Genomic DNA, 69290 nt, shown 5'->3' on the forward strand with positions numbered 1-69290 from the left:
ACAAAAATTAACTTTAGTTGAGCAGATTTTTATTATTGCACAGGCTGACAACCTGTCAGTAATTTGACTATCAAGCATTTCTTTCGCTCCATACTCAAATAAGACTTAGACCTTGTTTAATAATTCAATTCAGTACTTCATTTTAATGGAATCATATCTTAATATATTTAGACTGTTTCATAATAAAAAAATTAAACATTTAAATTAATTAAGTGGCACTAAATTTTCTAGGTAAAATTTGCTTCCAAAATTAAGTGATAATATATTCACTTATCACTGAATGTGATGTGCACTTAAATGTATTAGATTTAATATTTAACAATTTAATGAATTTAAACTTCAAATTTCAAATTTCATACTTCAAATTTTATATTTCAATTTTATCAAATGCACCCTTAGAGTCTTCTTTAAATTGAGGGGAAAAAAAAAAGAAAAATAGTAACATACACGGGAATGAAATTGAAAATGAAAGGAATCAGGGAAAGCCCCACGATGACTTCCAATGGAGAAGTCAAGTTTTCAGGTCTGATCATTCCGTGAAGAGATAAGGCTCAGCTCATCCGACCAAAAAGAATCGTGATTGGAGAAGCCATCGTAAAATTGGCGGCAATGTTCAATACAAAGGGATAATTTGAGAAATCTCGCCTAAGATTTCTAATAATTTCACTAGCCTCTCTTAAAATTTATAAAATTATATAAACCTCCCCTGAAGTTAACATTTTAGTAACAAAATTAGTCCAAATCAAAAAAGTAACATTAAAGTAGTATTTAAGAAGAGAGATAAAACTTCTATCCCATAATTGTCCCTTATACATGTTTATAAGTTGTATTAATAAAAAAAATGAAAACAATTAAAAATTAATTAGAAACAATTAACACATACATTTCATTGCTTCAAAAGTTCACATTAATACATTAGACAACAAAAATAAGCAATAAAAGTACACTAATGATCACAAGATTCAGTAAAACAAACCAATCATCATCACTCTTAACATTAGGTTTACTATGATTCTTGTGATTTTCAATAGAAAGAATTTTTGAATTTTGCCTTTCTTTTTCTTTCTTTCTCCTTTACTTCTATGAAATTACTTTACAACTATTACAGTTTTAAGAATTTCAAAGAAAATTTTCTCATGAACAATCTTCTCTTACCTTGTGTTTTTTCTTTTACCAAAGCTCTTTTTCTAATACTGTGTACAACTAGTTTCTAATCATTGTCAAGTACTATCTATCACAAAATAGCGCCATTTGGTATATCAATTGGCCTTATTTTACAATTGCAAGTCACTTTTCCTCATTAAAGAAATTCTCAACAATTATTTTCGTTAATTAGTTATTAATAGTTAATTAGTGCTCTAATTACTTAATCATTAGATATTAGTTTCTATAAGACATAATGTCTTAGGGTAAATGAGTAATTTCTCCCCATGTGATGTAAGTAATTGGGCCCACAATCCTACTTAGGGAGACAAGTGTAATTTTATAAATCTCAGGGAAGGACAATGAAATTGCTAGAAACCTCAAGGGAGGTTTCTAAAATTATCCCTAATACAAATTGGTAAATGAAGAGATAAGGCTCAGCTTATCCAAGCAAAATAGACTTGTGATTGGAAAAGTCATTATAGAATTGACAACAATGTCAATACAAATTGGTTCAATTAGTAAAAATGGAGTGTGTTCAGATCCTACCACCAATATGGATATTGTGTTAGCAGGTGCTTTGTAAGAACCCTTATAATTGACCCATGATCTCAGAAGCATGCTCTATCCTGTGTTGGTAATCAAAGCCCCATCCAAAATGTACCTGCTTGATAGTTGATTTTTTTTTTAAGGCAATAAAGCATTTTTTTGATCTGAGTAAAAGTATGCAAAATGTACCTGTCCTGTTACATACTTGAGTATACGCAATTACAATAAAACAAATCAATAGAATTAGCCCAGAATACTTCCATGATCAATTCCCCACTCCAATATCAACTCCAAGTTTTCTGTGGTCCGAGGAGCTTTGGGCCAAGAATAACAAGTCACCTGCAACACATTCATAATAGCTTCAACCAATTGAACAATTTGATCTGCTATTCTGCTGAAAAATCCTTTTATTTGCCTCCTGTCATAAATGCCAGACTGTAGCAGCAAAAACAAATATCTTTAGTTTAACAGCAAACGAATCAATCTCATATGTGCACTCCACAAACGAACCTCCATTTGCTAGCTCATTTCCCCTCCATACAACATGCACATCCTTTAAATCTTATGCTGGATAGAATGTGAAAAATCACACTTGAAGAACAGGTAATCAATGGATTCTGCAGCATAAGATAGTGCTGATGCATTCTGCACTGCCGATCTACACTGCCTATCCTTTGTCATCAGCTTCCCTTAAATTGCCATCCACAGGATGAAAGCAAACTTAGGAACAGATCCTTTGCCCCGACCAAGTTTATACCAAATTTATTATTACAATCAACCCTATGCATTTATAGGAATTCGTTGATCAAAATGCAGTGTTGGCATCACCCTCTTTCAACCATTTGACTCTCGATTTATCCTTATAAAAGCTCTCCTCAGCTTGCATCCTCATTCACAGTCTGTATATGATTTTGCTTTCTCAATATAAATTTTGGCCAACACAATTCCAGAAAGTTCCTAAATGTCCCCAACATGGTTGGTGAAAAGCCCTAAAAGTCCTCATAGCTACCTTCTAAACTCGACGTAATATCACTGTAGCCAAGCCTGTAGAGGTTTTCTAAATATATGATTTTGAGTTTTGTTTAAGTCTATCAATAAAACGATAAAGAATATATTAAAAGCTCCAGTTATCCTCCTTATTTTGAACATTATAAATATTGTTATTACTTATTATGAGTTTACTGTAGAAATTTAAAGAAGTAAAAAATTATAAATTCATAAATTAGTGAACTAAAAATTCCCTCTTTCTAGAAAATCAATTACTGAAGTCCAATTGCAAGATTTACCAGAAAAAGAACTCTAACAAGGAGATTATATGCTGACAGGTTGTCGAAACTTGTGCAATAATAAATACCTGCTCAACCGAAATATAATTTCTGTAGATAGTGATAAACAAGGTCGAATCCACTGGGACTGGAGATATTTGTCTCTTTGAAGTTCAAATTGACAATGGGGGAATTTTCTTGGAAAATTAGCAATAACTATACCAATCAAATATTGCAGTTAAATAAGAATTAAATAAAAATTAAATAGCAATAAGGTAAAAACTCAGATAGGATTGGAAAGCTCTAGTCAAAAATCAACTTCGGAAATTGTTCTTCTAATTAATCATCGATGCAAGAATATTCCACATATAAACTGATAAACAAGTTATAATTGTCAAACAAACGATGACAATCAATTCCTCCGTAATTATCGATAGCTAAGGTACGACAATTAGCTATTACTCTAATTGCAAAATAATCTTAGGTATGACCATAGAATTAAATTTCACAATTGCCTTAAGATTTAGAGAAATCTTGTTCTAACTAGACAACATGCTACGAGGGTTGTCTACAAATTAGCCCATATATTTTCCTGACATAATCTTGATTATGCCAGTTACCACTAATTTAGAGCAATCAAACAATTACAGATTTAATTATTCTAATTGGGTCTAGGTTATTGAATTAATCTAGCATCCGGGCCCAAGACAATTGAATAATACAATAATCATAAGAAAATAAAGCAAAAAATATATGGATACCAAAAAATAATAGAAAAGCTAAAATCGATTAGATCTCATAATTTAAGTCGAACCAAATCCTCCATTATTCTTGACTAGAAGAAGAGATTAGTTCATTCCTGTTGAGAAGAATCCGTACAAGATTTTAGAGAAAATTGCCACGTCCATTGTCTCCAATTGTGACGGCTCGATTCGTGCTCATAGGGAAAGAAAAGCAAAGGCTACACGAGAAAAAAACCAATGTCTAATTCCTAATTGCCTTCTATTCTAATGCCTCACATACGAGAGAAAGAAAAAGCAACCACAGGGATCCAAAATCCAATTCCAACCAAAAGTCCCAATTGGCGGCTTCTTTCTCTCCTTTTTAATTCCTATACGGCTGCCAAGAGAAGTCCCAGCAAAGACTCCTACTGCTTCTTGGTCTTTTTCCTCCAACGTACCAAAAGTCTATCCGAATAAGAAACTTTGTCTTTCAATTGGAGTCGGCTTTTAACTCTTTGCATATTTGCACATTGCATCCTTCACTTTTCAGGATTTTGTACTTCACCCCTGCATTTATGTCGAAATGCAAATTTTAAGTAGAATCCGACAATCAACAACATATTTGGCATAAATAATAAGGGAAATCAACCAGAAAATTAATAACAATTAACACCCTATCATATGCCCAGTTACTAAAAGCATAGACAAATAAAAAAGACACAAGGATCAGGAAAACATCTTTGTTTGGATATGAAGTTATTTGCAACAATAAAAAAAATTAATTGCATCATAAATACGTATTCTAATTATCTTTTTATCTGTCTAGTCACCTTTTTAATCTCACGTATATCATATCATAAAGAGTGTTATGATTTATTCCAAAATATTATTCCAAATAATTTCTTATTCATACACACTCAAATAGTTCAATCTTGAATAAATTACATATTACCCCTATATGTAGATTCATAGATTACAACATAAACCCAATTTTTTATTCTTTTCATTCTTCATCCTTTCAAGTTCTTGAGTTCCGCCGCTTCTTTTAACTTTTGCTGTGACTTCTCAAGCTTCTAATCATCACCTTGTTAGTCCACTATTTCACTTCCAATTGATCTTGTTCATGTTACCCTACAAAAACAAAGAGATTTTGCGAGTAAAATAACAAAATCATAGTTAATTCATCTATCAACTCAAGGTGCAAATCAAAGACTAAAATGAGCAGCTTGTACCATATAACTTCACAAATTAACTCAAAAACAATATAAAGCACCTAAAAAAATATCCACAACTTAAGCTCATATTAGAAACGAACACATTTTATACTTCTGGCGGGGTTCTTCTAGAATGAATAGCGTAGGCTGTTTTTGAACATTCGAATCTACATTACCTCACAATAGATTGTCATATTTCCAAAATGAGAAAGCTGCTTTCTTTCATTCGGTTTAATACATTTTTCGATTGTTGGCAACAAAGTTTTGCAATTTGGCATTGAAACACAATTTCTTGACTTGCTCTAGCTTTTATTGTGTAAAAATGATTATAAACCAATGGAATTTCCATTTAAAAAATTAATAACCAATTAAGAAAATGACTTGCTCTTTTTGTGTAATTGTTAGTCCTCTTCTTTTACATCAACTCATTAAGAAATACATCAAATCATGAAATAAATACAAAAGGCATAAGTCGTTACTTGGTGTATATTTTCTCACCGACCTCACCATGGACGTGTAAAAACGTGTTCCATGCTGGACCATGATTTTGGTGATTAGGTCCAACATTACCACAAAATCATTTATGGGGTACACTATCACATTTTTAGGCCCGTAAATACAAGGAGTCTGGTTCTTTGCTACCAAGTTTTCGATAGTCACCAGTTACAAACATATTAGTTAGCTAGCTAGTTCTTTAAGGAGAAAACGGCTGCAGACAAATCTGCTATGGGCACTGGACAGGTGAATAGTGATTGTGTGCCTAGCTAGACCTAGATTTCCTTCTTTTTCAAGTTTGTGTGTGGTTTGGGGAGTCAACTCATAAACAACTTGTATAGAAACGTTTGGAAAAGTATAAGGACTTGCAAATTAAAGTAATTTCAATGTTCTTGAATTGTCTTAAGCTATATTTTACATTTCTAGTTCTCTACATGCATATGGGTAGGCAGTCTCTTGAATTGTTTGATTAAGCTTCTTCTGAGTGATACAGTTTCTTATTAATTGGTCGGATTTAGTTTTCTGGTTGTTTGTTTATTTGAAAGTATTCTGATTGATTTTGACAACTCAATTGTTTTGGGTTTTGTTACTGAAAAAAAAATGTTTGGGGTTTACAGATGGAAATCAGTACACTAGAACCAGTGAAGCCGGCTGACGCTCACGTGATTCAGATCGGACAATTTGCAGTGGAACAATTATACCACGGCCGGCAGCTTTTCGTTGCCGTGCTTGGCGGATTCACGGGGAGCGGTGATAAAGGTAAAAACTACTACCTGATCATTGAAACTCGGGATAGTGTCGGCGCCACATATCGCAATAATCCACGTGTTCTTGAGACCCCCGATGGAGGCTTGAAACTCATCAGTTCACCAGAACCAGTGACGCCGGCTGACCCTCACGTGATCCAGATCGGACAATTTGTAGTGGAACAAGCTCACCACGGCAAGCTGCTTTTCGTCGCCGTGGTTGGCGGATTCACGTGGAGTTTTACTGGAGGCAATTACTACGCACTTATCATTGAAAATCAGGCTAGCGACGGTGCCACATATCTCCATAAAGCACTTGTTCTTGAGACCCCATGTGAAACGAAACTCATCTGGCACAAGAAATAAGCAAGCACTGCTGTTGATCAACTGAGGATCAACGACTTTAAGTACTCTAATTATCCAGTGTCTTTGGTGTGGTTTTCAGTTTCCGCATGGATGATGTACTGCTGGCATGCACACATCTACCTGCTGTTGTACTAGTATGTAATGTAAGGTGCACTTCTACCAACAAAAATGCACCGTTAAATAAAAAGATCCGTCTGTGTTTGAGTTTGTGTCTTGTATTAGTATGTCAAAGGTGCATTTATACGAACAAAAATGCATCATTACATAAATAAAAATAGCAGTCTGTGTTTGAGTTTGTATTTATGTATTTTGTTTCTCTGTTACTTGCAAACAGCTTCCAATCCCTAAGTTTTGTATGTCAATGAAGTACTATATTCATTACTAGTTATGAAGTCTAATAACTAGTTAAGTTTTACTTAAAATGAATCCAAACCTGAAAAATAAATGAAAGATTAACTGATATATCGGGAATAAGACATGCCGATGACGTTTTGGTTTTCTCAAATGGTACTCGTTCTTCTTTGAAGTACATTTTGGATGTTCTTCAAAAATATGAAAGACTGTTCAGGCCAGCGAGTTTACATAAGTAAAAGTTGTTTCTTGACCCATCAACAGTTGAATGTGGCAAGACGACGAGTGATCAAAAGGGTCACTGGGAATTCTTATCAAGATTTTCCAGTTAGATATTTGGGTTGTCCGCCATATGTCAGGCCACTGTGACTCGGATTATGTCTTGGAAGAGTAAATTCCTTTCTCAAGGTGGCAGGCTGCTCTTGATCAAGCACGTGCTTTCATCCATTCCAATTCATGTCCAAAGTGCAGCTAATCCTCCTAAATCTGTTTTTAATATGATTTAATCAATGTTCCTCGGAGGAGCAAAGGAACACTCCAGTTTCTAACTCAGAATGGTCCTTGTTCCTTCACTCTCACCAATTCACGAGCTGATCCACCTTTCCTGCGGTACACTATCACCAATTCATACATTGGCAGTATATTATCTGGTATACTTCTTCCTATTGTAAAAGCACTCTGATATTCACCAATGATTCGAGGAATTACAGCTTCATGATATTCACCAATGATTCGAGGAATTACAGCTTTCAACCTATTAGTTAGCACTTTTGAATAGCATTTATTCGAGTCGGCAAAAAAATCCAAAATCCGACAACCCGCCCATTAATTTTAAAGGATGGGTTGGGTCAATTGGGTTATGGGTTTTATTAGATTAGGTAAGACCAATCCAACTTATTCATTGGGTGGGTTGAGTTTTTTATTTGGGTACCTAATACCCAACTTGTTTAAAAGTAATTCAAAATAATAAATACAATATTCAATACATATATGCCCAACTATTTACATTTGGACAAATGTTAATAATTCATTGATTAATTTGTGTTCAAAATTCTCATATATATATTTAAAAGAAAAAAGAAACTTGATAAAAAAAGTCATGCTTATTTTACTTTTATAACAGTAGTTAAACTTGTTCAACTTCTATAATAATTTATTATGCCTTTTAAGAGTATATTATTTTCATCCCCTTTTTTTTTGTGGTTGTTCTCAAGTTGCTACTTGCTTTTGTTTGTTAATATTTCGAGTACGTAAAATAGAGTTTTAAATTTGTTCTAATTGCATTCTTTTTTAATATTTCATGATTGCTTTTGTTTGTTAACATTTCGTGTATGTATAATATTGTACGGATTTCTTTTTTAACCTTTTAGCATTATATAATTTCGGATTCTTCAAATTTACAAACAAAAGCTTATTTTGTATCAGCTTAATTTTTTGCTAATTCAAAATAATGTGATCCCGATGTGGTAAAAATGTCAAAATAGTTCATGAATTCTCCTCTCATTTATTTATTAAAAAGTTTGGGATTTTCCTTAATAATTTTTTGGGGACCAATACCAGTACTTTTTACAAGCGTATAATATTTTCTGCTTTATATTAGAGCTGTGGTAATTCTAAAAGATTAATATGACCATAGCATCAAGTATGATCCTAGACGATTCTAATTAATCAGGTGATGAATTATCTAACTGTATCAAATCAATAAAAAAATACCTTTTAATATATATTATATGTATATAGATCATGATATTAACTTTGAATCAATATAGTTGACTTGCAGATTCTATTTTGTTTTGATTAATTATGGCAACTTGGGCATGGCTAGTCCAATGATTTCATTTCGTGTGAAGCAAATACCTCCAATCTTCAACTTCATGAGAAGCTTACAATCATCAAAACAATTAATTTTCCCTCTTAATTAGCGAGTCCAAGAACCAAAATGCAGTAATGTCTCCAGTCATTTAATGGAAGAAAGCAATTTGCATATTATCCCCAGAATGTAGTTTTGATGCATGGACCTTTAACAACAGTTTGCAAAATTTCTAGAGTCATGAATCATAAAATTTTTGAGAATATAAGGACTAAAGTACAAACTTATTTTCTATAATTTCAATATTATTATACAACAAATTATATGTCACTTACTTACATTTTCAAGCATAATATAATCTAGCATTCAATAATTTAAAAACATAGAATATTATAATTTACAATAAAACAGATATGAATAGTAAAAGTGTTAATAAGTTGTGACAAAAATAAGTTTCAATCAATTAGTAATATTAAAAAGTATAAAGTAAACAATTTTTTTAGCTAATCTATTTTAAATTTATAATTTATTATCTAAAATTCACAATACAAGCAATATAAAATACTATTCTATTTATGATGTGTTTCCAAGGAACTTAAGAAGTGATTGTGTGTTTGTGTGTGTGAAAATATATTTATGCATGTGAAAATGTGTTTATATGTGTCAAAAAAATCTTTTTTTTTGTGTTAAAATATATGTGAAAAAATTTATGTATTAAAATATATTAATTAATATGTTGAGTCATATTTGGGTCAGAGGTTTGAGATAATCCAATATGATCTAACCCAAAATCAACCCAATCTAAAATTGAGCGGGTTAGGTATAATCCATTTAATGAAAACCCAAAATTAATCCGCCCAAAACCCGTCCAACCTACCCAATTGACAAGTATAGCATTTATATAGCAAACTACAACAGGCTATAGGCTTGAAATCCCTCATTTGTGTTGTATTCTGCACCGTTGGGACCAGTGTAATTATAGTACTACTCAAAGGATAATGCATATACTTCTTGTCATTGAACACAGCTCGAATTACTTCAACACCAATTACATGCCAATTCTTCTTTAAAAAATTGTGCACTAAAGCCATCTTGGCCTGGAGCTTTACCATCTTTCAAGGTAAACATGCCATGTTTAATCTCTTGAGCTGACACACTAGCTTGGAGAAAGTCGAATTGATCACTGGTGACGGTTTTAATGTTTATCTGTTGCAGCTTGCCCTTCAAATCAGGGTACTGAGAGTTAGATTTACTCAACAGAGTCTTACAAAATTCTACTGCAATTTCTTGAACTTGCTCATAGTCCTCAACAATATCACCTTCATCATTTATCTTATTCCTGGCAGCATGACCCTTCACCTTTATGTGGAAAAAGCAATATTTTTCATAGGGCGTGAATTGTATTATCTTTATACGTACAAATTACTAGTTAATGGTGATAGTTGAGCTACAATTTGAATAGAAACATTTTAATTTTGATCATATGTTGTTTAATAGGTGGAGAGCTCAATTGAAGAGAAAATGGACCAATCTTGGCAAGACGAATCAAGCAAAGAAGCAATGAAAGAAGAAGAAGAATGAACGAACAAGGGCTGTTGGATTAGTAAGGATCGGCAGGTAAATCCATAGTGATCTGTGTGTGGATCCTCAATAACCGCGTCGGATATCAAAATGGTCTTCACGCCAGACTTTTTCTGGTTGTTATGGTTTTGAGCTTCATCCAATGACCGGCCCAAACTTTGGGCCAGTATTCATTCCAAATTGGTGCCTTAGCAATTTTTTTTTAGCTCCAAGAAGTCTAATCCTACCATATTTGGGTTAGAACTTTAACAAACTATAAATAGGGGTTATCTAGGTCATTTTTAGGGGGAGAAACACACTATACTAACATTAGTTCATCATATAAAACTCTTTCTTAGGAGATCAAGGATGGGTTCAAGGCATGGAATCAAAGAGAGATCAAGACGGAGTTCGGAGCAAGAAAAATTAAGAAGTTTTCTTTACTTTTATCTTCGTACATGTATTTACTCTTTGAATTCTTGATTGTACAATGAACATGTCAAACTAATTTGTATCTAGGGTGGGGATTTTGTGAAAGAGTATTGGTTATTTATTTTAATTAAATTCTTTATATTTGTCTTGATTTATCTATCTTAATTTAATTACGTGCTATGTTTGATCACCAAAGATATGCTTTTAGATTTTGTATTGAACTGAGAAGGGACATACAAGTATACACTAGATAGATAAACATATTTAATTTAATTACATAAGTAGGCTATGGTTTGTATGATGTAATTGAAATCACATAAGATCTTAAAAGATTTAATTAAATACTTATAATCTTGAGAGAGATGTAGGATATGATTGGGCACAATTTAGATGTATCAAGAGATAATCTAAAACACCTTTACATAATACGTTCTTGGCATGTTAAGAAATTAGCTGGATAATTAATTCAAATTCTAGCTCAAAATTTGAAACTTTAGCCCCTCTTGCTAATTGTTATCTCGCATCTATTTTATTTGACTTGATAAATTATTTTACCTCTTAATTAGAAATTAAATCCTTTGAATTTAAATTTCATTGTCTTCTCATAATAATTAAAGTAGAGAAAATTAATTCGTCCATGTGGATTTAACCCCTAAAATACTCTTGGTGATTTTATTACTACGATTGACTCTGTGCGCTTGTAGAAATAGCTGATCAATTTTTATCTCTGGATTGTAGCCACTACATTCTGGACTAATCCTTATAGAATTCCTGTTCAGCTAGAATCAATCTAGCGTATTCCTAGATTAGAACTTTCTCTTTAGCAATTAACTCAGGATCAAAAGATTGCTATTGCATATGCTGCTGCACTATTATCAGTTGCACTTTTTCGCTTTGAACTCCACCAGAGATCTGGTTATAATCTCGTTTATTCAGCTCTTGAAGCCTACCTTTAAGCTGTTTTCGTCGCAAACTGATAAGCTACATAGGATTCATTAACACTCCAGGATCAGCTTGCCAAGAATCCAACAAGACATCAAAAAACTCATTATGCTGCATCCAAAAGCTATGGAATTTAAAAGGTTTTGGCCCAAATTTAACTTGATCTAGCTATACATTTGAATTGGTAATGATACGACCAAAAATTGTTAGCCTTAATGTTTGGAAAGTGCTATTCTTTCCATAATCATATTTATTGGATTACAAGGGAAAAAAGTTACCTCAATCAAAGCTTGATTCGAATTTAGTCAACATTGAAGTCGAGTCGAGGTTGAACTGACCAAGTCGAGGTGTTGAGCTCGTGCCTAGCATACCGTCATCCTTTCTCTTTTTTTCCTTTTCTTTAAAGATTAATCTTTTCATATACATATGCATACATATACATACATGCCTACATACATACATGCATGTATGTATGTATGTATGTGTGTGTGTGTATATATATATATGTATATATATGCATGTATGTATGTATATATGTTAACGGGGCAACATGCATGCCGCATGTACATTCAAATTTAAATTAAGATGATGCGCTATGTATTCAAATCTATTAATGTATATATTGACAATGTAGGAAATATTTTAAAACAAAAAAGCATTTTTCTTGTCTTGAGATATAAAGTATACAGCCTTCTTTATCTTGAAAGTAAGATCACTATTTTCTGAATTAGGCCAGTCCAAATGGGCGGGTTAAGTGGTTGCCTGAGTTTAATTTGGTACTAGGTGCAGATAGGCGGACCATATAACCCATTTAATTAATGGGTTTGGTAGGGTTATGTAAATGGTTTTTTATTCAATGAAAGCTTGACTATGACCCATTCATAATTTTTGGTTACTCTCACGCGAGCCGTTTACTTTTGTCCAAGCACAGGCTGCATTTCTTAGACATCGAGCTTAAAACCCAAATTAAAAATAAAAGACCACCAAGTAATTTCCCTTTGGGTCTCAATATAGGTGGATGTAATGGGCTTTCAAAACAATTAAAAATTAATTAGAAACAGTTAACACATACATTTCACGGCTTCAAAAGTTCACATTAATATATTAGACAACAAAAATAAGCAATAAAAGTACACTAATGATCACCCGATTCCGTAAAACAGACCAGTTTCTTATGATTTTGAACAGAAAGAATTTTTGAATTTTGCCTTTCCTTTTCTTTTACTTCCACGAAATTATTTTACAACTATTACAGTTTTAAAAGTTTCAAAGAAAATTTTCTCATGGACAATCTTCTCTTGCCCTGTGTTTTTTCTTTTACCAAAACCCTTCTTCTCACACTATGTATAACTAGTTTCTGATCATTGTCAAGTTTTATCTATCACAAAATAGCGTCATTTGGTATATCAATTGGGTTTATTTTATAATTGCTTGTCACTTTTCCTCATTAAAGAAATTCTCAACAGTTATTTTCGTTAATTATTTATTAATAGTTAATTAGTACTCTAATTACATAATTGTTAGATATTAGTTTCTATAAGACATAATGTCTTAGGGTATATGAGTAATTTCTTCCCATTTGATGTAAGTAATACACAATTCTACCTAGGGAGGCAAGTGTAATTTTATAAATCTTAGAGGAGGCTAGTGAAATTACCGGAAACCAATCCCTAATACAAATTGGTAAATGAAGAGATAAGGCTTGGCTTATCCAAGCAAAAAAGACTTGTGATTGGAAAAGTCATCATAGAATTGACAACACGGTCAATACAAATTGATTCAATTAGTAAGAATGAAGTGTGTTCAGATCCTACTACCGATATGGACATTGTGTTAGTAGGTGATTTGTAAGACCCCTATAATCGACCCATGATCTCAGAAGCATGCCCTATCCCATGTCGGTAATCAGAGCGCCATCCAAACTTTTTTTCTTATCAGACAAGTAGAATTGATAACAACTATAATAATAGTAACGCTTTGTAATTTCTTGCCTACCCTTGCTCTACTATTTTCTACAATGCATGCTTGATAGTTGATTTTTTTTTAAGGCAATATAGCGTATTTTTCATCTGAGTAAAAGTATACAAAATGTACCTGTCCTGCTACATACTTGAGTATACGCAATTACAATGGAACAAATCAATAGAATTAGCTCAGAATATATCCATGATCAATTCCCCACTCCAATATCAAATCCAAGTTTTCTGTGGTCCGAGGAGCTTTAGGCCAAGAATAACAAGTCATCTGCAACACATTCATAATGGCTTCAGCCAATTGAACATTTGAGCTGCTATTCTGCTGAAATATCCTTTTATTTCCCTCTTGCCATTAATGCCACTGTAGCAGCAAAAACTAATCTCTTTTGTTTAATAGCAAACGAATCAGATCTCACATGTGCACTCCACCAACGAACCTCCATTTGCTAGCTCATATCCCCTCTATACAACATGCACATCCTTTAAATCTTATGCTGGATAGAATGTGAAATATCACACTTGAAGAACAGGTGATCAATGGATTCTGGAGCAGCAGAGTCACACAAAACACATAGTGATGATGCATTCTGCACTCCCCATCTACACTGCTTATCCTTTGTCAATTCATGGTTCGAAGACTCGGCCGAGTCGTCACTGTCTCGACTCTCGCCGATACGATATCGTGACAAAACGATACCGAGATACTCAACTCACCAAGACGTCACCGTGAAGGGTTAAAACGGTCGAGTCACACCGAATCACTCCAAATCATCCCGAGTCAACTCGAATTTTTATTATTTTTACTAATTTTTTAATTATTTTTGTTTATCATATTTTTTACAATTTTTAGAATATTAAATATTTCAAAAATTCGCGTCTCGCCGAGATCGGGACTGATATGTCGAGACCGATGTGGAACGGTCCAGGCTGCGACCGCAACCGCGACCGCGACTTTGAACCATGTTTGTCATCAGCTTCCCTTAAATTGCCATCCACAGGATGAAAGCAAACTTAGGAACAGATCCTTTGCCCCGACCAAATTTATACCATTCCATATTCAGTCCACAAGAAAAAAGCTTCTTCATTGCAGACCTTACAAAAAAGTCACCCGTAGGGGAGCCTAACCAGTCAACATGATCCTCCCTGTGCAAATGCTGTAAGAGAGGAGGAGGAGCGTCATCTTGGAATTCGTTGACTTGAGAGTTACACCTCCTACCCTATTGCGAATTCTAGCTATCATTTTTTATGAAGTCAGCAACTTTAGATTTAGTAGAGAGCCCCAAACACTTGAGAAACGAGATTGATGGTAAATATTTGACCTGTAATAAACTTGCATATACGAAACTACAAAAGATGTAAAAATATCCCAAAAGAATTATCCCTACATAACGAGAGCAAAATTTCACCCATGATGAAACTACTTTCGACAGTGATTTTTTTGTCAGAATGTATTATACAAATTTCTAATTTACCATACCAGGTCAATTTTATCTTAAAAATTAGAAGGACTTTTGTTTTCTGGTCACAACTGACAAGGAACAACAGACCCTTGTTTTCTAGAGAACGTGAAGCGCCTATCGAAATCAAACTAACACGATACTAGATACTTCTTACATTTACTTATTTAAGTACCATTCTTTCTGGGAATCAAGACTTTAAAAGTCAAGATATACACGAATTCTTGGATAAGATCAATAGTATTGGTCATCACCTTTCCATATATGCTTTCCCATCCAAGTTTATAGTGACCTCATTTTTGTTCCTCTATGATTACAAACTGTTCTGGAAATAATAATCATTTGACAACAATATTAAAAATCACTAATGTATTGCCATATAAAATAATCTCTCACCATCTTACTTTTGTTTGGCAAGTACCATTTATTTCCTGGCCATTACAATTTCTAATTAGGTTTGGCTGACGAGTGCTCAATGTGCACTCATTAAGTGGGGATCAAGTGTTAGTTTCTTTTTTTAAAAAAAAATGTAGTTTATTCGCAAAACTGTCACAATTCAAGATTTTTTGCAATATATGTGAGTATGTAAATTTATATAGCAACTTAGGTTTGATTTAAATGTTTTAAGGAGTGCCTATTGAGAAAATATATTGTAATTAAACCCTTACTGAATAACTGGCATTTCTAGACAATCATATAAATTATGTGCCATTATAAATTTCTTCTTAACTGTCATTAAATCATATTGAGTACATACTAAATACGTGAAACAATGCATAGATTGACACTAGCAAAACAATAGAGCTAGCGAGTCACATTTAGAGAATACAAACAAATTTGCCAAGAAATCGTTAGAGATTACATTAATACTTACTTAAATCATGTGCTATTCTCGTATCACATACAATTATTGGTCTAAATACAAGTATGAGTCTAGACAGAGTAGTATACTACACAAAAGAGCAACACGTGACTTTAGAGCGAATAATATGGACCTTAGAGTTAACTAAATTCGTTGGAGGAGAGGAAAATAAGGAGATAATGGGTGCAACATTTTCCGTTTTATGGTTATTACTTCATTGGCGATTGGAATCTTGTTTTAATTCCTATCCTAGTCTAAAGTGGGTGTATTTGGATAGGAGATTATTCATAAAAAGTTATTTAAAATAATATTATAACACTTTTGTGATCTGATGCATGTAAAACAAAAAAAGAAATTTATTGCCACAATAATCTTCGTCTTAAAAAATATTTCCAGACTGATGCAGCCCTTGTTAATTTACTTGTTGCTATATGGATTTCAAATATGGAAAACTAGTCATGCTTAAACTTTCGCTCTTATCTTCTTTCTTTTTGAGAGGTACAATGGTAGTTAAAATGCCAATAACTACTCTTAGGAGTTTAATTGCTAATTCACATTAGACGAATCCCTAATTATTTTTCGATAGTTCAAATTTAGCTAGTTCTACTCTATTTATTATTCATTGTCTACCTAGAGGAAAATTTTAATATATTTGAAAATTTCTTAAATAGTCGCAGCAACTAAAAAGATTTTCTTACCATGTGTATGATGAATTGTCATATAGATAAACTAAAAGTCTTTGGAGATATAGTGTTAATTCATGATTTTTCACTCTTAGAATGCACAATAATATCTCTTCCAAATATTGACTATTAACTAACCTTGATGTTAATTCTAGTGCTAATTATGACTTTGCTTAGATTCTCTAGATGGGTCAAAAAATGCAATATTTTTTTCATTTCTCTTTTCCTTTAAAATGGAACTTTCATTAACCTATGATTATTATCCTGAAATACTTACTAGTGTGTCATATAATCAATTTTCCAAAATTTCTTAATATGTATAAAGTCAAGAGTTTATCATATATGAAATTGCATGTAACAACAAATAAACAGACCCAACGTGTAATATAATAATCAAGAATAATACTAGGGAGGAATAATGGCAGCAAAAGAACAAAAGCAAGACGTAGTCGGGAGGTAGGATATATATATATATATATATATATATATGTAGCATGGGTTTGCCATCCGGTGTTGTGGTTAGGAATAGCAACAGAATGGATTTGGGGCGGGGGAGGCCCGCCCTGCTGCCTACTACTTCCCCCTACCCCCGTCTCAGCCCACTTCCCCCGTGAGGAGGGCACCCTGGTGTTAATAAAAATTTGTTATATAATTTGATTGTAGTCAAATTTTAGCAAATAATTTAAGTACTAAAATATCAACACATTACCAAATCATTATCCATTGTAATTTCATAATTAAAACCCATAAAAACAATTAAACAAAAACTATTTGAATAAAATCCAACATAATGAAATAAATACAACTAAAGTAATCAAGTTTTCACTTTTGAAATAAATACAATCACTAAGTCATTATTGTATTTTTTTTTTTTAGAAAAAAGTGTAATTGTGTTAAGTGTAATTAGGAAATTAGTATAAATGTATTAGTAAATTTGGTATAACTAATTAATAATTTCTATTAGTAGACGTGTATAATTATTAGTATAATTGATAATATCAATTATATTATATATACTAATATACATTATATAATACCTGTAACTAATAATATCATTATTAAAAATTTGTAACTAATTAAATTAAATATTATATATATATACATATAAATATATATAAATAACTATATATATTTTTTTTAATGGGTGGGGGGCGGGGGAGTCATCGTATCCCCCGCCCCCCGCCTCACCCCGCACCCAGTGCCATTAGCCCCCCACAGGCACCCGCGCCAATTGTCATCCCTAGTTGTGGTGCCATAAGAGTACACAATAGTGAGTCTAGTGTTATTGTTTCTGTGAAAGGGTAAATTTTTCTATGAAATTGTTGCACTTCAGGTGATAGTTGATAATTTTAAAGCATTATTTAATATGGATTCAGTTTCCTTTATTAGTTTGTCTGTAGTATTGTAGAGTACCAAGTAGAAATTAAAAAAAACATGTAATATAAGGAAGAAAATAATTACAAGTCATTCTTTTCTTTTAATAGGGATCTTATGTGGCAATAAATAGTTAACAAGGAAATAAAAACTAAAAGAGTATTACTTTCAAATTATTTTTGGAGAAACAAATTGTTTTCATCGGGAACTCAATAAAAAGATGGTTGAAAGTTGTGTTTATGATGCAAACTAAGTAATATTTTTAAATTTTTTTTCCAAATGATGTTATCCTAATAATGTTGTCTAATATTCTCATTTTCTTTCAACGAAATAGTTTTCTAAATCCAGCCAATTCTCACTCACTAGCCCAAAAGATCATAGTTATTAAATTCAACCCGACTTTGTGGTTGAACCGATCAGCCCTTTGACTTGGGCATCAAGTCATGCTAAGTGTCTAGTTTGATCGGACAAGAAATTGATTTGGTCAAACCTATTTGACCTGTTGGTTCAACTGAGAAATTGCCCTATTTTCTAATTAGAATAAATTTTATATACACTGTCAATGTATACAGTATCACAGTTGGATGGATGACACATGAGCAAATTTTGAATTTTAAATTCAAATTTTGCACGTATGTCATATATCTAATGGTGATAATATATGCACTGACAGTGTATATAAGATTAATCTTTCTAATTAACCCTTTTTAACAATTATGGGTCTTTGTTTTTTAAACAAAGTGTATATATACTTTTTATATGATTTGTACATTGGATCTTATTTAAATGTGCATAAGACTTTATCAATTGCTTAGTTTTTATTTGATAATTAAATATTTTTTAACAAACTTATTTACTTTTTATTATATAATTAATCCTTTTAACTTTCAAACTAACAATATTTGAGTAGTTAGAAATTATTTTATTTTTAAACAAAAATAAAATAATGAAAAATAAGGCTGTATTTTTTTAAAACAAGTGGCACAATTTTATTTTATATTTAACTATATTATTTAGTTATGTAAAAGTTTGATCAAATGAAATTAAATCTTCTATTAATATCTATGCTTTCATTATATATCTAAGTACAATGATTAGTATCTAAAAGCACTTTGTTAGATATTTTACGTCTATTGAAATTACTATTTTATAATTATAAATATTAAATTAATACCTACCGCTTCAACAAGTGACCCACTGGTTGAGCTGATTGAACTAGTGACCCAATGATTTGATCGCTCTACCAGGTTCCTTGATGGGTTGGATTTAATAACTATGCAAAAGATACAATAATTGAGGTTATCCAAAATTACAATTATGATTGCAGGGAGCGGTTAATAGTAGAAAATGAATAAATGTCCAATTAAATGGTTGGGATTGAATTTTAGACAAAAATTTTAATACATGATAAATTTTGATTATATTTTTACATGTTGCTATATTAATTTTTACATTTATTATTTTAGTATTTACAATTGTTGTGGCATTGTTTACATGACTAACACTGTTGATCTAAAATACAATTTCATATGGGCCACACATTATTACATAGCCAAAGATAGTTATTTAGCGATAATTTTAGTATTACACTAAAAAAATAATTTTGGTATTACCTACCGAAACTAACTCAGCAACTCCTACCTCATTCACAATTATACTATTCTGCTTACTTCTTATAAACTTGGCAAATTTTCCTGTTCCCATCTTTTCAAAACTTCCCAAACTATTTTCTAAATCCAACCCAACCCCACTCACAAGCCCAGAAAGCACAATTCCATATAAACCCCGCATTATTACACAACCCACCAAAAACGCTTTACATACAAATCTGATTTTTGAAATTTCAGCCATGGTTTTTAAATTGCTTGACTTCTTTTCTCTATGTCCTGATAGCTCAATGGGTCTTACTTATTTTATAGGATTTGAGGACTTTCATTTGCTGCCATTGGAGTTATTGGTGGACCACAATTTCATCGATTTGTTGGAGTATGGGTTGGCAGTCACGGGTGATCCTTTCGATGAATATTTTACTAAAGAAATCCGTAGTATTGAAAGTGTTTATTGTATCACTTGTGCGCTGGAGATCCAAGGTTATTGGAGCGCGTATATCTGTGGTGTGTGCGCATCCATAAGCTATCCAAGCGACATGTACATGTACATAGCAATGTGTAGTTTGTGATATCTACAAGGTATCCTTCATTCCAAGAGAACCACTGTGGTGATGTTAAGTATGGGATTCACATCACTTGGCTCCTCCGAAATTTTTAAAATTTCACTTACCTTTATTGAATTGACATTTCTCGTAATATTTTAGCTATTTTGGAGGAAATACAAGAAAGATAAAACTTTTATTTCAATACTACCCTTATGTTATGTTACTTATGAAGTTTACAATGACAATAAAAAATAAAATAATGTTATATTTTTATAAGGTGTAAATTTCTTGACTTGAACTATTTATCTTTATTGTATTGGAACAAAAGCAAAATTTACATTTTAAAAAATTCACATGTGTGAAGAGATTATTTTAGTTTTTAGTTCAATTTAAACTAAGTACATGATGTATTAAAATATATTTTCTAAAAAAATTTCTTGACTTCCTAATTAATATCCATGAAAATTTTCAAGGTGTCATACTCAGCAAAATCCTTCTAAGTTACTGACTTTGACTAGATTTAATTTACCCACAATCTTTGCTTTCCCACCACGGCCTTGATATAAAGAAATATGGACAATTATTAGATCTCAATTTATTTTTTTAATCTACACATTTTGGTTCAAAATTTTATTTTATTTTAGTTTTTGGTTAAATGGTTATTAAGAGCAAGGGTAATATTGCCAATTTGTGACTTTTCATAGGAATATTTAATCTTGTCAAAGTGATAAGGGAGGTAAGTGAGATTTTAAATACCTTAGGGGAGCTGAATGATATTATGAGAAACTTTAGGGGAGATTTCTAAAATAATCCCTGGTATTTAACTTTGAAATCCTGAGCAAGATTTTCCTGGGATTTCGTGATATACGTCCATAAAAAATTGATACATCCCACCTGGACACCTAAGTCCGGCTACATGCACAGAGGGCATATTTCCGCTTAGACGGCTAAAATACATTATTGCCACATAAGGAAAACGGCAGAACCAGACAAAAGACATGCATGACTGACCAAATTAACTTCAATTAGTCCTCGTCCATCTACCCCGTTAACTACATGGTGATAACAACGTTTGTTCCTGTTCATATTCAAACGTGGCTTTGGTAAGCAATTGATTGCATCCCATGTAAAAATATCGTACCGCTAGTATTCTACTTCTACTGTTGTTATATAAATTGGGTTGTAAAAGTTGGGATGTTCTTGATTTGCTTTGTTGTAGCTTTTGAGGAAGTAATAGGTGCGGAGGGAGGAAGAGAAACAGAGGAGGGATTGAGATGGCCGCTGCTGTTGCAACTGATGTAGTGACTAGAAATGGCCATAGCTGCTGCAGTGAAAAGGGTCCAGGTTATGCTAGCCCGCTTGAGGCCATGTCTGGTCCCAGAGAGTGTCTTATTTATGTTACCTGTGTCTATACAGGTACTTGATCTCCTTTTCCCCTGACTTTGCTGTTTAATCAGTACTTTGACGACAGCAGTTTTTTTTTTTTTTTTTTGAAAAATTGGATTCAAGATTTTGTTGAGAACAATAATTATGTCTTCTTTCGTTTTTTGGTTTTTAATATTGAGTGATTATTGATTTTGCTCCAATATGTTTGCCTGTTGGATAGAAAAGTTTGGTTGCGGTTAGTTTTGTTTATTGATGAGATTTTGGGGTCAATGGAATCATGCTGATTGAATCTTGAATCTGGACTTTTTACCTTTTATTGTGGGGCAAACGGGAAAATTAATTTTTGAGTACCAAGAAGAAATTGAGCTACTGTAGAATGTTTGTGAATCTGTTGTTTGAATTGTTTTCTGGCCTCTAATTAAGCAATTTCTTACATGCCTTAATTCAGCATATATTGTGATAGCACAACGGCTTTCAGCAGTTTTATTGGACCATGTTTAAGGTTTTCCCCAGGAGTAGGGTAAGGTTTTGATGTGTCCAGTGTTTATTCAAACTAGCCGAAGCTGCGGAGAATGACCTTACAGAACAACCCTGTTAGAGCGGATATTTGCAGTTCTCTGATGAAAATTGTCCATATTCTGTTTGTTGGAGAACGGAATTGTCAATCTCCTGGGAAGAAGAATTTGTTTTCTGTATACATGATTCTACCCTATTAGTTGATCCATGTCGGCTATTTTGTGTCAGGCATTGTTAGTTAATACTTCATGTGGGATGTTTATAGGTTTTATTTATTCTGACTTGTATGTGTGAGTTAAAGGGGTCTAATGGATCATATCAAAGCTTGCCAAGAAATCTTTCTGGAGCTTAGAGATTTCCATTGAATAACAGGAACAGGAAAGGAGAAGCCTGACTACTTGGCCACAGTCGATGTAGATCCAAGTTCACCAACTTACTCGAAAGTTATCCACAGGCTGCCTATGCCCTATGTGGGTGATGAACTACATCATTCAGGATGGAATGCCTGCAGCTCCTGCCATGGAGATCCATCAGCTACTCGGAGATTTCTTGTCTTGCCTTCGTTAATGTAAGGGATAACATCTTTAAAAACGCTTTTCAAATGATCACTATCATAGTCCATTGATATACATAATCAAAGCTGAAAAAATACACTTGTCGTGGCTGTTGTCTAGAAATCACAGTTGGAACTTTGAAGGTGTTGAGAAAAACTGCTTTATCTTTTTCATGAGACTTCTCCTAAAGTGACATTGATGTTTTCAGCATGAAAACCATTTATATGAATGTTCTAAACTGGTAAATTCATAGTGATAAGAAACTTTAATAGGTCATAATTTTTTTTGGATAGCTATCAAGCAGAGTATCTGCTGAAGTTCATACGTTTGGTCCATATGATATGGTTGATAGAGTCAAAAGATGTTATGCATAATCACTACATCTGGAAATATTGGTGACCTGAAGCTGACAGAGTTAAAATTGATATTCAATGTCTGAAAATAGTATCGAAGTGAAGCTGAAACTCTATAAACTTTCTTTTTGCTGCATACAGCCATTTTCTTCTACATTTACTGCAAAATGCTCATTTTTTCAATTTTACTTGCTATGAGTGATATCACCAAAAAAATTTTGTCAAGTTTTAACTCAATAGAAACTAGGTAATATCCCTATGCTTAGTTTGGGTACTCTTTCAGATCTGGACGCATATACGCTGTTGATACAAAGGAGGACCCGAAGGCTCCAGCTCTGCATAAGGTAGTTGAGCGTGAAGATATCATACAGAAGACTGGTTTAGCTTTTCCGCACACTGCCCATTGTCTTGCTTCTGGTGATATCATGGTGTCATGTCTTGGAGATAAAGATGGAAATGCCAAAGGAAACGGCTTTCTTTTGCTTGACTCAGAATTCAATGTGAAAGGAAGGTATTGTCATTCGTACTCTATGAGCATACTAGTTGTCTATTTAGTTAACGTGTTCACCCTAATCTTAAATTATAATTGCAATGCTAAAAAAAAAAAGCACAAATCCAGTCCAGTATTTTGCTTAGTTGTCTTCCTCTCTCCATGTGATTCTACTTTACCTGTAAGTTGGAGTTTCAAACTTTGACAACATGTTCTGCAACAAAAAAGTTAAGTTATTGGGAGTATGACAGAACATAATGAGACCACTCTTTCTGCCTGTCCTTGTAATAGGTGGGACAAACCTGGACATAGCCCGCTTTATGGTTATGATTTCTGGTACCAGCCAAGGCACAAAACCATGATCAGCACTTCGTGGGGAGCCCCAGCCGCTTTTACCAAAGGTTTCAACCTCCAGCATGTTGCAGATGGCCTTTATGGACGGCATTTGCATGTCTATAGCTGGCCTGATTGTGAATTAAAACAGACATTGGATCTTGGCAACACAGGACTCATACCATTGGAGGTGAGATGACATCTTCCATCAGATATTTTGTTGTCAATGATTTGACTAGCAAAAGGCACATCATATTTAGGAATGTATCCTTGCATTATTCTTTTAATCAGTAAATAGATTTGTATAATTTATTGGTCATTGATTCTGGTAAAACTTTACTTTTTTCAGATTAGGTTCCTGCATGATCCATCCAAAGATACCGGCTTTGTTGGTTGTGCCTTGACCAGTAACATGGTACGATTTTTCAAAAACCCAGATGACACATGGAGCCATGAGGTATGCCCAAATATCTATTGCTTTGGCCAGTCAAGGAAGATGGTAAATAAATTCACAATTGACTTATTGCTAAATGATCTTACAGGTATCAATATCAGTAAAACCAGTGAAGGTGCAGAATTGGATCCTTCCTGAAATGCCCGGTCTCATAACAGATTTTCTTATATCTCTTGATGATCGTTTCCTCTACTTGGCCAACTGGCTTCACGGTGATGTTCGCCAGTATAACATTGAGGACCCTAAAAACCCTAAGCTTACTGGGCAAATATGGGTTGGAGGTTTGTTTCGAAAGGGTAGACCTGTAGTTGCTGAAGCTGAAGATGGGACAACATATCAAGTTGATGTCCCAGAAATCCAGGTAAATTTTGATCTGTAGCTTTAATTAGAATTTCTGGTGATGTGAGTTTGCCATTCAAGTTTCACACACTTCAGCCCAAATAAAAGTGTCCATGTTACATCAGATCTTTATTTTTTTTTAAATGTTGTTTTACTTTTTGTTTCGTTTTTAGATGAAAAGATTGACTAAAATTCTTGATTTTGTTTGTTAAAAAGGGGAACCAACTGAGAGGAGGGCCACAGATGATTCAGTTGAGTTTAGATGGAAAGCGGCTTTATGCAACCAACTCACTCTTCAGTGCTTGGGATCGCCAGTTTTACCCTGATCTTGTGGAGAAGGGAGGGCATATCATACAGATTGATGTTGACACAGAGAAAGGTGGTCTTACCATCAATCCCAACTTTTTTGTTGACTTTGGCGCTGAACCAGATGGTCCCTCCTTAGCACATGAGATGAGGTATCCTGGGGGTGACTGCACTTCCGATATATGGATATGAGCATCATAAAACATTTCTTGTAAACTAAAAAGAATATTGCAGGCATGGGATGCAACATTTCTTGTAAACTAAAAAGAATATTGCAGGCATGGGATGCAACATTATATGGATTTGATTATGTGCCTCAAATAAACTGCACAAACTGCACATGAGATGTGCCTTATATGGATTTCACAAAGTTAGGTTTTGCTGTTTCTTGCCTGATTGTACAAACTGCACAAACTAGTGAGTGTTTGGATAGCAAATTTTTTCAAATAATATTTCGCTTGCTTCATATACATATTTTTCAATCTATTTTTTTTATATTCCCAACAATCTTTTTATTTCAAATAATAAAAAGTGTTACAATAAATATTTCAAATAATATTCTATCCAATAGTTTCACAAACCATACCTGATTGCTTTGTAAGAGGAGTTTTAGGCGTATTTTCTTGACATGATCAACAAAGCCGTGGAGTGATCTTGTGCAGACCCCAATGTTGGAATACGGTGACCCATGAACATGTAGCAGGTAATAACCTCTGTTTTGAAACTCGGACCGGATCGGTCGGGCCGGTCGAACCGGGAACCGGTCAGGTAGCCGGTTCGAGTCATACTAAAAAACCGGGAATTTAAAACCCGGTCAAAGTCGGTCAAAAATTGGGTTTGATCGGAAAAAAATCGGTTTTTCGGTTCAACAGTGTTTTTTTTAAAAAAAAAATTCAAACTTTTTAATATTATGTTTTGACCCCCTAAATTATTAAAACTTATTGATATACTTCAAATATTTGATACTTTATAAATATTGTCCTAAAATTTGATGTTATTTTTCAATTTAATTCATAATTTTAATTCTAAACTTATTAATATTTATTAAATAATATAAATTGCTACTTGATTGTTCTAATTTCTTTGTATTTTCTTATTAAATATATTTGAAACATCAAATATATATAAATTTACCTTTATTAATATCAACATATTATTAAATATTATATATATAATATTTTAATTTTTAAATAATTTTTATTTATGACGTCATCCGGTTCGACCCCTATCGACCCCCGGTCGAACCCATTGACCCCTGACCCGACCTGACCCCTGGCCTTAGCCGAGTCGCTATCCGGTCCGGTTCTGAAAACATAGGTAATAACCACCGTTTTTCCATACAGAGAAATCTGCATATTTAGCATCACTAATTGTGATGTACATAAAGGAAGCTGAGTAGTACGTTTTGCAATTTTTGCAGAGCTCCTTTCGTATGAGATGCGTTTTTCATTCTTGGATGTATGTTTACACTTTGTTGTTTCCCATCAAATAACTGTACAAGGACCTAGCACTCAATCAGATAGCCAAATGCAGCCATCAACACTGACGTCCTAGAGAAATTACACATCACCTTTATGCCTATTGCATCTCAGAATTCTGGATTTTAAATAACCAGTTTCTTGAATCTTGCAAATGTATGTGCTGGAAAAAGGAACATATATCTCTTTCTTGGCTCATAACTATTTTCCTCCATGAACGGCACCCACTACAACTCAATTACCCCGTTCTCTGTTATCATCTACTGCTGTATTGCTTGATGTTCATGTTAAGCAAGCAATGGGTCTCTTTTTGCAAATTTAGGCAGCTCCTTTAGCAGGGGATACATGTTTAGATTCTCTAGACTCCCATCAAATCCGTGTACAAGGCCCAAGCACTTAATCAGACAGCCTAAAACAGCCATCAACCCTGACATCCTGGAGAATTTCATATCATGAAGCCTTGATCAAAGTGTTGCATTGCATCTCAGGATTCTGGATTATAAAGTTGGACAGTTTTTTGAATCTTGCGAGAGTATGGAGAAGAATCAAAATACACTTCTTTCTTGGCTGTGACCATCTTCCTCCTATAATCTGAGCTATTATAACCCTACCACCTTCTCCTCCGTGATCAGTGATCACCAAAAGTCGCAACATGAACACTTCCCGTCTTTGAAACGATGGAACCGGGTGGAGTCCCTAACAACAATTTCCCTATTTGTTATGGAGCAAATCAACTTGAGCACATTATGACAATCTCCACAAACTCTCAGATTTTTTACTATGCGTATTACAGCCCCTGGAACAGAATTTAGCAGCCCATAAGCCACAGCCAATCTCTCACTATGCCAAAAGAGCTGTCTTTCTTTCTCTTGCTGCCCCATATCGTGCAAAACCGAACTAGTATCAGGCACATAACCTCTTCTCCGCATTTCCGCATCCATCTCTTTAAGCAGAGTAGAAATCTCATCTCTCATTGGATGCAATGACTCCCCAGCATAGAAAACAAGGCTTTCCTTTCCCAGGTCAATCCGACTGTAACCAGGCTCCTTTTTTGTGTCCATATGTGTCATTAACTTTCTCACCTTTGACACATTTTCCCAAATACCAGCTCCAGCATAAGCGTTAGACAGCAGTATACAAGTTGAAGGATCTTCTGGTCCTAAGCTCAGTAGACGATCAGCCACCCTAACACCCATTTTGATATTTCCATGCCGCTTACAAGCACATAATAAGGCTGCCCAGGCAGCCTCATCAGGCTGGAAAGGCATTGTTGTAAGGAGATCCTCTGCCTCATCAAGATGTCCTGATCGACTATATAGATCCAATAAGCACGTATAGTGATGCAGAGAAGGAAGCAATCCATAATCCTTGACCATTGAGTTGAAAAGTCCACGACCTCTTTCTACCAATCCCACATGACTACAGGCATATATTAGTCCTACAAAAGTCACCTCATTTGGCTTCAGTCCAGCCATAATCATCTCATCATAAAGGGCCAAAGCTTCACCGGCTCGCCCATGCTGTGCCATACCAACTATAATTGAGGTCCAAGAAACCACATCCCTCTCCCACATGCTGTCAAAAATCTTCTTTGCAATGGACACATCACTGCATTTAGCATACATATCCACAAGCGCATTACTAACAAACATGCTACATTCATAACCAAGGGTCAAAACCAAGCAATGCACTTGCTTTCCAAGCTCCAATGCTGCAAAGCTAGCAGCAGCTCCAGTGATGCTTGACAGAACAAAGGGGTCCGTGATTTCAACCCCTTCTCTTCTCATTTCCACAAAAAGTTCAAATGCATCAACATAATGTCCCTTCTGCACCAATCCAGATATTAATGCCGTCCAAGCATACACATTCTTATCTTCCAAACTTCGCAACATTTGAACAGCTTCAAATTTCCTACCACTCCTAGAATATCCTGATATTACAGCAGTCCAAGAAAACAAATTTTTCGAACAAATTGAATCGAAAACAATACGAGCATTATCAGGAAATCCACATTTCGCATACATATCAACTAAAGACGACTTAACAACATCATCATGTGAATACGGTGATACTACAAACCGGGCATGCACTTGTTCGCCAAGCCTTGCATTACTCAAGCTGGCACAAGCCTTGATCAGGGTCGAGAAAACAAAATGGTCAGGCTTTAGGTAATCCAGCCAGGACATCTTGGTAAACAGGCAAAGAGTTCGGTGGGGAAGGTCTGCTTGGTTATAAGCGGTTAAAATTGATGCCCAAGAGAACAAGTCTCTGTGAGGCATTTTCCCGAACACCTTCAAGGCATCTTGAACTAGGCCACATTTTCCGTATAAATCTATCAGGACATTGGAAAAATGGGGTAAATAACAGTCTAGCCTGGTTTTGAGTATGTGGGCATGGATATTTTGGCCTTCTATAAGAGCTCGGTATTTTATGCATTGTTTCAGTTGGTGAAGGAGTTGAGAGTGGTGCATCAATGGCTGCTAGAACTGTACATTAAATTCCTCAGACTGTAGGCGGGAGATTCTCCAATCAAAAGGGGTTTGAGCATTGTAATTGGTGGTTCTTTTCCGCTCAGGTGGACCGTGAATGTTTCAGGAAATTCGCAAGTCGGCATATGTGAAAGAAAGGCTTTGCCCGAGCCACGAGCGCAGGAAGGACTATGGCGTGGTTCTGCTGAAAGAAGCACATATCACGCCTTTTGAAGCTATAGTGCTATGAAACTGACATTATTTTTATTTATAATTTTTTGCTCAATAGTATTCCATATTTATCCCGTACTGACTCAAACTCATCACTTATCATTTATCAACTACAAATGAAGTGTATTATCAAATAGAGTGCGCTTTGTTGAGAAATAGAGATGTCTCCTAACTTTTTTTGTGCTATTATACTTATTACTAAATAAAATTAAAATTGCATTTTAATTTAATTTATTTTCAAAAAAGGGTTTCCCTACATCTATTTAGAATTTCAAAGGTTCCAAAATAATGATATATTGTGATGCTTGGAGGTTTCTCAAGCCTCTCATATGAAACCATTCTTTGACACAGCACACTTCGATAGAAGAAAGTATTGGCCACATTATAACCATGATGCCAAAGTATGGTGGTTGCTCTCAAATGGAAAATTAGTGGTTTGAATTGCACTTTTTGAAGAGCTTTTAATAAAAATTATTAAAATTTTAAAATGTGTTATATGTGAGGTAAAAAACAAGTGACTGAATTTTTATTTTATTTTATTTTTCCAAAAATTAGCAATCCAAACAAGTCGTTCGGGTACTTGAACAAGTAAGATTCTTTAGTTAGATAAAATTCAGTTTGATAAAATGAAAAGTCAGTTCCTTTTGTGATTTTCATTAACTACAAACAACTGGTTCAAATAGTATTAGGGGTGCAAAAGAAAATTCAAAGATTAAAAATAGATGATTTGATCAAAAAAGAAGAATGGGATGAACAAACTAAAATATGGAAGCGGTTTAGGCACCCACCTAATCAAGCAAATACCGCTAGGGTAACGATTCTTATTTGTTACCAAGATTCAATTTACAAAATTATGATCTTCTTTATTTGGAGGAAAGATAAGATAACGTAGAGAAATTAATAGATTGTAGATACTAGCCCACTTTTAAATTTTTCTATTTGATTTTGGATTTCTTTAATGACATTTAAAATAAACTTTTTAAATTTTCTTATGTTTTGACCTTCTATATTTAAATCTTTTTGTGAAGCACCCGATTATCAATACGAGATATTTAACTTTTGCTGATTTTTTAGGAAATAGAAAAAGGTGGAAGCAAAGGAATTATTCTTTTTGATATGTTTTGAATTTGTATTGTCTATTGGATCGTTGTGTACATCGTTCCTTAATTTACACATATGTGTTATGTTGCAATGTTGTTTTGTCAAATATATTTCATAGAAGCAATAAAAAAAAATTTGTAAATAAAAATTAGGATAAATTCGGCTCTGATTATTACCACGGGTCAAAGTTTGTCCCGTGAATCATAAGTCGTTTATAAGGATTCTTGTTGATCGTCCATTGACACAACCCTCCTCGCATTGATAATAGGATTCATACACTCGACCTTTTGTGAAGAAATGGTCCGTACTTATCAATTGTGTGTTAGCACAGAGGCAATAACATATCACATAGATTAAACTTATAGGTTTCCATAACCTTGGAATTAACTGAGTTTTAAGGCTATAGCAGCTGATATTGCAATCCAAAATCATCTGTCTACAGTCTACAGAGTTGTCATTTTGGAAAATCTGGCACTATCATTATAACACGAAATATGACTAGACTTTCACACTCAAAAAACGAATTCAAGTTCTGCGTACAGGTAAATGCAGACCAATGGTTCTTCCAACTCTATGGGTAGGATGTCACTTGTATAGATTCTGTATTTGTTCCTGGTATTCAGCTACAACTTTGTCTCGCTTCACTTTCATGGTTGGAGTCATTAGACCAGCATCAATCTGGATTCAGAGAAAAATGTTCAAGAAACCATCACATCAATATCTAATCACCATTAGCACGACAAGAGAATGAAGGTCACTGAGCGGGTATGAGAATATACCGTAAATGGTTCATCAGCAATGATGATTGGTCCAACTTGAAATGGGCATTCGGATGTCCTAACAAGGGTAAAAGAAGTTAAAATCACAGTGCCACTAGTAATTATACCTCACATTTTCCTAATAGAGAAGGACGATTGGAATGCAGAAGATCAGCAAACAATGAACAGAGCCAAAGACTGGCATAAAGCAACATGTTTGCATTTCTGTTAAATTGCTCATTAAAACTTCCAAAATGTTTATATGCATTGTCAGTCAGAACACAAGTCTCAACATTTACGGAAACTCAGGATGGCTGAAAAGTAGTAATCATGAAAAAAAGCAGGCAAAGGCCCAGGATAAGTCAATGTGCAGGATGTGCCAAATGAAACAGAAACATGCATCAGAGGAACATTATCAACATGATGGCTTGACATGTCTAAACTATAGACCATAAACCATGCTTGAGGTGCAGGACTATGTAAAAATTGAAGAGATCTCCATCTGAGTTGGGTGATACTTCTTGCTAATAGTTATCATGTCCATTTCTTGTTGCTTTACAACTAAATTCAGAGATAATAATTTCATATGCTTCCATATGCAGTACAACATGCTCAAATTAACGAAAGCACTAGCAATTATGGCATACCAACTCCGTAACTCTTCATACAACAAGCTAGTCATCTTATCCTTGCTGAGTTCAGAAGCATCAGAATCCAAGATAGACAACTTCTTAGCTGCCAAAATAACCTCTTCTTTGTTTGGCACGATAATAGCTCCTAGACGTCGTTGATCCTGTATATCATTGATACCATTCCATGCTTAAGAGGCATAAAACAAGTAGGAAGTACTTGGAGAAGTACTTGGACATGCTGGGTAATAGATAATATGGATGAATAACTAAGATGTAACCTGGCCAATGACAACAATTTGTTGAATTAGACTACTTCTCATTGCAGCTTCTTCAATCACTGATGGTTCAACATTTTCACCTATACATCAAAAGTAGTCGATCAGTAATAGATGATGTAAACGACTTACAACAAAAACAGATGCAGAGCTAGCACCCCTTTTCCACCCAATTGATTAATCCTTTGAGATTAATCCATATTTCTCCACCAAAAGATTGAAGCAAGGAGAGGGGAGTACTACAACTATGTGAAATATGGCCAACACAGTTGCACAAAATTCCAAGGCATTAAAAGATTTTTCTTCTTAAATTCTTTACCGACACACATCCATATACACAAATGCACCCACAGCCACTCCCACATGGAGAGAAAAAGAACGCTTATGCACTTTAACTACTTGTAGAACATAAAACTAGAATTTCAGATATACAAAAAAATCAACTAAATAAAGGCATCAGACCACATTATCTTGGTTGGCTTTGCACCCTTTTCCTTTTTCCACCAATATTTAGCTACATACTTTTTGTTGGCTAATACACCCTCAGGTTCTCTTTTAATTACTTTGTGTCCCTTAGTTTTGGTCTGCCTCTACCTCCAGGCTTTTTAATCAATAGTTTTACCATATTATCCAAGAAAGCATCAATCAACTTCTTTGAATATGACAAAAGCATCCTAATTAACTTTATTTTAGTGTTTCTTGTAAAATTTATGCTGTTCTTCTGTAAAATGCTAGCAGCACTTAGCATTTCTGATTTTTTTTTAAAAAAAAAAAAATTTAACACAATCATATCTGCAGTTAAAAAGTTAAAGTTTTCTAATAGGCTTTTTTTTTTAAAACTAGCGTTTTAAAACAATCAGCTAAAAATAACTGTCATTCTCCAAGGAATGCCTGGAGTTTTATATGCAGTTCTTTATATCTAAATGAACTTTCAAAAAGAAACTTTTATGTTGACCACAATCACCAGTTGTTGGAACACCAGGTTTCAAGAACTCTTGCAGAATTCTCACATAGCAAAGATGTTCAAGGCTGCTATTTTGCTAAGGCACTTTGCTAAAGTCTTGCTTACTTTCCTTCGTCTTATTCTGTTGTTGCATGTTTACACAATAACAAAGTTACCTGTTGAAAGCACTATAGTGTCCTTTGCACGCCCCTCAAGAACTATAACACCTCCAGATTGACGACTTGCCCCCAAAGAATGATGAGGTGCTATCCATCCAATGTCACCAGTATTAAGCCACCCATTCTCATCTATGGCTTGCTTTGTTGCGGTGGAATTCTGGTTAAATTGAAATTAGAGAAACATTGATAATCAACAACAAAACAAGGATACCTTAGTCTGAACTAGTAATTGCTATGTAGCAAATAATGCGGAAAGAAGACTGAAAAGACAGTTAATGCAAATTTCTATTTGGTAAGACGAGAGATAAACTTCACATATATCAAGCTTAATTAATGATCTGTGTGCAGTTTCATACAGTCCATCCTTCAATCTATAGCCCCGTCTTTGTTTCCAGTTACCACAACGGCAACAAAATGAAAAGTACATAGAAGGTAAACTCTCAGGGTTATCCATCTCACACACACAGTCTTTAACGAAGCTGAAATTTACCAATATAGATGACAAGATTGATGACTTGAACTCCAGGGTAATCAGCATTAACTGAATGAAACCATTATAAATTGAAAATAGAGATATAATTGGTTTCCACATAAAGAGGACTGGGCAAATTGAAAGATGTAGAAGACACGGCAATTTAAATTGGTTCACTGCCATAATGAACATCAGTTCAGGCGCCCAGGAGCATAAAGTCACATGTTGTTTCCATCAAATAAAACTACAACTGCTTTCTTTCATTTGAATCAATTACATCTTCATGATAGCTACAGACAAAGAAAAAATATGAGCAGAGAATGTCTCCAATTGACTTCACTAGATGCTGAGTATGTAGTTGTATGTACAATAGCATTGTATTCTGTAGAAAAATAACTCATTGGTGTAAATACAAATATAGTGAGTTTTCTGAAAAAACTCAGAATCTTACTTTTATTATATATTTGAGGAACCCATTCAGCAAACAAAATTCTTAGTATGATAAAATAGAGTAGCTTAGTCACTATAAAAGATGCAAGAAGAGGCAATGGACGTTTCACTTTTAACTAGAAAAAGCTTGAACAATCCATCTGTTTTTGCAAGAAACTGTAGAAGTTAACATTTTACCTTGTAGTAACCCTTCATCACTTGTGGCCCCCTGACTTTGACAATGCCACTCGAACCTGCTGGAAGAATTTCATCTGTTTCAGCATCCACAACCTTAACCTCTGTATGTTGGATAGGACGTCCAATTGAACCAAGAACCTTCAAAGATTAAATCTGTTCTATTATCAAGTAAAGCGCCCTAGGATAAAGTAGATACAGATGGCACCAGAAGTCATGAAGAATATAAATGCTGTGTATGTAACTCGGTCTAACTTTTTTTATTTGTAAGAATTTCACATGATAAGAAAAGGATCATTGAGCTACTTCATGTTGCCAAGGGATACAACTCAAAATTTCTGACTAAAATTGCAAATTGCAGTACTAATGAGCTTTTTGTGACTGAATTACCCTTATCAACATGTTTTACAGCATTTCAGAAGGTGGCAACTACAGTGCAGCAATAAGCTAAAGAATGCCGTGGCCATCAATATGCCACTTTCTATAGTTAAAAAATCATGTAAAAAGTCTGCCAAACATCTCATATTTGGCAACTGTTGTAAAGTAGTATTTAAGAAACTCAAAGCAGCAAAACATCCAATATATGTCTATGTTCATCAAATTAACAAATTAATACAAACTTAATGTGCTTATGTGTCTAAATTATAACACAAATCTGGTAATCCATAAGCAGGGGTTACATCTCTTACATTGCAATCAGGATATCGAGCAGCAACGACTGGAGATGACTCTGTTAAGCCATACCCATTTTGGACTTTGACATCAATTGCCTGCAGGTATTTAAACCGGATTGACAAAAGCCACCACTAAAGTTACCCACATTGGTTAGCAAAGAATGAAAAAGGACACAACCTCGAAAAATTTGTCAATGTGAGAAGGCAAACTACCACCTCCGCTTATGCCAGCCTGAATCATCATCAAATGAAAATATTGGATTACTATTTCCATTATTGCCAGCTTGCCAACTAGTGCAGAAGTTCAAAACATTAAAAGAAAGGCGAAATGTATTTCAACTTGATATCCATTGCCATACACAACCTTTGAAATTCCAATTGCAGCATGGATTTTGCTATAAACAATTTTCCTAGCCAACATATGTAGTGGCAGCAATATTGCAGCAATAATTCTTGCGTATACCCAGTCCAACACAGCAACTATGTAGGATGGTTCTTCTGGAGATCTTGTTAAACATTTTCCCTTCAAGGATAAAAGTTAGGTTTGTTTCAGTAATCATCAAGTATACCTGCATGCAAAAATATTAGGCAGGACTTGTGCAAATGGTTATAATGGAGTTTTTGGATAAAATATGCAATTCTGGATAACAACAGTACAAGACATAATTATAATGCAGCAGGGGGTATATTTAGTAGGATCAAGCTAATGGGTTTCTACGTGGAAGTCATGCAAATCTTAGAAACTTCTCACATGAGTGAACTCCATTCAGAGATTGATACTCAAAGCATATCTGTTTCACAACAAAGCTAAGAGGCGGTGTCAGGATCATCCAACAGAGTAATAAGAAATAGCCAATGCATCCTGGTTCCAACGAATAAGCAGTGACACTGAAGATTAAAGCTCAAATTCTGAAAGGATCAGGACATATATTGCAGCAAATTTCTGAAGCTTGTTTCCTTTGACAAAAGACAATCACATGAAGACAAAAAAGAAGAAAGAAAAAGCAAAGAAAGAACAAACTACCCCAGGAAATTATAAAAGTACATGCCTCTTAGACAATAATTCTCACTATCTGCTAAACTGAAGGATGGCACCTTCTAGCTTACTTCTAAGGGCATTTGCTACAATGTAATGGGAACTTAGTTAATAGAATATAGGACAAGATGCCAAAAACTTATGGAGATGATGAATTCTCAGAGGCATCTAATCAATGGAAATGAGCTTTGATCTCCTCAAAAGCAAAAGCAGAAGCAAAATATAACAAACATAGCCCAACTTCAGAATGTTCTGCTTATATGAAAGATGCTTGAGCTTAACCTCATAAACTCTTTTGGCCTCCATGTATGCCATACTAGTCCTTAAGAACAGAAGTGCAACAAACTTCCGAACTGCAGAGCTCGTAGCAAATTGCTTCTGAATTCCACTGTAAAACAGATACCAATAGTGATAATACAGGAAGAGGCAGATGGTTCAACAGGCAGGAGAGTTTAGATAACATGAAACCTATAAGCTTGAGATGTTCAAAAAGTCAATCAGCTATGGAACTATGAATGCACGACAACCAAAGCACCGGCAAATCAACTCCATATAATGGGTTGTCAAAATGAACATTATCAAAACATTTCGATGAAAGCAACCCAAGTTTAGATTCTCAATCTCAAATATTAACTATAGCAAAGCAAAATGAGAGCCATTGTAATGGAATATTGCACAACTAATCCCCAACATATACTACAGAATTTTTTCCCCAAAACCGATGAAAATCTTATGCCTAACAATAAGTAGGCCTCAAATAAAATAAGGCATTTGCCAAAATGAAATAATTAAAACCACCCAAATATTCTCTTTAAGGTAGAAAATTTATCACCTATGCTATTCTTAGATATAGTTTCCATCTTTTTTTTTCTTACTCAAATATCCCGTTTCTGAGTGATTGTCTTCAGTTCTTGAAATTATTTTGCATTATGGAATGTACAAATTACTGGTTGTGTGAATCACCTGTATAGTGTCTCGTAAATTAAAGGCACAGATATTAGATAATGAGGCTGATAGCGCCGCAAGTCATCCTAAAATAGAAATAACTCAATTGGTTAGAAGGCAGACTTACAAAAGGATTGCTTTAATTAATTTGCTCACGCAAAGTCAGGGAAAAATCACAATTATTGTTTTGTAATGCTCCAATCAAGTACATTTCTTGTTATTAAATTATGTATAAGATGAAAAACCAAGAACACGCACCTTCAAGTTTTTAACCGTTGTATATACTTGCTCAATCCCATATGTGAATATGAAATACTCGCAACTGCGTTCATATACATGCCATGGTGGAAGGATGCTTAGAAATCTATCACCAGGTACAGCAGGGACAATATCCCATAAATTTGTAATCTAAACACAGGAGAATTCAGAAACAGAATTAGTACCGCAACTTGAAGACACGAGATTTAAATGACAAAGATATTTTTCATCCCACATCAAGAAGTCCAAACTTGCAGTCAACTCATGTAAGCTATTATCTTATTCAACAATTTTGTCTCCTGGCACTCGTGTTTACATCAAGAAGTCGGGGATTAGCTTTCCACAGGCTTCCTAAAGGTGAAAAAAAGGGGCCAAAGAAGAAGAAGAAGAAGAAGTAGGCTGGTCCATTACAATAATCAGGCCGCAAAAAAATATCTCAAAGAATACATAATTATTTGGGTAAAAGCCCGATTCTGTGACTTGGTTCAGTGCATTTCTAGAGTAGATCCATTACACACCACATCAACAAGTCATGTTTTGAAACTTCATCCACAGTAAGTTTGATATATCTCCATTTCTAGCATAGACTATTAGGGCATTGCATCTATCCCTCAGCTTACAATTCAGCAAATTTCTCCTTTGACCTCTTAGAATATATCCTAAGTCGAATTTGAGGTAGTGTAATGTGTAGCTCTTCTTTATTATCTAAGGAATGCAGCTATTTCGACTTTTATCTTTCTGTACTTAATAACTTCTATCTGTTAACATCAAAATATATGCTCTACTGAAGCTTTGAACTTGTAGTCTACCACAGTACTTGGTGGACAAAGGCAGCTCTAGATGGCTCAATATATGAAATATACATGACATGAGGCAATCAGCAATGACAATAAAAACAGCAACTACAACAATAATTAAACTACAGACATTACTTAAAAAGTTTTAAAAAAAAAAAAAAAAAGAAATGCAAAAACAACCACAGTAGTCTACCTTACTTAAGACAAAATCTGCACTCAATAAGTTGGGAGGATCCAACAATTTGAAGCAATTACAGAAGTTAGGACACTGAGCAATATAGGAAATCAACTCCATAGTGGAAGATTTAGTCTGATAATAGACCAAAGAAAAGGAATCGCCAGCAATTTTGCGTCAGTTGAAATTAACCTAAGTTAATTTTGCTGTCAATAGTAAGAACAAACAAGGACATGTAGTCTATATCTGCTATCAGACATACACTACTCCGTGTGTTAAGAACTCTCGGCTCAACAGCTGTGCACTAGTCGGTAACTTATATTGACCTTCTCTGGCTTTACATCAATTACAGAAGCTTATATTAATATCAACATATTATATTGGCTTTCTCTCAAATTCTAAAGATTGGCACTAGAAAAAGGCAGTAAAAAGTGCGAAGTTCGGACCTGGTGCAGGATATTCTTATGTGTAAGCATGATTCCTTTTGGATTGCCAGTGGTTCCACTTGTATAGATGAGTGTAGCTACATCGTCAGAGCTGATGGCTTCATATGCATATTGTTGCCCTGACATGAAAAGGCAGTTAAGACTGTTATGCCACATGCCTTGGTTGCCACACTTTTTGAGAACCCAACACTAAAAGGAAAGAGAACTGCAGTTTAAGTTAAAAAAAAATAAGTAAACATATGGCAACTGAACCTCACATAATGAAGAGAAAAGTCGTCATTGAACAGGATAAGCAGGCATTCTAAGAATGATTCACAAATAAGGGGTCATATATTGTTGCAAAAACGTAGTAAAGTGGCAACTATTTGTTCTATTCATTTCATAGAAGAGCAAGCTTTTAGAAAAATATTACCAACAGACAGTCCAACCTACCCACCAGCACATTACGACAAAACATGATTGTTTTACAAGATTCACAACTTACACTGTAAGGACATTGATTATGCAATAGTATTCTCCTAATTCTTGTTACTGTTGACTTAAGAGTTCAATAGTCTCATTGGCATCAAACTCGGGTAAGGATTTTTTGATAACATTTTCAGTTGAAATCTGATAGAAACATCAGCTAAGTTTTAACAACAAAGCATATATACCTCTGTCACTGACTATTAGAGCCAATGTTGTTCCTCTATACTTAAAATGGCTAATATATAATATGGAGTTACAAAATCCCTGTGTTATGTATTAATTCGTCCATCCCATGAGAAGTGTCATGCATTTTTTTTTTACCAGTCCCAGAATTTTTCTCACATACCATAGCTGGTAAATCACTGTCAGCATTTTCCAACTACTAGCCTCTCATATTTCCCATGTATTTCTCACAATTATGGCCCCATAGCAATTTGGATGAAATCTCCAAAGATGCCCTCTTTGCCCTTGCAATACAAGCAGGCTAGTTTTTTGCCAGATGTGTTCCCACGCGTAAGTTTGCTTGAGGTCTTTAAGGAATCAGTTGGTTCCACATCTTGTTTGAACATGTCAGGCAATTCAAAAAATGGTTGGTCTCGCAAAGGGTTAATTTGGAAGTGTAAAACCATCTAATCAACATCTTTACATTGTCACTAATAAGTTCGAATGTCGGAATGCAACAGAAGCTCCGGAAAAGAGGGACTAACAAGCATGACCAATGCCACATCCAGTTGCATGTGAGTGCCACAAATCACATTCTCTAACAGAACTCTTGAGCATAGTGTCTTATGGTCAATTAGTACTAATTTTCCATTATAATCAACTATAGTGAAAATGAATGGTTGAAATATTACAATCCCCATTGAAATGCATCCTTCAAAAATTAAAGGAAAAAATGAGTCCCTTAAATGCTTGGTAACTCCTTCATTGTAAATAAATGTCGAAACCACAATAAATAATCACATTGAAAAATTAGATTCAAAGATATAAAAATCACAATCACAAAAGATCTTTGTGGTATAACTGAGATATAGAGATGTTAGCCGTACTGTGTGTTAACTATCATCATAAAATTAGACCAGCAATGAAATGCTTAGTGAACTCTAAGCTTCAACGCTTAAAGTAAGAGAAACAGAATATTGCCTATCAACAAATTGGATTTTTTTTTTGCCGCAACAATAACATTCCTATAATCTAATCTATCCTATTCTATAGGGCGGGGAAGCTTAAAGAGGCTGTATAAGGGGCTAGCAGGTATAACAACCCGACTAAACCAAAGGGGTACTCTAGCACCTCCTTTGGATTTTTTTCGCTGCAAGTGGGATTCAAACTCCCGACCTACAGCCCAAAGAGGGACTTAATCCCTTTTTGGTAGCCATTGAGCCAAAGCTTGGTGGTTACAAATTGGATAAAGTAAGCAAAACTTACTAAAAATGGGAGGGAAATGATGAAACTTCTAATTTCCAGATTGATATCACTTTTAATTTGTAGATGCAAACATCCAATGGATCAAATACAAAGTTACCTTGTGACATAAAGCTACTGGATGAGATTCACCATAAAGGAAGAAATACACACTTAGTGTTACCACTAATATACTATTCTATTTTTGATTATATGATTCAAACTTGAGAACTCCGAGGTCCAAATAGAGAAACCCCACTAAAGCGCTAAGGTTTCTATAGTTGGTGTACAATTCATATCTATCAATCTATACATGCACACTGGTTAAGGACCTATGGAAAATTAAATCCTATTATTCTTGGTTACAAAAGTTCTTTGATTGATTGAATGATGCATTGGGGCCCATTACAAGTAGGAAGATAAAGTGACAACAACATGTTCATATATGTGCTACACATTATTAGTGAGAATGAATATGGAAATAATTGTTGTCAAATTAGTATTCATTTTGCCAATATCGATGAACTTACTAGCATCTTGGGAGCTAAGCAAAGCCCTACGACTCTCATGGCCCAAATCAATGATCTCTTGGTAACAATAAACTGGCAATCCCTCTACTTCACTTGACAAGCTTGATTTGTCTCCCCAAAGGAGAATCACAAATTGTAAGGTGGCCTGGGAACTGAAAGCATCCGCAATTCTATTGTACATTTCAGGATTATCAACCACAAGCGCAACACTGCAGTAATTGTAACAAGCAAATAAGTATTTATAGTTTGAGGAGGATGATAAATGTGAAACAATAAAATATGATGATCACAAATAGGTTTACGACAAACAAGGCATGCCAAGCAGCAATCATACAGAGAGAATTGAGCTTGCTTACTCCAAAAAGAGCAAAGAAACAGCAGCCTACAAACTACTGAACTCCAAGCACAAGATTTCTCAAAATTTTAATATCAAAAGTTGACTTCAGGCTATCTTAATACACACTGACATTTGTTGCCCTTCCTCTTCGAAGTTGTAGTTGAACATGCAATTCTTAAACATTTTTATTTTTCCTCCTGTTTTAGCAAATTTTTCCTTCCAAGCTAACATATTATACTTAAGCAGATAAAATCAGATCCTAAACTTCTTCCCTTAATAGCTAACACTATTATTCGCATGACCAGTATACAAACAGACAGAATGAAATATATAAGCAGTTCGTAAACCTTAAACTTAACAGCAATAATCCCCCTTTTCCTGCAAACACATATCGTCACCATTTCAGGTTTCAGCTCTTAGTTGACATAAACAGTAAGAAGCATTTGATGTCTGAGTCCATGCACACCTTTCCTTGAATATCTATAAAAAGACATATGCCATTGATTTCTGTCAACCCTCTTTTGTGTCAAGGGAAAACAAAAACTTCGTCTTTTTGGATATCAAGTCAATACTATTCAGGTCAAAAGCTAAGAGGAAACTGATTCCTATCAATTTAAATTTCCGCCCACCCTAACCGCGCCACCCAGAAACAAAAAATTAACAATCCAAATACTTCCAATAAAGCCAAAAACACCAAAATTGAAAAGATCTTGAAAAGTTCTGGTATATGTTTTAAGAGCATTACATAACTTATCTTAAAAAATTACTTTTTCTCATAGGAGTGATCCTCAGTCTAGCTGCATATGCAAATTAACTAAACTTAACATAATGGTTGAAAACCCAAGCAAAAATCTCGCTTTGGGCTTAGAAGGCCTCACGCGCATGCCTGATAGCTTTCCTCATGTACTAATTTCAAGTGCAATTCAGTATCAACATGCAACATTCCCTGTTTCATATGTGACTTCACATTGAAGAGGATTAGTTTGCATATGTATATTCTGAAATCTCATCCTATAGTCAATACATATCCTTGGCAGAGCAACCTAAAGGGTACTCAACAAGTTGGCATCAAACAAGGAGTTCCATTTCACACTACAATAGTCCGCTGCATCAAGTAAGAAAATTGCATTTCCTAAGAATGTTGCAGGATTCTAAGTCACTTTCTAATGAAATCATGTGTCATATCTGGCTCCCATGTATTGGAAACACTCCATGGCATTTAGATAATTTTATATTATCCACAATATATTGCCTGATGATGAAGGGGAACTTGATGTATTCTTACTTTAAGAATCTTAAGGGGAAACAAAAAACAATTAATGAAACAGAAGATAACATCCTGATGGTACTTCAAAGGGGTTGTTCTTAAAGATTTAACATGATATAACCATGCCATTATCCAAAGTTACCAACTAAACAAACTTCCAACGTGCTTTTGACTTCAATAAATTTGATAAATGAGCAAGATATCAATTTTAGTGCATAGAGTAATAAAACAAGGAGATTTATATAGATAAACAAATGAACTTTCCCCTAACCTGTCAGAATGGATGTATATCTGGAAAAGTTCATCAACTGAAGATCTCGAACCTCTCACCACATTGACTGCTCCAGTAGCCATAATACCTAGAGGCAACTTGAATCATGACAGTATGAGTAATCAGGTAACTGATATTATAGGTTCCACCATGGGCAACTTTCACATAACTTACTACCTACAGATCAAGAAATTAATGAGACTGCAAGAGCTATTCTGAAAAACAATGCTACTTTTGAAAGAATTACTCACTCATCAAGTATCCTTCAGTACACAATCTAATTCTCCAAAAGTTTGCCATACAAAGATGCTGATATGCATAACAATGGTCAAGGTTGTTAAAGAACCAGAAGGTTGATGCAGAATTGTCAATTGAATTTGGGCCTTCTTGTTTTCTCCATTTTAAAGCTTCTTAGACAAATAGCAATTCTCAAGAGTTGTTTAAAAGTCTAGTTTCATCCTTATTTTTCCAAAGACAAAAAACAGTTATGAAGCAGCCCCTTCACAGGAGTTATCAGAAACAGGCCTCCTTTTCAGTTTGAAGTAAGCAGCTTTGGAATTATCTTATTTGAAGTAACAAGTACCAGATTCTGTGTACAGCAATAAAAGAGAAGGGGGGTATCTACTAAAAAATGAAAGGGGGGGGGGGGGAGGGAGGTTATCTACTTAAAAGAGGGGGGTTATCTACTCAAAAAAAATGGTTTTAATAGTGGTCCACAAGTATAGGAAGCTGACTTCAGTTATCTAAATTTCTTCCGCCCTTCACCAAAATCCATCTAACTCCCACTATGCTCCCTCAACCTTTGGATCATGCTCCTGAACGTCACAGTGCTAGGAGACTTTAACGTCCAAGCACCACCAGCAGTGACTTTGCCATGCTGTTTGCATCCCTAAATTCCAACATACTTTCTTTTTACAGCACACTTGTAGCGCCAAAATGGTTGTCAGATTTCCCAACGATATTCATATTCTTGTTTCTCTTATCATGTTAAAGAGCTTGGAAAGTTCACTGAGGCAGAAGGATGGAGCCATAAAAACCCCCGCCTTCCGGAGGCAATATTTGAGTAAATAACCCAAAAAAGGACAGGTTTTGCAGATATATTTTAGGAGACAGTTCATGCCCAGGATTCTCCCAATTGAATTTTGTGAGTTGAGATCAAAACTTACAGAAACTATAAAGTGGTAGGTCCAATGGATGACAGTACGTAACATAGCCATATACAGCTTAGCGGTACACTTTCTGGTTTAGTGTCTACAATTAGTGTTTTAATGCCTACGTTCTCTCATGCCATTTCTACTGGCAAATGCTGAGGCTCCAGATCCCAGAAGGAAACTCCTTTCCTTGGGGAACATGGACTGACAGACCACTCAATTATTGACATTTCATTAACTTTACTAGTAACCCTCAACTGTATTTGATAGATAACTAAGTGCTAGTCCTTCTGTTCACTTTTGGAATTCCTTGAGTGAAAACTTTCCTCAGCTACATGTGGAGTTGAATTGGCTGCCCAAAAGGACAAGGAAACTGCTGTCACTATGTTCTGAGATGTATTTGGAAAAGACAAACACGTGTTTGTAAGAGAAAGACAAGACAGAGTCATAATTAATTCTTCTTCATAGTTCAGTATGGAATGCACCTACCGCCTCATTGTCAAACCTTTACGTTGACACTAGATATAATCTAAAACATAAGCAGTCACCTCCCAGGCACTTCAGCTAGGAATTAGTTGCTCAATACCTTGATCTGCAACAAGCCAACGGCATGAATTATCAGCAAAGAGTGCCATCTTTTCACCTGGCTTCACTCCAATGACTCTAAGGCCTTCAGAGAAGTTTAAGATTTCCTGCTCCAGCTGCAATTTCGACAAATTTGAACTGTATCAAGCTGAAGTCATCCAGAGCCATAGAAAGTCAACTCTCCTACAGTGGACTTGCAAAATACGCACATTCAACAACTGGTTAACTTCATTAGTTTGTTATAAGAAAACAACTCTGTTCTTTTTTTCCTCTCTGTATACATAAATAATACTCTTGTTCTACTTCTTTGGAAAAAAAAAAAACTTAAGTGTGCTCCATAATTATTATAGTACTAAAAATGAAATGAAATCTCATGTTCCATAACACATTTTTTTAAAATTACTCATCTTTCCCTCACTTTCCCCCTACAATTTCTTTTACTTCTCCTTTTCTCTCTCTTCTTTCTCCCTCTTTTGTCCTCTGCCTATACCTGCAAAAATTCGATGCTGCAGCAGAGAATCATGCACATAAACCAGTCTTGACCACAACACCAACAAGGAATCCTCTATATTCTACTCATTAAGGAATGGCAACAGCCACACAAGTCCAAGTGCCTCACTTTCAGGCCAAGTCTAAGTGAAATTCATATTGGAACTTGTTCAGGTCACACAACAGATTAAGCCAAAGCTCCAGTTTCGCATTCAAGGAGCTCTTTAAATAAAAATGGTCTTGTGGCTTAAATACGAGTCACCAGCAATCCAATTTTTAAAATTCAAATTAAACTCTTGAGGCTTTTATGCATATCTTGTCGAAACTTGTGGATCTTGACTTCTCCAAGTGATTTATTGCTAATTATATGTTCACAGTATGTATTGCGCTAGTATTTTTGGACTCAGATAACACTGACAGAGAGAGAGAGAGAGAGATGCAGGTGCTTTGGATCTTCTGATTCAGGAATTACAGTGTAGGTAAAGGGCAGTTTTTCATGGAGAAGAATTGATGCCTTGGTAGAAAGCAAGTGTAGAGCACATTATGCATCTTTGTCTTATTTAGTGTAGCCACAATAGGAAGATCACTGGTTAGCTCAAACAGTCATTTACATGCCAGGTTCTTTTAGACACTTATTTCAAGCTAATTTATTCTCAATACTGCAAGAACTTAATCCACAATTGCTCTAAATAACCATGTAATTTTCAGTTAAGCACAAAGGTCAAAAGACCTTAGTATAATCATAGATGTGAAAAAGCATAAAAATGTCGAACAGTGAGATGTAAGAATGATAGACCTGTTTATAAGTCATATTTGTAGGAGGGTCATGATAGGGGTCCACTAATGCTATACGATCACCAAATTTTTCTGCTGAGGTCCGCCAAATGTCAGGAACAGCTTTCCACTCAGTAGATGACACCACACCATTCCCACAAAGCAGCACACTTTCAAGAAAAGGCGAACACTTTCTGATATGCATTTCTGTAGTCTGTAAGCAAACACAAAGGAATAAGAATATTACAAAGTAATAAACTCATTATGAAGATTGCAACATCGATCTGAGAGAGAAGACAATACAAAGAAATTCTGACTGATATCTCTCATTGCATCCACGAGAAAATCCAAAATAAAAATCAGGTCAATTCCTTTCAAGCTTCCACAAGTTGAAATTGAAACTAGAACTGGGGTCCGAGTAATAATAAAATTATACAATTCATAGAGTACAAAGACATTGAGTAACAGACAACACATAAAACAGAGAAAGATAAGAGAAAATGGAAAACACTTAGAACATGGAAGATATCAAATATTGCTTGTACCATTGTTCCAGTTCTGCACTTTCTTTGTTGCTGATTTCTCTCTAGAATACATACAAATTTTCTTGTACATACAACCTCAATACCAAGATGTATACAATCACCTAGACATCCCAAATGAATAAGAATGCTTGGAAGACATTCTGTCCAAAGAGAGGTTGGTAGAGAATTCTAAAGCCAGAGCACAACCTAACAGACGTTTTGAGTACATAGAGCCAGAAACCAGAATCTCCCCAAAAAGTATTTATTGTACTGCTGCTCTTAAACTGACGTTAGGGGTGCTATGATTAATGAGCAACTGATGAAATCCCAAATTAATTCATTGATTAAACTCATATACTCAGAACATCATCAACATTAAAGCACTTAGAGCTGATCTTTGATCATCAGAGTGTCATCAACCTAAACACATCACCTCCAAACAAATGAGATGGGCAAAGTCAAAAACAGTTGCTGGAAGTTCAACGTGGTACCCCGTACCGATGCCAATCACATATTGAGGCTAAGCTACTGCAGTTCAATAACTTCAGGGTAATTATACGCATTAGATTAGTCAAATGAAAGGCAGTCCAAAACTACCAATCCCCACTGAATAACGCCATTTTACATGGAAATACAATATCATACACAAGGAATACAAGAATTACCCAGCCTCAATGAAAAGCACCAAAAACACTACAATTTACTCAAAAGGGCAGTTACGAATCATACTGAATTCATCAGATAACAACTAAAGTTTCAAGCTTTAAGCAATCATACACAAATCACAACCCAAAAATGAGAGAACAATCTTAAATTGAATTCAAACAATAAAAGCATTATCAAAATCATCTAAGAAAAGAGATCAAAATTCAGGATTCATTGGATGGATAAGCCAAAAAAAAACAGCATAATTAGAACAAAATTTCGAAAGGGTTGCTCTGCCCAAGAAAATACCGTAGACTCGCAGTAAACTCGCAGCATCTGTTTCCTAAAATCCCTGAAAGAGCAACATCTTCTACTTAGCACCTTAGAATTGACAAATCTGTGGTTTCCTAGCAAACACTGCACCGCATATCTTCCATCACAAGAGCCCGAAACAAAATTTGACGTCAAGTTCATCATAAAAATCTGTTCTTGATGATTGATTCAAGAAAGAAGATCAATATGCTAGTCAATGTATTAACAAGCAAACGAGGACTACAGGGAAGGGAACGATCAAGAAAGAGAGCGATAAATGCAAGAAAGATGGAGAAATTTTGGTGGGTTTTGGGAGAAATGAGAATGGGATTAATCTTTAATGGAGCATTGTAGAATCCGGAAGAAGAGTGATTCAGTGATGATGTCCAATAACTGTGGGACTTTGGACAGGAAAGTGGACTTCACACACTGCTGCGTTTGCAGAAAACTATAAAATAAATGGGCAGAACGAATGGAGATAAGTTTGGAAATTGATTTTCTTGTTCGGCCAATGGGGACATTTTGGTGTCTTGTATGATTCACTTTCCAACAAATAGTTAAGAAATGGCGAATAAGGGTGTCTTATATGATTCACGAGTGATGACAAGTCTGAAAAAATTGTTGTGGATTAGGTGACAGCTCAATTATGTAGTGACAGTTCAATTGTGTAGTGACAGGCAACAGCCATCTCCAGCAGGACCAGCACATGTCAAAGAAATCAAATAAGGGCCTGTTTAAGGTTCAATTAATGCGGTTGGTTTTGGCTAGGCTAAACTACCCTTAACCCCCTTGTACTTTTGCATAATATCATATAACCTCTTTAAAGTTTTAAAATATCTATATAATTCCGTATAATTTTATATAAAATGAAAATTTAGCATAAATAGTTTCCCTAACGTCATTAATTGAAATGCTAGTATTTTCCTTATTCAAGTACTAAACTAAATAAGTCTCTCACATAATAATATAGGGGTTGTATGGATCGATGCAAAGCCTTAATTCAGATTATGTAGATATTTATGTAAAATTATAATGGAGTTGAGTAGATATATTATAAATTCACCACGTACTTTTGGAGTACATTTTGGACCTCTTGATCAATTGCTATAATTGAAATTTTTTTTTCCATTTTTTTTTTTACTTTACGTAAAATCACAGGAAGATTATGTGGATATTTGAACCTTTAAAGGGATCATATGGTGTTATGCAAAAGTACAATGGATTAAATAGGTAGATTTATGCAAAATTGTAGTGTTTTTCTTTTTGTCGAAACGATAGGATTGTAAAATTGTAGTGGGGTTAAGTATATATTATAATTTTAGTACACGTACTTTTGGAGCATGTCTTGGTCAACTACAGTAACTGGAGATGTTTTTCGTCCATTTTTCATCTCATATAAAATCACAGAAGAATTATGTCGATATTTTGAACATTAAAAGGGATCATATGGTATTATGCAAAAGTACAAGAAGGTTATGAATAATTTATTAGTAGTAACTACTTAAATGAAAAATTTTTTGTCGATCCCAAAAAACTACTAGGCATGTCTAGTAATTAATTGGTTCTAAATCAATGAAAGAATTTCACATGAACATACAAGGGCCTCACGCGATTTAATTTAGGATCTCAATTAGAAAGTGAGGTCTTTATATGTCTACGTGGAGCTTTTTTATTGGTTCTGGACTAAGTACTGGGCATGTCCGGTAATTACTCTGGACCAATATAAAACTCCTGTTTAGATTTAGCGGCAAAGAGGCCTCAAGGTCGAATTGATACATTTTCTAACCACATTTTTTGTCTTCTGTACTAAAAAAATTGTGGTAGTTTCTTTTGTATAGATGTATTAATGAATGCTATTTGAGTAAAAAAAAGAAGAAAAAGATGTGATTAGAATTTTGGAGAAGTTTGGAAAAGTTCCACCATCTGAATGGAGTTTGATAGAGATACCAAAAAACTAACTATTCAAACAAATAGTGCATTAACCTTTTTAACCCCCCCCCCCCCCCCCTTAGTAGAAACGCAACCAAATTTGTTAATAGTAATTTGGATGCAATTTCTCCACTCCGTATCGAATCAAGTAGGAGGACATACATTTCCACCTGGTGGCTCACATAATTTCCTCTCTTAATAACCAAGAAAGATGATGCAGAAGGGGTTTTGCCTGAAAAAATGTCCTCCGATCCAGTTCCAATTTCAAGAATGTGAGATTTATCCAAAAGAAACAAGGATTAATTAACGAGTGCCAAATTAATTAAGATGTAGTTCACATGTTAATTAGTTAATTTTCTTGGATAAAAAAAAGTTATATCGTGTTGTGTATGTAAATGTAAATACAGCTGAAAACATGAATATATGCATTAAAATAGTACCTTGTGCGTAAATTAGTGTACCAACTTGTTAGAAAATTTGAAGAGGGAAAACGAAAAAGAAAGCAAAATGGCCTAGAATGATCTAATGTGACCCATCTAGAGACTGAAAATGGAGATGATGAACAAAAACAACAATTTCTTCAATTCATCAATTATAAGAATTCTTCTCTATTTAATTTTCTCCCTGCAGTAATAGAAAGTTCAGCTATCTTTCCATATGGCAAGTAGTTGGTTAGGGATGTGAGACAGAATAATATTTTGTATAATGAACATCATGAATAGAAACTGTGGTGGAACTGGGAAAGAAAATATATTTGTTGAATAACTATATCAAACACTAGCTAATTCCAATTAACTGGCTAAACTAAGGAAGTATGTCCAATTTAAGTGAAATTTTCGGATTGAGTGTCCCCTTAAATATTGGGTGCGTTGCTTATTTTGAGATGGGCTTTTTATCATGTAAAGCTAATGTAGGTGTATATAAATTATAGCCATCTCTTAATTTTTCTGATTTTTTTCATTAATTATAAATGTTGATTAACGTCAAACGGCAATGGTAAGAACAAATATGACAGCTTAGTCTGATATTGTGTTCAAATTGTTCACTGCATTGCTCATGGTACTACACCACCTATCGACTGATTTTATTAATTGTGCCCGAGAAATTTATGATAAATGATTATGTTTTAAGGTTGGATATATTTGGAGATGGCTTAAATTAGAAAGGCATTGCCTCTCAACTTAGGGAAAAAAAATTCTGTTAGAATTGGAAAAGGTAGTTACTGCCAATGTTCATTTATCTTTATCCAAACCCTCTACCAAGTGCAACGGATCTTCTGTCTCATTTCTTGTGCTATCCTCAGTCTCACTTTTTATTATATTACTATTTCTCCTTCAAAAATATTATATTCTAGTTTTTTTATTTTCATAAAATCCAATAACTATTAACTGAGTAATACACAAAATTTAACAGACTCAAAAAATCAAAATGCATCAAAAATGAGATTTTTCATGAATTTTCTACTGTATTTTTAATTTTCTATTATATATTATTTTTTTAATACTATTGTATTTATTTTTGACTTAGTTAATAGTTATTGTATCTTAAAGAAATTAAAATATGATATTTATAAGGGTAAATTATATTTTACCCCCCTGTGGTTTACCCTTTTTTTACATAACCCCCCTATGGTTTCAAAAGTTATACATAACCCCCTCATGGTTTGGATTAAAGTGTCAAAGTAACGGAAATAGTCCCTCATAACGGAACTTCTAAAAATGTCGAAATTACCCTTATAAATACATGACACATTAACCCCCTATGATTTTTATATTTTACCATATAACCCCCTTATGGTTTAATACTTTACCATATAACCCCTTTATGATTTTCAAAATATACACATAACCCCCCTTTGTTAATACATAAATTTCAGCCTTACATAAGGGTATTTTTGACATTTTAGATGACGCCGTTACGAGTGACTATTTTCGTTACTTTGACACTTTAATCCAAACTATAAGGGGGTTATATATATCTTTTGAAACCATAGAGGGGTTATGTGAAAAAACGCTAAATCACAGGGGGGTAAAGTGAAATTTGCCCTATTTATAAAGAATAAATAGTAATATAATAAAAAATGAACAAAGAACGGTACAGAAAGTGAAGTAGAAGATTTATTGCGCCTAGCAAGCCCAAAAGATGGAAACGAACACACGGGTCAGCTTACCACCTAAAGCGGCAGAAAGCAAGTATTCAGCCATATTTCTCTTCTAAGTACCTTGTTGCAAGCAAACAAGGGAAGCATGTTCGTTTAGGTAAACTCTTCCTCGAATAGGTTTTTTTTTATAAGGAGGTATATGCAATCTTTTCGATGCTAAGCGTAACAAGGGATAATATGTATAACGACCTTAGAGAATCACTTTTCGATAATTTGCACGAGTTATTAAAAAAATGGTTTGTATAACAGGTGCCCTATTATTAATATATATTTTAAGTGTTATATTTTTTAAAATATAAGATTATTAGGAAAAATAAATAAAGTGCAAGAGAGGGTAGGCAAAGTTAAATAAAGAAAGTACATAAATGTAAGAGAGAATAATACTTATTAATATGTATATATATATATATATATATATATTATAGCTTAATTGAACATTAGATGTGTTAGAAAAACTCAAAAATAAATGAGGAAAGCGTCACAAAAGAAAATTGGGAGGGGCTAGTCCAATTCGAAAAGTTAGCATGGGAAGATACTCGAATAGTTGAATAGTTGGATGGAAGGGCGGAACTAAGGGGAGCAAGAGAGGGACCACCACTTGAAATTCAAGCTTTGTCTCTTTATAAAATTTGGAAATTTTAAAGTTATCTACATATATTTAGCTATTTGCTTCCTAAGTTCTACAAAGCCATACTTTCTCCTTTTAAAAGTTTGAGTATTTTCAAATTTTATATGTGTGTATATATGTATGTATATGAATAATAAATACATACATGAATAATACATACATACATATATACATATATATATGTATATATGTATGTGTGTGTGTGTGTATATATATATGTCATTCAAAATATCTCTCATATTTCGTCAAATGAATTTTTTCATTTTTACTTTTAAAATGTTAATTTTGCTTCCCTTACATATTCAAATTAGCAAAATTTGATCCTAACTCAAATTTCCGACCTACTTTTAGTCTAAAATTACTATGTAACTTACATGTAGTCATTTTTTATACATAAATGGTTAGATCTCACTTTTTTAGTGGCAAAAATGAATATGAATTGGGTCAGATCACAATTAAAAAAAAAAGAATATAGTTCAAGTCAGATCCTACTTTTTTAGGGACAAAAATGAATATGGTTTAACTGCAATTAGGATCTAACCTTTTCACTTTTAAAAATTGAAAAATGTGTAGGTCATATGATGGATTCACGGTAAAAAATAGTTGAAAATCTAAGTTGGGACTAAATTTTACCAACTTAATTTTATAAGTGACATAAAGTTACAATCTTAAAAGTGAAGAATAAAAAAATTTATTTAGTAAAAAAATTGAAAATTGAAAAATGTCTAGGTCATATGATGGATTCACAGTAAAACATAATTGAAAATCTAAGTTGGAACTAAATTTTATAAGAGACATAAACTTACAATTTAAAAAGTGAAGAATAAAAAAAATTATTTAGTAAAATGTATTAACTTATTTATCCCCTAAAACTTTTCAAAAAATTTTATATTGACTCCCAAGTTTATATGTGTATGCATTTTCGCCCCCTCAAACTAAATTTTTAGTTCCACCACTGGTTGAATGTAGTTTTTGTTAACCTTTTTGGCTTATATCTTTTTGTTACCCTTATTATAAAACTGTCTATTTGTCCTATTTGCAATTCCATATCTTGGTAATACAGGAGTTCAGTACGTATATGGGTATGAGTGAGGAATTTGAACTCTTGAGATTATCAGATTGTCTTTATCTCTATTTGTCTTTTATTAGTGAATGTACATGTATGACAGAACAATCAACGAAGTACACTGGTAGAATCTTGGATTAAATCTAAATAACGGGGTACACTTGAAGGTATCCAATCACCTCCTTGCAGGAAACTTCTTAGTGTAAATTGAGATGCCTGTGCAACATTGGTAATAGCGGTAGACCACGGTACTCTTAGCGCCCTGTTTGCCCCTGGTCCCCTGTTGTCATACTCAGCGTAAAATACGTCATTGGTTGGTTCCCCTGGCCATGGAACCCAACCTGTTGGAGTGATGACAGAATCTATGAAACTCTGCAGTACTACAACTCTTGAATAACGCCCCCAGGGCCTGCCTAGGTAGCATTTGAATTTTGATTCTTCTTTCAGCAAATTTCTTGTCGCTTTTATCGTGCAATTCTGGAGGATTGTTCCAGTGTTCTCTTCGCCAGTCAGTCTTTGTTGTGCAGTGATGATGAGATACTGCCCATGTAATGGTTTTCGGGCAAGAATCACACAGTTTTGGAATAAAACTGCAGCGTCGCCTAGTATGAAGTCTATTGTTCCAATGACTATACAGTCTCTGAAAAATTGCTTTCCTTCTGCAGTGTATAAGGTGTCTTGGGATCCGCTAAACCGGCATTTGTAGAAGGTCAAGTTATCAGCTTTTGCCAATAATGCAACTGATTGATTCATACGTGGTCCAGCCGAGTTTTCAAAAGTTATACCTTGTGCCATGAATCCATTCCCGAATATCCCTACAATTTAAGGAACAAATCCCATTAGATGAAAAATGTACAGCACTTAAACATGCAATTACGTATGGCATTAACATTTTACGTCTGGCCTAATTCCATATGTTTCTCGTAAAAATTTTGTTAGGACATCTCATTGATGTTGTGTTGAGAGAATCTCAAAGTCTTTAGATGGACATTGGAAGAAGGTTGAATTGTCTACCTACAGTTGATGTGGAAACTGTATCAAACCCACCGCCAGCGCTTTTGTTGCCTGAGATTATAGTTCTCCGCATGCCTTCCCCAATGAGGACGATGTTCGTCTTCTCTATTCCAACAACTATGCTCTCGAAATAGAATCCTTCCTTTACCTGAATGTAGTACTTTTCACTGCTGTAATTTGGTGCGGCAGCGATTGCCTCTCCAATAGTAGTGAAATTGCCTGAGCCGTTTTGTGCAACAACTACGTTGAAAGGTGTCTGTTGCCCATTTCCTTGGCTTAGTAAAGCCAACAAAATGTATAAAGCAACCATTCCCATGTCCATCTTGTAGTGACTATGGAGTACCGCATGTTCGCAATGGGCTACTGGATACTTAAAGGATTCATTCGATAAAGAGATTCATTCAATCAGGTTGGTAATTGTTGCAGACTCACATATTAACAGATTCATTCAATTGAAAATTAATATAAAGATATTAGTTTTCAAAGGGTAAAAATCATGGCAGTTAACACAGTTGAATATAAGTTAATAGCTAGCATATGATGATTGTTGCTTTCAAATTAGGTATGATTATGGTCGCCTTAAATTAATGTTTTCAGTAGTCATTCTGCCCTTAAAGTTTGAGACCTGCAAAACTTCAATAAGGGCACCTTTAAAGTGAAAAAAAAACTGAGTGACACATTTTAGTTAACACCAAGATGATTGCTTTCCCTCTATATAGTATATATATCTAACTACTTGGGAGATACCTAGGTAGCGTGTGGTGGACATAGACATGTATTTTGTATAAGATACAATGAAAATGTATTTGCAGATGCGGATGGAGTGGCTATTATTAGGCCTGAAATTGTTATGCAACTGTCCTAAAATTGATTTTAGCTATTCAAACTTGAATAAGATTATAAGAAAGCTAAATAAATCACATCAAGATTTGAGTTTGATTTCATCAGAAAATTAAGTTCGCGTTCAAGGCTTTGTGACACATCCTCTAGATGGATATGGCGTTAAATGCTCCAATACCATTTCAGTAGATTCACTCAGAAAAGTTCTGCCATAGAGGCGGAACCAGAGAGAATTAAAGATGGACAAAGGGCAGGAACGGTCATTTTGATGACCGTGCCTAAACAGTTAATGGTCATGATTTGGCCAAAAAATTTTGTGCGGTCCAAATCATAAGTTATACATTGATTTTAACACCGTGTGTGAGCCCTGCAAAATTTTGTACTAAAATTACACGTTATGCAAACAAAGTTACTCTGTATGCAACTAAAGTTACGCGCTGTTGAAAATGGCCAAAATCGTTGAGGACGGTTGCATTAAAGACCAAACATTGCTCAGTTTTGAAACTAGAAACAAGATGGGGAGGACTACTGAGTACTGCATCTTCTTGTAGAGCTTTGCTTTGGCCTTCACCCATTCTACCTAATGTCTTCTCTTAATCTATTATCTATCTATCTATCTATTATCTATTACTATATAAAAAGTATGATGATCTATTATCTATCTATCTATCTATTATCTATTACTATATAAAAAGTATGATGATCTATTATCTATCTATCTATCTATTATCTATCTATCTATTATTATTATTACTATATAAAAAGTATGATGAGTCTCTAGTGCGAGTGTAAGCAAAAATCAATCTTAATTGTTGTGATACCAATATTACCCTTGACATTAATAAATGGACAAGATTACATTGCATTTTCTTAATAATTAATAAGATTTATGCTAATAGTTACAAATTAACATTTCTTAAATTGTGGTGATTTTGGTGAATTAAACCAAAAAAAAGAACAATGAATTCATTGCATTTCATCAATATTAATATCAATTATGCCAACAATTACAAGAATGAAAAACATTCCCCTGAGTTATAGTGAATTAAATCGAAAAAGTAAGAACAAATTTATTTATGAATCATAAAATAATATGGAGAATCTTAGTGGTTAATAGTGTAACAAAAAATGATATTAGTTTTTGTGATGCCAAAATTACATTCCTCTCTAATAAATGAAAAAATTGTGTTGCATTTCATCATTAATAAATAATATCAAACATGCTAGCAGTTACAAAAATGAAAGATTCCTTACTCTTTTATTTACCAAAAGAAAGAAGAACAACTTTTTTTTTTTTTACAAAATCCAAGTTTAGAGAGAGTACTTCAAACATTAAACAAAATATAATAAATTGGTACTATAAGTCTCTTAAAAAGTACCACTTGTCTTTTTTTTTTTGGATGCAACTAAATTAAGCCTTAAGAGCACCGTTTTAATATGCGTTTATTAGCTTTGAGTACAAAAAAACTTTAATACAAAATATAATAGGAAATAGAGTACCAAGGTACGTAGGCAAAGAGTTTTATGTTGGGAATTTATATATTTAAATTGCAATAAAGATTAAATTTAATGAACTTTATCAATCATATTCTTGTAACAACTAACAGTATTAATGAATATTAAATTCATCAATGACAGTCATAATAATAATTACAAAAATGAAACATCCCTTAGAGTTATGGTGAATTAAGCCAAAAAATATTTTTTAAAAATGTCAATTTCAAGGAGTACTTTACGGGTGAATAAAAATATATCCAAGTTCAGCTTGACTATTACATAATAAATAATCTTAAAGTCTTACAAATTTTAATCATATAAACTTTATAATCATAAAGCATGTCATCAATGAGAACTACAACTAAATTTCACCAAATCAAAATATTTTTCTTCAAAGTTAAGCTATTTAAATTTGAATTATGGAATTTCAATATGTTTATATGCTATTATATTACAATGGCATTATAGATCATTTTACAATCTACCGTTGGCAAACAAATAATAATAATTAGAAATCTTACTAAAACTAATAAACAATTCATAGAATGACTTAAAGGGAAGCAATAAATTATTCAAAAAATTAAAAATTTAAATTCAAATGGCATAAAAAAGAGCATTTAGATCATCTGAATTTAACCAAAAGACCAAAATAAGGCAAAAATATCGATACTATTACAAAATAAAAGTGCTCTTGGAACAAAGAATGATTTATTGTTTGTATGTTTGCATTGGTTAGAGCAAACTAAGTTTAGAAAAATATAAAATAATATAAATAGTAAATATCACATTTTTTTTCAATTATATTTAGTCCTTTAAAATAATTAATTTTCTGAAATTTTTAAAGAAAAAAAATCTAAAAGCATCATATTCACGTGCAAAGCACGTGCTCCATTACTAGTAATTATAAATGTGTTTGTCTGCAAATACACTGGATACAAAGACGCATACACACAAACACAAAAATTGACAAACCTGACTCTTAGGATACCTTAGCCTCCATCCTGAAGCCCGCTAGTCTTAGTCCAAACCTTTAGTACTAGATAGCATTTTGAATGCTTTAACATTGCTTCAAAACCCCCAAAATTTTCGATCGTTTCAATATACCCTACATATATAAAATCAACTTTCAAGGAATGTATTGGTAGGACGAGGATATGGCAATTGCTCTTGCTTAATTTTGGTTTAATCAAAACATTACATTAAGACTAGGTGCATTAATGTCTAGCTTGAGGACCAAACTTGGAAAGGCATCTATCATTTTTTTTTTTTTTTTGGATAGAAAGATTGAAGAAGTAATCTTTTTAAGAAACAAATGGAATTAATCCAAACTCGTGAAATTAGCAGTCTGTCATGGCTTTATGAAGAATTTTGGTTTCTTTTTCTCTCTAATTAACACTGTAGAATTCAACTCCTATAAGAATTTACCTGCTCACACGACTTGGTACTCTTATGGTTGGTAACTTTAGTTCTTGATTAATGCCTCTACCATAAAATAGATATTTTGTGCATGCACTCATGTTTTCGAGATTCATGAATGTAAAAATAGATCAACTTTATAAGCTCACATTATGATAATTGTAATGTCAAGTAAGTTTTGTATTTATGGCCGTGGAAAGTTGTGGCGATTGGACCATGATTAGGTTGCTTTCCTGTTGTTAGGCAGAGGAATTCTGAGCTTCATCTGAAAACATCTAGTGAAGAAGAAGAAGAGGATGTCAGTTTTTTCTTTTTGTAAGAGTAAAACTTATTTGGGAAAATATCTAAATGTAGAGCATTAATATATGCGAGTGTGTGTGCATACATGATAATTTGGATGTAATTTAGTTGTCTTAACGAGTGTCCATGTAGTCGTTAGGATTTTAGGAAAAATCCCTGATTTATTTGGTCTAATTTATGTTGCATCAAGAACCCTTGTTTGGCCTCTTCCTTGTCACAAAAAAAAAAAAAAATGAATTAGCTCATCTATCACAAAAAAAAAATTAAAATTTTCAGATTTTTAGGTGAAAAATTGTTGTTTAGTATTTTTAGACTCCTCATATGTTTTTTTGTAAGGGAACCATGATCTTATGAATTGGCTGCCCAAATTTGGGTTGTTAATTGTATACAATTTGTTAAAATTTGAGTTGAACAACCTATATTCCTCTGAGTTATTTAATTTGTCCTCTTTACTGACACCACAATTTTGTATTAATTCCTCCATTTGTATTATTTTCTTGATTCTAGATTAGCCACCTGCTCTCCAAGCCTATGAATGGAGGCCACTGTCTATACGACTGCAAGGACATCCAATATACTTATAATTCTGGCCTTTTAGTGAAAATAATTTCTTGGAAAAGATGAGCCAAAAACAACCCTATTGGTTACTAATTGTCTTAGCTTCTTTATAGTGTGTCTGTACCACATCCTATCATGATCTCATAGGATAGTTTTGCACCAAGACAGCTTATTCTAAACCATGCATAATGAATCTCCCTTAAATAAGATCTCAGAGTGCTAATTAAAGCTGAGTAAAAAGGCTTTGCCCGTATTCTACGCAAATAAACATCAACCAAGGGTAAGGAAAATTTGGCTAATGCCCAGAAAATATGAAGCCAGGCCGGCCACTGATCCTTTTGTCCAACAATGTCTTGATATTGAATGTTATGGCTAGGTTGTCAGTGTAAACTTTCCACAGGCCTTGAGTGCTTTAGACTAATAACGATCCAAGCGAAGCGTTGGAGCAAACAAGTAGAACATGCTCATATTAAATGGCAAGAAGATTCATTTAGCAGAAGACCACGACTTATTCTCCATTCACTGTAGAAAACACTTACTTCACTGTAGGATATTTTGTATGCATTGGAGAAATAGTAGTTGAGATAATTGCTGTAATAAAAGCATACAATTTGGTTAACCTAGTTTGCAGTGGAAAGATTTTTTTTCTCATTCTTTAAAATTTTCACTAGAAGATTGTTGGTATACCTAACAAACTTTTAATTCCTTTGCCTGCATAGAAAGAAACGAAGAACGAATTAAACTCTTATGGTCTATCTTCTGTCAAAAATTGGTGGTTGATAACCTCTATTTTTTGTCGAACTTGGATGATATTATACTCATGGACTAAATGTTTTTCAGATAAATTCCAAACTCAAGCTCAAGTTTTTAGTGAATTTTGTTTCTAAATGAAACTAGATTTTAAGTCAAAGACGGTAATCTTACCATCATTTTACAAATCCTTCACCAAATCTAGTGAGTCTTATACCAATATGTTCCTTGAAATAAAGAGTCCAAAAATCAGTGAAAATTTTAGCACAAAACCCTCAAAATAAGCTTTTTCAATATCTTGTACTGATGAATCATGTCATAAGATTTTCTAGACACATGATTTCTCTTTAATATAGGTTCAATTTTTATTTTTTTTTGTAAGAGTGAAACAAATTCGAAAAAGTATCTAAATGCAGGACAGTAATAAAAATGAGTGTGTGCATACATATGTCAATTTAGTTATAATATCTTAGCAAGTATTCCAAACAGTCAACAGAAAAAATTCATAATTTAGTTGGTCTAATTTATGTTACATCAGAAACCCTTGCTTTGGCTCTTTTTTTTTACAAAAAAATAAGAAAAGAAAAAATCTTTTAGTTTTGTTAATTTTAGCCCATCTATCACCTTGCAATTGTTTCCTTCAATCTTTATGGCTGAATTGCAACAAAAGTGTAAAAGTACAGTACGTATACGTTTTTTCATAAACTCAAGGGACAAGGTACCCTTAATAATTAGAGACTAAAATGTTTACATACATAAGATTTGAAGGCCTTTTAGGCAATCTCACCCCCACATTTGAGCTGCTCGTTAATTTACACATTTATAAAGATATCCATTGTACCTGAGTCAACAATTGACACCCCCTAATTATTGGTATTTCCATACATAGGATACCGTATCTCTCCGACTTTAATTGTTTCCTCAATATTTATTAAGTTACTCCATCCCCAATTCTCTAACTATTATAAATAGAGGCCACAACAAGATTGCAAGCACATGCGTATTCTGATGTTGATCTTTCTTTTTGGCTTTATCTCTAATCTCAACTGTTGTACTAATGAGTGGGAAAAAGTATAAACGAAGGCGTCTAATTTTCCTTTTAAAAGATGAGTAAGTCAAAGCAATAGTTGTAAGTTGTGATTTTTTTTTCTGTTAGAAAATTCTTGGGTAAAAATTGAATCCAAAATGCATGTTTATGGCAACTTAATTCAAAGAATTTGTAAACAGTTAGATACTTGGTGAATATAACTATCATCTTAGTTAATATATGCAACGAGGTTCAGCAATATACTATAGAGAATATGATGGTGGAGACATTATTTAGAAATAGATAGAGTTGATGGTCTAACTAGTTAGGTTGATTTGAAATTGGATGCATTGATTGTGATCAAAATGTTTAAATGAGCGATGATATTTATTGTATTCTTTTATTTATATGTTGTTATCTTACTATTTAGATTTGTTGACTTAGGCCTTGTTTGATAATCTAATTCAATACTTAAATTTATTGAATTCAAAACCTAACATGTTCAGCCGTGTTTGATAATAAAAAATTGAACGTCTGAATTAATTAAATGGCATTGAATTTCTTAAACAAAACTTGCTTTTAAAAATAAATGATAAACTATTTACTTATCACTGAACGTGATATATACCCAAACGTATTAGATTTAATACTTTACAATTCAATAAATTAATTATTCAAATTTCAGATTTCAGACTTCAGTTTTATCAAATACACCCTTAGTGTTTATATCTATTCTATTAGTATATATATATAATAATTAATGCTATTGAAACTAACAACGATAGAAGCTTAGATCCATCAAGAGATGGCTAAGTATTTTTCCATTGCCACCTTGAGTTTGAAGCAAGGGACCACATTTTCAAGGCTCGTTTCTTTTCTATGTAAGAGAGATGCTACACGTGTTAAACATCCATATCAAAATCAATTGGCACCTAAAAATGCTACATTTAGAAGGGCTGGTAAAGGAAGGGGGCAGAGTGAGAAAGGGGGAGGGAGAGAGGGCAGCGAGAGAAGGGGGAAGAAGGAGGGGGAGAAGAAACGAGGAGAGGAGGGGGGGAGAAGGGAGAGAGGGAGGAGAAGGGAGGGAGAAAGAGAGAGCGACAAAATAGAGGGGTGGCCTACAATGGGAAGAGAGGAGAAAGAACACCAATGGTGTAGGGAGGAAGAATAAGGGAGGGACAAAACAAAAAAACAAGGAAAGAAAAAGAAAATAAGAAATTTTTTCTCCAAACCATCCATTGCATAAAAGTTTTCAATTCTACAGTAAGATACGATAAAGTTTTATACAAACTTCCTAAAAACATATTATTCAAATGGACCCCAAGTTTTGTTGTTAATCTAAGATGTAGAAATGCTACCGTTAAGACTGATAATGATGACCATAATTTGAAGGCGAATTTAGCAAAATATAATTCAACGTTTTACCATATTGTTGTGTACTTTACTGAAAGTATGCAAACAACAAATCAGTACCATAAAAAAATTGTATAAATTAAATTCAAATCTAACTTAACAATCTCATGCAAAAATCCTCCTTTGGCACACCTAAAGTGTAAGCTGATATTAAATAAAGGGACTAAATTGAAAAACATGAAGTGTAAGTTTGAAAATCAATTTTTGACATTCGAGATAAAGATTACAGCAAATAGGGATTATCTAGGAGCCCGTTTTATTTTCCTTTCCTCTTCCTCCTTCAATCATCTATATTTCCACAAATGAAATTGGACATCAACTGCAGTTCAGTTGCTACAAGAAACTATCACTATCAAAATATCAGAGTACAATGCCTTAGTGGAACTCATTCATTTTTGGACCCTGGTTGTTACACATGCCTACTTCAACATAATATTCTTTTCCCATCCAAGAATTCCACCTTCAATTTGAACGTCTTTGATTCCCCTAACGTGAGGGATTTCTGTATGTACTGAAAACTGTCCAACATGTCATCAATCTTGGTGAAATTGTATGTAGAATATTAGTCTGAAATTAGATTGACTACGCATAATTAATTTCTTTACTTTTTCTTTATAACCAGGACAAAAATTATAGGAATTCAATCAACCAGTACCCTTCACTAAGTATATCAAGGAAACCAGTGAATATATAGTTAAGCAATTGTTCTGCTTTATTGCATTGCATCATCAAGCTTCAACTTGCTAAACATACCAAGAACAAATCATCTATGAAACATGAAATGTTCGAGCTTAATTACAACTAAGAACAAAAATGAATCTTATTTATTACAAGAATTGTCAAATTGTGACTTTGACAAGGCCGTGAACTAGAAAGCTGAGGAAGTTTTATCTCCATTCCTAGAGAGACACACTTGGGAATTTGCACGGTCCATGGCCTGGTCAACATATAAACCAAAAAGATAGTCAAAATAAGTACAATAAAGACACATAGAAGCGTTCATCAACAAACATATCTAATCAGACAAATCTGAGTTCTACGTGATAATGATGATAGACTATTTCCTGTTTTCCATTCCAATTCAACCAACTACTTTTTCTTTCTTCAGATTGGATGATGATGAGATATACTTACTTGGATCCCTGGTGGTTTGCTCAGCAAAGCCATTGAAATAGCAAGTTGCACCAGCACTGTCTCTATGCTTAGCCCAGTATGAGCTAAATGCATAACTAGCATGAGCAACAAGAGAAACAGGTTCATAACATTCGTTCCCTGGTGCAAGAGCATCACATGCTCCATTATCTTCTTTGCACACTGAATTCAAAACGGGCCCTAAGTCCGTTATCCTTGAACCAGGCGCCACCACACACCATATCTTTCCCTTGAATGGCTTGTTATTTGTAGGTTGTGGCAAGGTGGGGTAGTTACTTTCACTTTGCACTCCAGTCAGGTCTATCTCATAATTTGGCAGCCCATTTGGCTGCAGCAGCCCCCAGTGCCTTTCAGTCCCTCGACCAAATTTTCGGTTCTCATCATATAGGGAAAATATGAAGGTGGGAATGACCACGCCAGGTTGAGCTGGTGTCCCTATTGGTGGTGTTGCAGTAACTTTGCGGACAAGGTTTCGATTATAAATGGCTGCATTGTGTATATTTGCACCAGGTTGATCGATGTCACCAGCATTAGGCCAACCAGTCTCTGATATTGCTAGGGAAATATTATCGAAGCCTAACTTTCGAGCTGCAAACAGAACCGAATCAAGCATCTGATCCAGGAGGTTTGTGTAGATCAAACCACTCTCTGGATCTGTGTACGATGAATTTTTAGCCGTGAACAATGCAAAATCCAGGCTTAAGTTCGTGGGGTTTTCAGACCATGAAAAATAAGGGAAGACATTAACAAAGAAAAACGATCTGGTTTTATTCAAGAAACTCAGCAGTGGTACCATCACCTGATGGTTGAGAATTTCAGGCCTAAATTTCCCACTGGAAGGTGGAAATGTTGATTCCAAGATGTCCATGGCTACTGGCGTCCCAACTTTGATGTTCTGAATATTTTGTGCCTTGATTGAGTTATGAATCCTTACCATGGCAGGTACAAGGTTGTACCATAGCAATGTATTATTGCTGCTTAGGATTTCATTTCCAACTAGTACAAAGCGGATCATTGTTTGAGGATAATAAGCAAGAACGTTATCTCTTACCCATTGATCTGCAATGGATTGATCTGAAGCGATATCTGGGATAAGTCCATCCTGAATCATGATTGAGGCTTGAAGCTTTGTTCCAGATAGCAGTTTAAGTACTTCAGGATTAGCATCATAAATCTTCACTCGACTGGCATTCATGCTTTGAAGAAGGTTGATTGAATGATGTACAGATTGCAAATTGTCTCCATTCAAACCATAATTTATCCCCATCTTGCTTGATATTGTAGCATCTGACAACACAAAAGAACATCAAGTAGGTGTTAGTTGAATTGAAGTTGAAACAAATCTTAGAGCATCAAGAAACTATTCCTCGTATGCCCTTTGAGGAAAACTTACTCGAAAAAGCAAGGAGAGAGTAGAATAACAGATAAAAAATAGAATTCTCGGCTAGCTTCTTTTTGGCCATGATCTTCTATCAATGTCCGGACTTTCAAAAAGGAATAATGGTTTCCTGAATGCTGGTGGTGCTGGAATTGTGGGAATACGAGAAGAACAGATTGTAGGTATGGGTTGTCAATATGTGACAAGGGAGAAGTATATAAATAGTGAACATTTTACTAGAATTCCAAGAAGCTGTTGAACAACCAGCCATGGTTGAGCCCCATTAAAAAAACAAAAGAGAGCTCTTACTGTTGCAAATTGCAAGGCTCGTGACAGCAATAAATACAAGGAAGGATCAAGAACATGTACAGTAATAATCTGCAGAAAATTAAGGCAAAGATCATCAGGTAGAAAGACACATTTGAATGTTATCCAGTGATCATATACAATAATGCAAGTATTCCACCTTTTCAACGTAATTGTCATCATCTGTACGAGGAACTTAGTTTGTGACTACTATATTGTATTACTTAATTTAATAGCTAATTCGAAGGAAATCTTGAATAGATTTGTCTTTGTTCCTTTTTTTCCCCCCATCTTAATGAACTGCATATATAGATTATTCCACTTCCAGAGTTGCACGCCAGTGCTTTTGGTGCATCTTAAAAAAAGGGTATCTCCAACTCCTAGAGAAATGGGATAAAAAACAGGGAAACAACAACATGTTCTGGATCACATAAAACTTGAAGAAAATTCTTGCTACCAAAATGTTTGCTGAATGCAGATGTTTTATGAAAGCTGATGTCCTCTTATGTGATGAAAACCTTCTAAACGGGTTTAATTGCTTTTCTTTTTCTTTGCCCTTTTTGTGTGATGGTGTGAGGAGATCAAGGCATTCCATCCAAATATGTTGTTTCAATAGCATGGAACTGTTGAAGTTGCAAATAATAGGGGGAGCTTCGCTTTCTCTTCACGAATTGGTTGTCCAGAAAGTATAGGAAAAGGACAAATTACACTTTACCCCCTCCGGTGTAGCTAATTTTCATGTAATCCCCTTCTAGTTTTAAAAACTATATATAATCCCCTGATAGTTTGAATTAAAAATGTCAAATTAACGGAAATGATCATCCGTAACGAAACCTATAAAAATATCAAAATTACCTTTGTTTAAAAACTAAAACGACTTAAGTGACCAAAATATATAAATATAATATGCATGGCGCTCTAATCTCGTATGATTTTATATTTTACCATATAACCCCCCTTATACTTTAGTGCTTAACCATATAACCCTCTTATGGTTTTCAATATATATACATAACCCCCTTGTGATTAATAAATAATTTTTAACTTTACATAGGGATTTTTTTATATTTTAGTTGATTCCGTTATGAATTGCAAATTTTGCCACTTTGACACTATAATCCAAATCATGAAGGGGTTATGTATAACTTTAGAAACCATAAGGGGGTTATGTAATAAAATACTAGACCACAGGGGGGTTATTTGTAAATTGCCCAAAGTTTTATAACTTGAACCTCTTTATTTATTTGACGTTATATCTGCTTTCTTTATTCATCTAGAATTAGAAACTCGCAAAAACAATGGCTCGAAATAACTGTGTTTAATCGTTAGATTGGCATCAAATTTTACCACTATACATGATTCTGCCTCATTTCTTGTCTACATTTACTTCACTGGACATAACTATAATCTATTTATGGAGTAAACCAAATAATTTTGTCATAGCTACTGACTTTTTTATTCCTTCGAAAGTTAGCTAATACTATTTTACTCAACGAGAATTAACAACGATCAACAATTTTATAACTCTCCATTAAATTGTTAAATTGTAGAATATCATGAACTATATTACTGTGGATTTCAAAGTAGCCAAGTAGATTTACACATTTTTACCCAGAAGAAACTAATCACCAAATACCACCTTTTAGAAGCAAAATACTTAATATCCACCTTTGAAATTTTCATCAAATGACTACCAAACAAATTGCCAATTCAGTCTTTTAACAAGCCTTGCATTTGCAATATGGTCTAATCAATCACCCTGTTGCTTTTTAAATTGCAACATCATCCTTCAATTATATCTGAAAAACTCGAGCTGCATGCATGTCTCATGAGCAATGAGCATTTCATTGCTCACCAAATTATGCTTCTTTGGAAGATGTAGAGTCAGTGATGAATTTGGAGAAGAACGATGCCTCTTAAGCCAATAGTCATCTGCTTTTGCAGAAGTACCTAAACTAATTTCCAAACCAACTTGAATCTTTTGATAGAAGGGCATATACAAATTAAAAAAAATTGATCTCAGAGTACTCAATCACTTTCTAGTTGCTCTGAATTCCTAACAACTATTTCAAGAAAATGACCTCAAATAGTTTTTTAAAGATATGAATCTCATTATTGCATTGATTGCTAACCTATGACTAAAACAAGGAGAATAAACTTGATATCCAGAATTTCAACTGCTTCACATACTTCTCAGAAATACACACTTGGAAACTTGCACGATCCATGGCCTGCTCAACATAAAAACCAAGAAAAGAAAAAGTCATACAAATTGCGAAGGAAAAATAGTAATTCTAGTAAGACATAACTATGGTGAGAAAAATTTCTGTGAAGATGGTAATGATTAATTAGCAGTCTAGGGGTAAAAAGGTTTGGGAAGTCTACAATATTTCACCCATTGATGCCATAATTCCATTTCTTGCTGGAAGTTTTGACTCTATTATGATCTGATGCTTGTTAAATGATCCCTGAAGAGAAATTACTTACTTGGATCTGTGGTGGTTAGCACTGCAAGACCATTGAAATGACAAGCTGCACCTCTGCCCCTAAACTTAACCCAATATGAGCTAAATGCATAACTAGCATGAGCTCTAATTGTTACTGGTTCATAGCAATCATTTCCTGGAGATAGTGCATCACAAATTCCATTGCCAAGGCTGCAAACAGATTCCAATTGTGGAACTAATTCCATTATGTTTGCTTCGCTTGCCACAACACACCACAGATTTCCTTTAAAGGGCTCATTATTTGATGGCAGTGGCAATGGGGGATAGTCCCCTTCTCCTAGCTTTCCTGTCAGGTCTAAATCATACACAGGCCAGGAATTGGCTTGCAGAATTCCAAAGTGCCTTGCTGTTCCTCGTCCTGGAATTTGATCTTCATCAAATAAAGCATATATGAATGTTGGTATGAATACACCAGGTCTAGCCGGTGTCCCAATTGGTGGTTTAGCAGATATTCTGTGCACAAGATTTCTGTTGTAAGTAGCAGCATTGTATCTATTTGCACCAGGCTGATCAATGTCACCTGCATGAGGCCAACCAGTTTCTGATATTGCTAATGCAACATGGTCAAGGCCTAATTTTTGACTAGCAAAGAGAACTGAGTCAAGCATCTGATCTAGGAGGTTTGTGTAAATCAAACCACTCTCTGGATCTCTGTATGAAGAATTTTTGTCGCCTCTAAATAAAGCCAAGTCAAGGCTCACATTTGTTGGATTTGCAGACCATGTAAAATAGGGGAAGACATTTAGGAAGAAATACGACTTTGTTTGATTCAAGAATTGCAGCAATGGTATGATGACCTGATCATGAGGAATATCAGACCTGAATGTCCCACTAGAAGGTGGAAATGTTGATTCCAATATGTCCATAGCCAATGGAGTCCCAACTTTAATGTTATGAATATTGTGACTTCTAACTGAATCAAGGATCCTTCTCATTGCAGGTACAAGATTGTACCACAATGTTGTATCATTCTGGCTTAGAACTTCCTGTCCAACAAGTATGAACCGGATCATTGTATCAGGATAATATGCAAGTACATTTTCCTGTACCCACTGATTTGCAAATGTTTGATTCGAAGCAATATGCACGAGAAAATTGTTAGCAATGCTGATTGAGACACGAACACTTTTCTGAGATAACGATTTTAGTATTTCGTGATTTGCATCACGAAGCTTTACAAAACCAGCATTCTTGATCTCAAGGAGCTGGACTGTGTAATTTATTGGTGGGAAATTAGTTCCTTGCGTTCCATAAACTACACCAATCCTGCTTGATGTTAGTGCATCTGTTAAAGAAGCATAAAAAGTTGTTAGTTGAATTGTAGTTGAAAACAAAAATGTGAAAGCATGAACCGGAGTTTTTCTCTTCATTCTTTTTTTGAAAACCTACTTGAGAATGTGAGGAGGCAGAAGAACAAAGGAGCAATAAGAAAATTCTCTGCTATTTTCATCTTCTTCTGTTTTACTCAATGTTGAGACTTATTAGAATACTACTGTTTTGAATGCACAGATAGAAACAGATTATAGAAGAAACTTTATGAGTAAGAATGGAGATTGTCAGAATTAAGAACATATATAGATGGAGAAAAAATTGTTAGAATATCAAGAAGCTGTTGAACAACCAGCAATTATAAGGGAAGAGGAGAGAAATAATCTTTACAATAGTTTCACAGATAAAGTGAGAGCAATAGCAGTTGAAAATTGCATTCTTGCTGCAAGATAAACTAGAAGTCTAGAATGGAACAAAACCATGACATATGAATTAGGTAAGAGACGCAGGCTGGCATTTGTCCACTTCGTTATCATTTTTATCTTTTTTCAAATTTTATTTTATTACTACAATTTTGGGTTTAAAAGCTCGTATAAATCTTAGTCCTTGTAATCAAGAAATGTCACTCAAAATTTCAAAAGCTTGTCATAGATAAATCTAGTCTATTTTGGCCTTGAATTAATGAGGTTTTCATGGGAGGGGTGATTGGAGCAAGTAGTCTGTGGTAGGTACTAAGCAAAGTTGTATCCTCTTTCTGAATTTTGAACTCTCTACTAAACCCAATGACAAATTTTCTACTCTTAAGTAATATTTGATCAACGCGTATAATTTGTTGTTGGACGTCCAAAATTATTTTGCGCATTCATTTTTTGTCAATAGTGGTTTTTTTTTTTGTGTGTGTACAGAGAAAATAGTCAAATATACATGAGACAGGGGAGGGATGGGTTGGATGGTTTTGGGGAGGAAGTATAAGTAAAAAGTCTAAATTTGAGCCCTC

The 69290-nt window shown here is 34.2% G+C and overlaps 7 protein-coding genes across 8 annotated transcripts; 2 read left to right on the forward strand and 5 right to left on the reverse strand.

Annotated features, from left to right (window-relative positions):
• The first annotated feature begins 5475 nt into the window (after window positions 1-5475).
• On the forward strand, window positions 5476-6803 carry LOC113733780 (uncharacterized). Its single transcript, XM_027259958.2, has 2 exons — window positions 5476-5634; window positions 6006-6803. The coding sequence occupies exons 1-2, from the start codon at window positions 5620-5622 to the stop codon at window positions 6498-6500; spliced, it is 510 nt and encodes a 169-aa protein (XP_027115759.1). The 5' UTR covers window positions 5476-5619; the 3' UTR covers window positions 6501-6803.
• Window positions 6804-21018: 14215 nt separating this feature from the next.
• On the forward strand, window positions 21019-25212 carry LOC113734529 (selenium-binding protein 1). Of its 2 annotated transcripts, XM_027261116.2 has the most exons (8): window positions 21019-21205; window positions 21322-21518; window positions 22377-22572; window positions 23195-23422; window positions 23693-23924; window positions 24084-24191; window positions 24277-24549; window positions 24744-25212. In XM_027261116.2, exons 2-8 carry the CDS (start codon window positions 21377-21379, stop codon window positions 25023-25025), a joined length of 1461 nt encoding a protein of 486 aa, XP_027116917.1. In that variant the 5' UTR covers window positions 21019-21205; window positions 21322-21376; the 3' UTR covers window positions 25026-25212. The 2 variants fall into 2 exon arrangements, with proteins under 2 accessions (XP_027116917.1, XP_071938295.1); XM_072082194.1 differs by lacking the exon at window positions 21019-21205 and having other exon boundaries at window positions 21235-21518.
• Window positions 25213-26236: 1024 nt separating this feature from the next.
• On the reverse strand, window positions 26237-29073 carry LOC113735531 (pentatricopeptide repeat-containing protein At4g14050, mitochondrial-like). The gene has a single exon (XM_072082195.1). It carries the CDS (start codon window positions 28780-28782, stop codon window positions 26947-26949), a length of 1836 nt encoding a protein of 611 aa, XP_071938296.1. The 5' UTR covers window positions 28783-29073; the 3' UTR covers window positions 26237-26946.
• Window positions 29074-30460: 1387 nt separating this feature from the next.
• Window positions 30461-47634, reverse strand: LOC113740192 (probable acyl-activating enzyme 16, chloroplastic). Its single transcript, XM_072082196.1, has 18 exons — window positions 47080-47634; window positions 45624-45815; window positions 44340-44454; window positions 42603-42690; window positions 40728-40936; window positions 38326-38444; window positions 36908-37057; window positions 36668-36735; window positions 35987-36092; window positions 35033-35191; window positions 34847-34900; window positions 34684-34764; window positions 33998-34135; window positions 32896-33055; window positions 31780-31859; window positions 31517-31662; window positions 30891-30948; window positions 30461-30789 (listed from the first exon to the last, which is right to left on the reverse strand). The coding sequence occupies exons 1-18, from the start codon at window positions 47245-47247 to the stop codon at window positions 30697-30699; spliced, it is 2184 nt and encodes a 727-aa protein (XP_071938297.1). The 5' UTR covers window positions 47248-47634; the 3' UTR covers window positions 30461-30696.
• A 5340-nt stretch (window positions 47635-52974) lies between these two features.
• On the reverse strand, window positions 52975-54202 carry LOC113735532 (pectinesterase-like). Its single transcript, XM_027262531.1, has 2 exons — window positions 53881-54202; window positions 52975-53681 (listed from the first exon to the last, which is right to left on the reverse strand). Exons 1-2 carry the CDS (start codon window positions 54200-54202, stop codon window positions 52975-52977), a joined length of 1029 nt encoding a protein of 342 aa, XP_027118332.1.
• Window positions 54203-62580: 8378 nt separating this feature from the next.
• Window positions 62581-64112, reverse strand: LOC113735274 (probable glucan endo-1,3-beta-glucosidase A6). The gene is made up of 2 exons (XM_027262299.2): window positions 62816-64112; window positions 62581-62618 (listed from the first exon to the last, which is right to left on the reverse strand). The coding sequence occupies exons 1-2, from the start codon at window positions 64098-64100 to the stop codon at window positions 62581-62583; spliced, it is 1323 nt and encodes a 440-aa protein (XP_027118100.1). The 5' UTR covers window positions 64101-64112.
• A 1949-nt stretch (window positions 64113-66061) lies between these two features.
• Window positions 66062-68409, reverse strand: LOC113735533 (probable glucan endo-1,3-beta-glucosidase A6). Its single transcript, XM_027262532.2, has 2 exons — window positions 67005-68409; window positions 66062-66748 (listed from the first exon to the last, which is right to left on the reverse strand). Exons 1-2 carry the CDS (start codon window positions 68392-68394, stop codon window positions 66711-66713), a joined length of 1428 nt encoding a protein of 475 aa, XP_027118333.1. The 5' UTR covers window positions 68395-68409; the 3' UTR covers window positions 66062-66710.
• Window positions 68410-69290: the final 881 nt, after the last annotated feature.

The sequence above is a fragment of the Coffea arabica genome, chromosome 3c, assembly GCF_036785885.1.
Source record: "Coffea arabica cultivar ET-39 chromosome 3c, Coffea Arabica ET-39 HiFi, whole genome shotgun sequence".
Taxonomy (NCBI): Eukaryota; Viridiplantae; Streptophyta; class Magnoliopsida; order Gentianales; family Rubiaceae; genus Coffea; species Coffea arabica.

Coding starts and splice junctions, on each gene's coding strand:
- LOC113735532 (XM_027262531.1), bottom strand. CDS start 54,202: ATGGACATGGGAATGGTTGCTTTATACATTTTGTTGGCTTTACTAAGC. Junction 53,682..53,880: donor AGTTTCCACATCAACTGTAG/GTAGACAATTCA, acceptor CTTAAATTGTAG/GGATATTCGGGAATGGATTC.
- LOC113735533 (XM_027262532.2), bottom strand. CDS start 68,394: ATGAAGAGAAAAACTCCGGTTCATGCTTTCACATTTTTGTTTTCAACT. Junction 66,749..67,004: donor GCTAACCACCACAGATCCAA/GTAAGTAATTTC, acceptor TATGTTGAGCAG/GCCATGGATCGTGCAAGTTT.
- LOC113735531 (XM_072082195.1), bottom strand. CDS start 28,782: ATGCACCACTCTCAACTCCTTCACCAACTGAAACAATGCATAAAATAC.
- LOC113740192 (XM_072082196.1), bottom strand. CDS start 47,247: ATGATGAACTTGACGTCAAATTTTGTTTCGGGCTCTTGTGATGGAAGA. Junction 38,445..40,727: donor GCTTAGCTCCCAAGATGCTA/GTAAGTTCATCG, acceptor TTTTCATGTCAG/GGCAACAATATGCATATGAA. Junction 36,736..36,907: donor CAACGGTTAAAAACTTGAAG/GTGCGTGTTCTT, acceptor TTTCTATTTTAG/GATGACTTGCGGCGCTATCA.
- LOC113734529 (XM_027261116.2), top strand. CDS start 21,377: ATGGCCGCTGCTGTTGCAACTGATGTAGTGACTAGAAATGGCCATAGC. Junction 22,573..23,194: donor CTTGTCTTGCCTTCGTTAAT/GTAAGGGATAAC, acceptor GTACTCTTTCAG/ATCTGGACGCATATACGCTG. Junction 24,192..24,276: donor ATGACACATGGAGCCATGAG/GTATGCCCAAAT, acceptor ATGATCTTACAG/GTATCAATATCAGTAAAACC.
- LOC113735274 (XM_027262299.2), bottom strand. CDS start 64,100: ATGGGGATAAATTATGGTTTGAATGGAGACAATTTGCAATCTGTACAT. Junction 62,619..62,815: donor GCAAACCACCAGGGATCCAA/GTAAGTATATCT, acceptor TATGTTGACCAG/GCCATGGACCGTGCAAATTC.